General features: G+C 47.9%; 3 protein-coding genes across 3 annotated transcripts; 2 read left to right on the top strand and 1 right to left on the bottom strand.

Annotated features, from left to right (window-relative positions):
* Window positions 1-17,712: 17,712 nt before the first annotated feature.
* On the bottom strand, window positions 17,713-66,078 carry IK (IK cytokine). Its single transcript, XM_077266132.1, has 20 exons — window positions 65,907-66,078; window positions 59,645-59,708; window positions 58,935-59,027; window positions 58,775-58,834; window positions 58,370-58,537; window positions 55,443-55,557; window positions 55,246-55,316; window positions 43,209-43,255; window positions 42,456-42,619; window positions 41,847-41,955; window positions 27,017-27,056; window positions 26,687-26,930; window positions 26,305-26,323; window positions 25,789-25,864; window positions 25,134-25,214; window positions 23,600-23,657; window positions 21,644-21,732; window positions 21,336-21,444; window positions 20,102-20,136; window positions 17,713-18,058 (listed from the first exon to the last, which is right to left on the bottom strand). Exons 1-20 carry the CDS (start codon window positions 65,920-65,922, stop codon window positions 18,031-18,033), a joined length of 1,686 nt encoding a protein of 561 aa, XP_077122247.1. The 5' UTR covers window positions 65,923-66,078; the 3' UTR covers window positions 17,713-18,030.
* Window positions 46,756-48,284, top strand: LOC143773895 (lamina-associated polypeptide 2, isoforms alpha/zeta-like). The gene is made up of 2 exons (XM_077261195.1): window positions 46,756-47,392; window positions 47,468-48,284. Exons 1-2 carry the CDS (start codon window positions 47,034-47,036, stop codon window positions 48,129-48,131), a joined length of 1,023 nt encoding a protein of 340 aa, XP_077117310.1. The 5' UTR covers window positions 46,756-47,033; the 3' UTR covers window positions 48,132-48,284.
* NDUFA2 (NADH:ubiquinone oxidoreductase subunit A2) lies at window positions 66,075-67,814 on the top strand. Its single transcript, XM_077266134.1, has 3 exons — window positions 66,075-66,263; window positions 66,732-66,838; window positions 67,529-67,814. The coding sequence occupies exons 1-3, from the start codon at window positions 66,160-66,162 to the stop codon at window positions 67,618-67,620; spliced, it is 303 nt and encodes a 100-aa protein (XP_077122249.1). The 5' UTR covers window positions 66,075-66,159; the 3' UTR covers window positions 67,621-67,814.
* Window positions 67,815-71,402: the final 3,588 nt, after the last annotated feature.

The raw sequence follows: 71,402 nt of genomic DNA, 5'->3' as shown, positions 1-71,402 counted from the left end.
AGTACAGTTGCGAAAACCATCAAGCGCTACAAAGAAACCGGCTCACATGAGGACCGCCCCAGGAAAGGAAGACCAAGAGTCACCTCTGCTTCTGAGGATAAGTTTATCTGAGTCACCAGCCTCAGAAATCGCAGGTTAACAGCAGCTCAGATTAGAGACCAGGTCAATGCCACACAGAGTTCTAGCAGTAGACTTTGTGCAGCAGGCCTTCATGGTAACATAGCTGCTAGGAAACCACTGCTAAGGACAGGCAACAACCAGAAGAGACTAATTTGGGCTAAAGAACACAAGGAATGGACATTAGACCAGTGGAAATCTGTGCTTTGGTCTGATGAGTCCAAATTTGAGATTATTATTATTATTATTCATTTTTATAGCGCCATTTATTCCATGGCGCTTTACATGTGAAATACGGGGCAAATATAGACAAATACATTAAACATGAGCAAAAACAAGGCACACGGGTACATAAGGAGGGAGGACCCTGCCCGCGAGGGCTCACAGTCTGCAGGGGATGGGTGATGATACACTAGGAGGGGGTAGAGCTGGTTGTGCGGCGGTTCAGTAGGTAATTTGAGATCTTTGGTTCCAACCACCGTGTCTTTGTGCGATGCAGAAAAGGTGAACGGATGGACTCTACGTGCCTGGTTCCCACCGTGAAGCGTGGAGGTGTGATGGTGTGGGGGTGCTTTGCTGGTGACACTGTTGGGGATTTATTCAAAATTGAAGGCATACTGAACCAGCATGGCTACCACAGCATCTTGCAGCGGCATGCTATTCCATCCGGTTTGTGTTTAGTTGGACCATCATTTATTTTTCAACAGGACAATGACCCCAAACACACCTCCAGGCTGTGTAAGGGCTATTTGACCAAGAAGGAGAGTGATGGGGTGCTACGCCAGATGACCTGGCCTCCACAGTCACCAGACCTGAACCCAATCGAGATGGTTTGGGGTGATCTGGACCGCAGAGTGAAGGCAAAAGGGCCAACAAGTGCTAAGCATCTCTGGGAACTTTTTCAAGATTGTTGGAAGACCATTTCCGGTGACTACCTCTTGAAGCTCATCAAGAGAATGCCAAGAGTGTGCAAAGCAGTCATCAAAGCAAAAGGTGGCTACTTTGAAGAACCTAGAATATAAGACATATTTTCATTTATCGCACACTTTTTTGTTAAGTATATACTTCTTATACTTCCACATGTGTTAATTCATAGTTTTGATGCCTTCAGTGTTAATTTACAATTTTCATAGTTGTGAAAATATAGAAAAATCTTTAAATGAGGCGTGTCCAAACTTTTGGTCTGTACTGTATAGATAGATATATACACACACACACACACACTATATATATATATCTAATATATAATTGCCTAGAATACTACTTCCTGCAATTTGTGCCAACTTCCGTGGCTTTGTCCGGAGCTATTGTCCGGAGCTAATGTCCGTAGCTAATGTCCGGAGCTAATGTCCGGAGATAAGTGACGTCACCAGTGTCCTACACCCAGGCAGAGCACAGTGGCCCCAGGCAGAGCACAGGGGCCCCAGGCAGAGCACAGGGGCCCCAGGCAGAACATGGGGCCCCAGGCAGAGCACAGGGGCCCCAGGCAGAGCACAGGGGCCCCAGGCAGCATTTGGGGCCCCAGGCATAGCACAGGGGCCCCAGGCAGCATATGGGGCCCCAGGCAGAGCACAGTGGCCCCAGGCAGAGCACACACCAAATCGGAGGCCGAGGGGCCCCGCCAACCAAATCGGAGGCCGAGGAGCCCCGCCCACCAAATCGAAGGCCGAGCGGCCCCGCCCACCAAAGCGGAGGCCGAGGGGCCCGGCCCCGCCCACCAAAGCGGAGGCCGAGGGGCCCCGACCACCACATCGGAGGCCGAGGGGCCCCGCCCACCAAAGCGGAGGCCGAGGGTCCCCGCCCACCAAATCGGAGGCCGAGGGGCCCCGCCCACCAAATCGGAGGCCGAGGGGCCCCGCCCACCAAATTGGAGGCCGAGGGGCCCCACCAACCAAATCGGAGGCTGAGGAGCCCCGCCCACCAAATCGAAGGTCGAGGGGCCCCGCCCACGAAAGCGGAGGCCGAGGGTCCCCGCACACCAAATCGGAGGCAGAGGGACCCCGCCCACCAAATCGGAGGCCGAGGGGCCCCGCCCACCAAAGCGAAGGCCGAGGGTCCCCGACCACCAAATCGGAGGCCGAGGGTCCCTGCCCACCAAATCGGAGGCCAAGGGTCCCCGCCCGCCAAATCGGAGGCCGAGGGTCCCCGCCCACCAAATCGGAGGCCGAGAGTCCCCGCCCACCAAATCGGAGGCCGAGGGGCCCCGCCAACCAAATCGGAGGCCGAGGGGCTTCGCCAACCAAATCGGAGGCCGAGGAGCCCCGCCCACCAAATTGAAGGCCGAGCGGCCCCACCCACCAAAGCGGAGGCCGAGGGGCCTGGCCCCGCCCACCAAAGCGGAGGCCGAGGGGCCCCGCCCACCACACCGGTAACCGAGGGGCCCCGCCCACCAAATCAGAGGCCGAGGGTCCCCGCCCACCAAATCGGAGGACAAGGGTCCCCGCCCACCAAATCGGAGGCCGAGGGTCCCCGCCCACCAAATCGGAGGCCGAGGGTCCACGCCCACCAAATCGGAGGCCGAGGGTCCCCGCCCACCAAATCGGAGGCCGAGGGGCCCCACCAACCAAATCGGAGGCCGAGGGGCCCCGCCCACCAAATCGGAGGCCGAGGGTCCCCGCCCACCAAATCGGAGGCCGAGGGGCCCCGCCAACCAAATCGGAGGCCGAGGGTCCCCGCCCACCAAATCGGAGGCCGAGAGTCCCCGCCCACCAAATCGGAGGATAAGGGGCCCCGCCCACCAAATCGGAGGCCGAGGGGCCCCGCCAACCAAATCGGAGGCCGAGGAGCCCCGCCCAACAAATCGAAGGCCGAGTGGCCCCGCCCACCAAAGCAGAGGCCGAGGGGCCCGGCCCCGCCCACCACATCGGAGGCCGAGGGTCCCCGCCCACCACATCGGAGGCCGAGGGTCCCCGCCCACCAAATCGGAGGCCGAGGGTCCCCGCCCACCAAATCGGAGGCCGAGGGTCCCCGCCCACCAAATCGGAGGCCGAGGGTCCACACCAAGCAAATCGGAGGCCGAGGGGCCCCGCCCACCAAAGCGGAGGCCGAGGGTCCCCACACACCAAATCGGAGGCAGAGGGACCCCGCCCACCAAAGCGGAGGCCGAGGGGCCCCGCCCACCAAAGCGGAGGCCGAGGGTCCCCGACCACCAAATTGGAGGCCGAGGGTCCCCGCCCACCAAATCGGAGGCCGAGAGTCCCCGCCCACCAAATCGGAGGCCGAGGGTCCCCGCCCACCAAAGCGGAGGCCGAGGGTCCCCGACCACCAAATCGGAGGCCGAGGGTCCCCGCCCACCAAATCGGAGGCCGAGAGTCCCCGCCCACCAAATCGGAGGCCGAGGGGCCCCGCCAACCAAATCGGAGGCCGAGGGGCCCCGCCAACCAAATCGGAGGCCGAGGAGCCCCGCCCACCAAATTGAAGGCCGAGCGGCCCCGCCCACCAAAGCGGAGGCCGAGGGGCCCGACCCCGCCCACCAAAGCGGAGGCAGAGGGGCCCCGCCCACCACATCGGAGGCCGAGGGGCCCCGCCCACCACATCGGAGGCCGAGGGGCCCCGCCCACCAAATCGGAGGCCGAGGGTCCCCACCCACCAAATCGGAGGCCGAGGGGCCCCGCCCACCAAATCGGAGGCCGAGGGGCCCCGCCCACCAAATCGGAGGCCGAGGGGCCCCGCCCACCAAATCGGAGGCCGAGGGTCCCCGCCCACCAAATCGGAGGATAAGGGGCCCCGCCCACCAAATCGGAGGCCGAGGGGCCCCACCAACCAAATCGGAGGCCGAGGAGCCCCGCCCACCAAATCGAAGGCCGAGCAGCCCCGCCCACCAAAGCGGAGGCAGAGGGACCCCGCCCACCAAATCGGAGGCCGTGGGGCCCCGCCAACCAAAGCGGAGGCCGAGGGTCCCCGCCCACCAAATCGGAGGCAGAGGGACCCCGCCCACCAAATCGGAGGCCGAGGGGCCCCGCCCACCAAAGCGGAGGCCGAGGGTCCCCGCCCACCAAATCGGAGGTCGAGGGTCCCCGCCCACCAAATCGGAGGTTGAGGGTCCCCGCCCACCAAATCGGAGGCAGAGGGTCCCCGCCCACCAAATCGGAGGCCGGTCCCCGCCCACCAAATCGGAGGCCGAGGGTCCCCACCCACCAAATCGGAGGCCAAGGAGCCCCGCCCACCAAAAGTAAGTGCGGCCCCAAAAGTAAGTGCGCCCCCGGGTGCAAAAGTAAGTGCGCCCCCGGGTGCAAAAGTAAGTGCGCCCCCGGGTGCAAAAGCAAGTGCGCCCCCGGGTGCAAAAGTAAGTGCACCCCCGGGTGCAAAAATAAGTGCGCCTCCGGGTGCAAAAGTAAGTGCTCCCCCGGGTGCAAAAGTAAGCGCGCCCCCGGCCCCGGGTGCAAAAGTAAGCGCGCCCCCCAGTCCCGTGTGTGAAAAGTGCTGCTGTAAAGCTGGTAGCGCTGTTCAAGCACCATGTATTTCCTTCAGGAAATGCCCATCTAATATATAATTGCCTAGAATACTACTTCCTGCAATTTGTGCCAACTTCCATGGCTTTGTCCGGAGCTAATGTCCGGAGATAATGTCCGGAGCTAATGTCCGGAGATAAGTGACATCACCAGTGTCCTACACCCAGGCAGAGCACAGGGGCCCCAGGCAGCATATGGGGCCCCAGGCAGAGCACAGTGGCCCCAGGCAGAGCACAGGGGCCCCAGGCAGCATATGGGGCCCCAGGCAGAGCACAGTGGTCCCAGGCAGAGCACAGGGGCCCCAGGCAGCCTATGGGGCCCCAGGCAGAGCACAGTGGCCCCAGGCAGAGCACAGGGGCCCCAGGCAGCATATGGGGCCCCAGGCAGAGCACAGTGGCCCCAGGCACCATATGGGGCCCCAGGCAGAGCACAGTGGCCCCAGGCAGAGCACAGGGGCCCCAGGCAGAACATGGGGCCCCAGGCAGAGCACAGGGGCCCCAGGCAGAGCACAGGGGCCCCAGGCAGCATATGGGGCCCCAGGCAGAGCACAGGGGCCCCAGGCAGAGCACAGGGGCCCCAGGCAGCATATGGGGCCCCAGGCAGAGCACAGGGGCCCCAGGCAGCATATGGGGCCCCAGGCAGAGCACAGTGGCCCCAGGCAGAGCACAGGGGCCCCAGGCAGCATATGGGGCCCCAGGCAGAGCACAGTGGTCCCAGGCAGAGCACAGGGGCCCCAGGCAGCTTATGGGGCCCCAGGCAGAGCACAGTGGCCCCAGGCAGAACATGGGGCCCCAGGCAGAGCACAGGGGCCCCAGGCAGAGCACAGGGGCCCCAGGCAGCATATGGGGCCCCAGGCAGAGCACAGTGGTCCCAGGTAGAGCACAGGGGCCCCAGGCAGCCTATGGGGCCCCAGGCAGAGCACAGGGGCCCCAGGCAGCATATGGGGCCCCAGGCAGAGCACAGGGGCCCCAGGCAGCATATGGGGCCCCAGGCAGAGCACAGTGGCCCCAGGCAGCATATGGGGCCCCAGGCAGAGCACAGCGATATTTTGGACCACTGTGCGGTGTTTCAGACCCCCTGTGTGATGTCTGGGGCCCTGTTCTTAAGTATATTAAAGATTAAAGTAACGTATATTAAAGTATATTATAGATCAAATTTGACACGTTTATGAGCACCATTGAGTGATATACTCAAGAATGACATAATTTTTCAACATTTTATGGTTTCAAACTGTAAACACTCAGAGTTTTTTTTACTTCAACCAGAAAACCTTAACGGTTCATAAAAAACTTGACTGTTCAGGATATGATAAAAGTCATAGTATTCTGAATCTTTAACTTATAAAGATACCTTTACATGGGGTGATTATTGGTTCCAGAGAGGCTTTCGGCCGATAATCGTACACATGGCTGGTGACAGGACAATACAATATAAACGTTCAAAGGTAAACACTGATAACATTAAAATCTAATATATAATTGCCTAGAATACTACTTCCGGCAATTTGTGCCAACTTCCGTGGCTTTGTCCGGAGATAATGTCCGGAGATAAGTGACGTCACCAGCGTCCTACACCCGCTCAGGGTGGACAAAGATATATGCCTTCGTGGTGCGCGGCACTTTTCTGATTGGTTGCCGCCTGCCGCGAGCGACCAATCAGAAATGTGCCGTACTGTCAAGAATTGTCAAGAGCTGGTGAGTGCAGCCATTTTTTGTTCTTTCTTACTATTATTTATTAATTGTATTATTCTTACATTTGAATAAATAAAGTATATATGGATTCTAGACTCCCGATTCTTTAGAATCGGGCTGCCATCTAGTATATATATATATATATACATACACTAGCTGAAGAGCCCGGCGTTGCCTGGGCATAGTAAATATCTGTGGTTAGTTATAGCACCTCACTTCTCTTATTTTCCCATCACGCCTCTCATTTTCCCCCTCACATCTCTCATTTTCTCCCTCACACCTCTCATTTTCCCCCTCACTCCTCTCATTCCCCCCTAACACTTGTCCTTTCGACCTCACATCTGTCATTTTCCGATCACTCCACTAGTTTCCCTCACTCCTCATTTTGCACTCACACCTTTTCATTTTCACCTCACACCTCTCATTTTCACCTCAGTATATACGTTTGTCATCTCCCTTATATATAGTATACACCTGTATGTCATCTCCTGTATATAGTATATACCTGTATGTCATCTCCCCTGTATATAGTATATACCTGCTGTGTGTCATTTCCCCTGTATATAGTATATACCTGTATGTCATCTCCTCCTATATATAGTATATACCTTTATGTAATCTCCTCCTGTATATAGTATATACCTGTGTGTCATCTCACCTATATATAGTATATATCTGTGTGTCATCTCCTCCTGTATATAGTATATACCTGTATGTCATCTCCTCCTATACATAGCATATACCTGTATGTCATCTCCTCCTGTATATACTATATACCTGTAGGTAATCTGCTCCTGTATATAGTATATACCTGTGTGTCATCTCCTCCTGTATATAGTATATACCTGTGTCATCTCCTTCCCTTCTGTATGTAGTATGTACCTGTATGTCATCTCCTCCTCTATATAGTATATACCTGTGTGTCATCTCTCCTGTATATAGTATATATCTGTGTGTCATCTCCCCTGTAAATAGTATATACCTGTGTGTCATCTCCTCCTGTATATAGTATATATCTGTATGTCATCTCCTCCTGTATTAGACCTCGTTCACACGTTATTTGGTCAGTATTTTTACCTCAGTATTTGTAAGCTAAATTGGCAGCCTGATAAATCAGCAGTATATATTAGCTCACACATACACATAATAGACTGGTCATGTGACTGAGAGCTGCCGGATTCCTATATGGTACATTTGTTGCTCTTGTAGTTTGTCTGCTTATTAATCAGATTTTTATTTTTGAAGGATAATACCAGACTTGTGTGTGTTTTAGGGCGAGTTTCGTGTGTCAAGTTGTGTATGTTGAGTTGCATGTGGCGACATGCATGTAGCTGCATGTAGCGACTTTTGTGAGATGAGTTTTGTGTGGCGACATGCGTGTAGCAACTTTTTGTGTGTCGAGTTGCATGTGACAGGTTAGTGTAGCAAGTTGTGTGCAGCAAGTTTTGCGCATGGCGAGTTTTGCGCGTGGCGAGTTTTATGTGTGGTGCCTTTTGAGTATGTGCAAGTTTTGTGTGAGGCAACTTTTGCATGTGTTGCAACTTTTGTGCATGTGGCAATTTTTCCACGTGTGCAAGTTTTGCGTGTGGCGAGTTTTCCATGAGGTGAGTTTTGCACGTGTGGTGAGTTTTGCATGTGGAGAGTTTTGCGCGTGGCGAGTTTTGAGCGGCGACTTTTGTGTTTCGACTTTTATGTGGCGAGGTTGGTGTATGTGTGGTGAAATGTGCGCTGAGGGTGGTATATGTGTTCGAGCACGTGGTAGTGTGTGGCGCATTTTGTGTGTGTGTTCATATCCCCGTGGTGGTGTGGTGATTATCCCATGTCGGGGCCCCACCTTAGCAACTGTACAGTATATACTCTTTGGCGCCATCGCTGTCATTCTTTAAGTCCCCCTTGTTCACATCTGGCAGCTGTTAATTTGCCTCCAACACTTTTCCTTTCACTTTTTCCCCATTATGTAGATAGGGGCAAAATTGTTTGGTGAATTGGAAAGCGCGGGGTTAAAATTTCACCTCACAACATAGCCTATGACGCTCTCGGGGTCCAGACGTGTGACTGTGCAAAATTTTGTGGCTGTAGCTGCGACGGTTCAGATGCCAATCCCAAACATACACACATACATACATGTGTTTTTACAGTACCAGCAAAGCCTCTGAGATTTCAGAAATCTCATGCACACACATTGGTTTTTTGTGTGATCAGTATTTTGTGCTTTGCTGTGTTTTTTGGACATAAAGCATGTCACTTCTGTCAGCGTTTTTCACCCATTGACTTGAATGGGTGTTAAAAAAACGCAGGTATCATTACTTGCTGCTGAAAATTCAAGGACCATTAGTATGGACAAAGAAAAAAACGCACCAAATGCGCACCTAAACCTGCATTTTTGACGCTGCTTCTTTCCTGCCAAGATCAGGTTTTGCTGTAGAAAAAAAGACAGCAAAAACGCCCTGTGTGAACTTACCCTATCACTGTTGTGTTTAAGGGGACCCTCCCCTCTTATATTCCTGGGATTTATGGGGAGAGACACCTGTCCTGAAGGCACCGAAATACGTACGCTACTTACCTGGTAGCAGTGTTTTTTCAGGAGCCATGACAGCACAACGAGAGAGGGGATCCGCCCTTCAGGGACAGGAAACCTCAGGCATAAAAAGGGCGGCACCTCACTCCCCCGCCAGTTGGTTTACAGAGTACAAGCGGACCTTTTAGGTTAGTAATACACAACAATATTAAATATGGTACAATTCACCCAGTGAGTAAACTTAGGAATTACTACAGGAAGTGTCGATCCCAATAAAGAAAAGGGTAGGGAATATAAGGGTGCTGTCATGGCTCCTGAAAAAACACTGCTACCAGGTAAGTAGCGTACGTATTTATTCAGTCGCCATGACAGCACAACGAGAGACTTTCAGAGAAGTTAAAAAGTGACTAGGGAGGGACTACTGCCTCCAGCACCCTTCTCCCGAATGTGAGGTCGGAGGAGTCACCTAGATCTAATCTATAGTGCTTAAGAAAGGTGGATGGAGAAGACCATGTGGCCGCCTTACAAATGTCTTCAATCGACACGTCAGCTCTCTCAGCCCAGGATGTGGCTACCGCTCGAGTGGAATGAGCCTTTATACCTTCCGGAATTTCCACGCCACCTGCGGTATAAGCAAGAGATATCGCCTCCCTAATCCATCTGGATAGTGTATTCTTCGATACTCTAAGCCCTTTCCTAACTCCCTGGTAGGATACAAATAAGGAGTGATCTTTTTTCCAGGTGTCTGTTACTGAAATGTATCTGAGAAGACACCTACGTACGTCTAAACAATGAAACCGATGTTCCTTATCATTAGAGGGATTAGAACAGAAAGAAGGTAGGACCACCTCTTGGGATCTATTAAATTTTGAGGCAACCTTTGGAAGATAAAGGGAGTCAGGTCTCATAATCACTCTATCTTCCCTAAACTGCATATATGGAGGCTGTCTCGACAATGCTTGTAGGTCACTAACCCTTCTCGCAGACGTGAGGGCAACTAAGAGGGCTGTTTTGACCGACAGGATTTTGATTGGAACAGTATCAATAGGTTCGAACGGGGCTTGTGTTAGAGCTGAGAGCACGAGATTTAGGTCCCATGGGACTATTCTTTGTTTAATAACTGGTCTGGATCTGGTAACAGCTTTGAAGAATCTAGATATCCAGTGATTATTGGCTAAGTCAGTATTATATAGCGCCCCCAGGGCTGAAACCTGAACTCTGAGGGTACTGGTGGCTAAACCCATCTCTAGGCCCCTTTGTAAAAATTCTAAAATTTGCGTAATATTAGGTTTTTGATCAATTTGTGCCCCCGAACTTGAAAGGAATCTTCTCCAGACCCTGACATAGATGTTAGTCGTGGAGGCTTTCCTACTTTTTAGCAGTGTATTGATAAGATTTTTAGAGAATCCCTTCCCCTTCAGAAGTGACCTCTCAAATTCCACGCTGTTAGGTGTAAGTTGGTTACTCGTGGGTGTAGGACTGGACCCTGGGAGAGGAGGTCTGGTATCTCTGGTAGGATCCATGGCTGGGAAATGGACATGTTTCTCAGCCATGGGAACCACGATCTTCTGGGCCAGAACGGGGCTATCAGAATCACTCGGGCCCTGTCTTCCCGAATTTTCCTCAGAACTAAAGGAATCAGATTTAGAGGGGGAAAAGCATAGGCGAGCCTGAAGTTCCAGGAGATTGAGAGAGCATCGACTGCGTATGGGTTGTCCCCTGGACTTAGGGAACAGAAGTGATGTAGTTTTCTGTTTCCACGATTGGCAAAGAGATCTATTTCCGGACATCCCCATAACTGTACGATCTGATTGAAGACAGCCGGTTTCAGAGACCAGTCCCCTTGTTTGAGCTCGTTGCGGCTTAAATAATCGGCCCTGGTATTTAGTTTTCCCTTTATGTGGAGCGCTGTAAGGGAGAGCAGGTGATTCTCGGCCATCTGAAAAATACGATTTGCAACATCCATTAATGATCTAGACCGCGTACCTCCCTGGTGGTTAATATAGGCAACGGTCACTTGGTTGTCAGAGAGTAGTCTGACATGTCTACCCTGTAGAGGTATAAGAAACTCGTTTAAGGCACGTTCTACCGCCAACAATTCTTTTAGATTGGAGGATGACGCTCGCTCAGGCTGGGACCACAATCCCTGCACGCAATTATCTTCCCAGTGAGCCCCCCAACCCGTGGGGCTAGCATCAGTTGTCACTACTCGCGTGACCCGATTTGACCAGGGTACTCCTCGACGAAGATTTGGAATGTGTGTCCACCAAACTAGTGAATCAGTGGCCTCAACCGATAGAGAAAATTTGTTATCTAGGCTAGCGCCCAGCCGACGAAAATTATGTAGCACATCCCACTGCAGAGTCCTAGTGTGAAATTGTGCCCAGAGTACTGCCGGAAAACACGAAGTAAGAGAACCCAAAAGTGACATCGCCCCCCTTAAGGAGATTACAGGATCATTAATTGCTCTGGTGACCAGTCGGTGAATACTGTGGACTTTCGAGTCCGGCAGGCGACATTCCTGCTGAACCGAGTCTACAATAAGACCCAAAAACTCCTGTGATGTTACGGGCTGAAGACGCGATTTTTTGAGATTAATAACCCATCCTAAGCTATGTAATGCTGTTATCACTTTTCCCAACTGGTCTTTACAGTGTGACTCTGAACGTCCCACAATTAACAAGTCATCTAAGTATGGAATTATTAGTATGTTTTGTTCGTGAAGGTGTGCCATAACCTCTACCATGATCTTAGTGAAAACCCGGGGTGCAACTGCAGCACCAAAAGGGAGTGCTCGATACTGAAAGTGCTGTACCGTGCCGGCAAGAGAAACCGCCACCCTGAGAAAGCGCTGATGATTTACATGTATTGGGACATGGTAATAGGCGTCTTTCAGATCTAAGACGACCATAAAGCAATTGTGAAAAAGTAGCTTTATTGCTGTTTTCACAGATTCCATTTTAAAGGATGGGATCAGCAAGAATTCATTCAGGCCTTTAAGGTTGATGATGGTGCGATACGACCCATCTGGCTTTTTAATCAGGAATAAAGGGGAGTAAAACCCCTTACCTCGTTCCTCTGTGGGTACCTTAATCAGAACCCCCTTTTTTTGGAGATCATGGACTTCTGACTCCAAAGCCAATTGTTCTGCGGAAGAAGAACGGATAGGAGTTAATTTGAATTTGTCCTGAGGCATCTGATGGAACTGCAACTCTAAGCCCTCTTTGATGATACTGAGGATCCATGGACTATTGGTGATCTTCAACCAGGCTGGATAGAAGGCTAGAAGCCTACCACCCACCTGGTCCGCCAGTCATTGAGGTTTTTTGGAGTCTCGAGAGGAGTTAAACATATAACCTCTACCTCTTCGTCTGCTGTTGTAATATCTGGTCGAATCTCTATTCGGCTCCCTCTCGGATCTTCGGCGATAAGACCATCCTCTGGTGTAATCCTTCCTGTAAAAGGGTCTTCCCAAAAAAGGGAATCGTTTTTTACTGTCACCAGCCTTCTCAAGCAGCTCATCTAGCACTGGACCAAACAAATGAACCCCCTCACAGGGGATGCCACATAATTTTGACCTGGCCTGCAAATCTCCTGGCCAACATTTTATCCAGAGTGCTCTGCGGGCTGCATTGGATAAGGCTGAGGATCTTGCGGCCAGCCTGACGGAATCCGCTGATGCATCGGAAAGGAAGGCTGCCGCATCCTGAATTATGGACATAGATGACAGGATCTCACTTCTAGGAGTTTTATCTTTAAGTTGGTCTTCCAGGTGGCCTAGCCACACCATCAACGACCGGGCCGTGCAGGTGGCCGCAATTGCTGGTCTCAGAGATCCCGCAGATGTCTCCCAAGCTCCTTTAAGGAACACATCAGCTTTCCTATCAAGCGGGTCTTTCAAGTTGCCTAAATCCTCAAATGGGAGAGACGATTTTTTGCACGCCTTGGCCACCGCAGCATCTAATTTTGGGACCTTGTCCCAAGAAGACGAAGCCTCTTCCTCAAAAGGATACCTTCTTTTGAAAGCTGGTGGTAGTGACCCCTTCCTTTCGGGCTTTTTCCACTCCTTCGTAATCAGTGACTTGATTTTTTCTACTACCGGAAAAAACCTTTTGGATTTACGGTCTATGCCTTTAAACATGATGTCCTGAATAGAACTTTCAGACTGAGTTTCCTCAATCCCCATGGTGTTGTTAACAGCTTTCACTAGATGATTAACCCTATCTAGCGACAGACAGGCTCGGCTGGACTCTATTCCTTCAGAGGATGATGAAGACGGAAGTGAATCCGAGCTCACACCGCCTGACTCAGAATCCACATCTGACACTGGGGATGAAATTTCTTTCCTTCTTTTGGTGACCTTTTTTTGAGAGCTGGAATTCATGGAATCTCTGACCTCCTGTCTAACCAGGTCCCTAAGAGTAGACGTTCGGTCAGGGGCCTCCTCCTCCAATAGATGCTGTATGCAGGATTTGCACAGCTTTTTATGTCCCTCTGGAAGTGGCTCCGTACATATGGCGCACTCCCTATGCTTGGATTTGGAGGTACATTTTCTCCCCTAATAAGGAGAGAGGGAATACAAGGAGGGACAGCAATCAGAAGGCATACTTTCACGTAGCTCACTTACCCGTCCCTGTAGCGAATGGTACCGTAATTGGGGGGTCCTTATCAGCCGGAAGTTCCTTACGGCCTGAGGACTTTGATGATCTCTGAGCCGATCTAGCTCCACCAGCGCGACTACTGCCACTAGACCGCTGCTGGGAGCTGACCTGAGGCTCTTCCAATTCATGCTGCTGCTGCTGCTGCTGCCGCGATGCTCCGTCCGACGAATCCATTGCAGAAATGAAGAATCAGGAGCAGCTTGCAGCTCACACGAGCTCCTTAATAAACCCCCACGGTACCACCCCCTGATGGGGGACAGCAGGGAATCCAGGTGGTGCGAATTGCACTAAGTGCAAATAGGGCACGCTCCCCAGGGCCCCCCCGCAACGCCCCTGACATCCGGCGCCATCCGGACGACAGGGCGCCGCCATTACTCGGGGACGGCACTACTGCGCATGCCCCGTCGCGTCATCAAGCCGTGCCGCCCGTCGCAACATCCGGAAACGTCACTTCCAGCTGCGACTGCAGCAACGCCGGCCGACACGCGCGAGGAGACGCCAGTACCGCCCGGAGTAGACAGCGCGCCCGTGGAATAGCGCACAGATCCCCTGAGGCACCGGCAGGCACGACCCCAGGAAAGCAGCCCCAATACTCACCAGGTACATGCGGCCCACAATAGAAGTCGGCTACCCCCAGAGGCCGCTTCTCTCTGCTGTCACCGACACAGACAGTGCCCCTGCCGTGTGGTGCTTCCACAACCTGATTAGACCGAGGTAGGGGACCCCCGCTACCTGCATCGGTCTGTCAGACGTGGGATCTCTTCTTTTAATCTTCAACCCTCTTCATAGGGTCTGCCTGAAGAGGTTCCCCGTCAGGGACAGGAAACCAACTGGCGGGGGAGTGAGGTGCCGCCCTTTTTATGCCTGAGGTTTCCTGTCCCTGAAGGGCGGATCCCCTCTCTCGTTGTGCTGTCATGGCGACTGAATAAATCCATCTTCGCAGCACGATAAGGAAGACGGTCATCAGACATCCTGGAACGACAGGCGGCTGGAGGGTACCTGGTCCCGGAGATGTACATCGGGTGGCTATAAGGTACCGACACCATCTTCCCACCCTGCACATCTGGCTCTGTAGCATGCAGGCTAGGGTGTAGCGGCAAGGAACAGTCCGTATCTTCCTCCGTGCGGATGCCCCAAACACTCTTGATGTGCTAGGAGGCATGGGGTCCTGCCTGGTAGACATGAGGGTACAGTGATGACGCAATCCCACACTGTGCTCCCGGTCTTGGGGGGAGAGCGGAGTGACCAAATACAGCTTGTGATTCTGGGCAACTGAGTGTATCTGAGAAAGAGAGATCATTAATATAAAAAAAAAAAAAAAAAAAAAAAACTAAAAAAGGTAGGAACAGGGCTGAGAGCAGCCCTGTGTCCACCTCCTACTGACACTAAGCTAAAACTGGTTAGCTTTCTGCCAGTAGGCGGGTATATACTGCTGGCGAGGAGCTAACTTTTTTTGCATAGTGTCAATCTCTTAATGGCAGCATACACCCATCGATTCCTGTGTCCCCCAATGAAACGAGAGAGAAACACTTAAAGTGACGTTCACGACACTAATGCCCTACCTAAGTTACTTGCCACAATTTTCAGACGTCACTAACCCTGCGACCTACGCTCCCTTAAGGCACTAGCTAAAGCGTTATTCAGCACAAGAAAAAGGCTACCTCTCCATTCATTTTTTTGTAAAGAAAATCGAACGCCACTAACACTGCAACATCTGCTACGCTAACTAGCTAAAAAAAAAAGTCCCTTGGTGCAGACTGATCAGCAGCGATACTGATCAGAGCACGAATGATCAGAACAAGCGGAGGCGCAATCCTCCACCACCCCAAAATACTAATGTGATGGGGGGGTGAGGCCTGAATTAAGGATTGTGGAACTACTGCTCCTGTGATCACAGATCGGTCACCAAGCACGGATCGCAGGATTGCATTGGCCACCAATTAATTTTCTCTCTCTCAGGCATGCCAACTCTTAGGTAAAGTGGACACGATGACTTCCATGGTTTTAATGCAGTGAACTCCAAGAAAATGCAGCCGGAGGCGCAGACTCTGATTTTGGTGTAGAGATTGCAATCTGCACATGCGCCGCCAATGGCGGCCATTTTCCCCGAAGTCCACCGCATTGAAACCATGAAGTGAGGGGGCACTCGCAGCCTTACCCAGCACCAGCAGCGTCGCATCTCCGAACACCCCCTCCTCCCAGCCCAGGGCCCGCGGTATCACCCGACTCCTGCTGCCGCTGCTCCCTCCCCAGTAAGCTACATGCAGTCTATAAGACACCCCCCCCCCTCAAATTTAGGGTCATAGTCTGAAAAACTTTGTTTAGCCCCAGATTTTACATTTTCACACAGGTAAAAATTGCACCAAAATTTGTACCACTATTTCAACTGAACATGGCAAATCCCAATATGTGGCTGCACAGTACTGCTTAGCCACACGGCGAAACTCTGGAGGGGCGGAGCACTATTTGGTTATTGGGGAACAAATTATCGTAGAATAGTTTGCGGACTCCATATACAGAGCCAGTCAGTGCCAGAAGAGCAGAATCCTCCCCCCTCCTCATCCTCAAGTGACCGCATTTTGAAAATTACATCCCCCTGGGAATTTATCTGGAGGTACAGAGACTATTTTGATTATATGGGCGTTTTCCAAAAACGAGCAGCAGTGGATGTTGCCAAGTGAGAATTGCTAATCTTACAGTGTAGTGCCCTTACATTGTACCCAGCTTGCTTCTGGAGACATGAAAACCGTAAAATAAGTTATGGCTCTCAAAATAAAGCTATTTTTCCACTGACTGAGCTGTATTGTTAAGGGACAAAATGATGTTTTCAGCAATACCATTTTTGTTGCGTTTTATTCCACTTACTGTTTGGCAGTATAAAGAAAAAGCATCGTTTTTTGCCACATTTACTTTATTTTTTACAGTGTAACTAGTACCAGTTTTATAGGTCGGGTCGTTTCGAAAGTGGCGATATCAAATGTGTACTTTTTTCTTTTAACATGTATAACTTTCTTTCACAATGTATTTATTGGTATAATGTTTGTCATTTTTGGGGGGGGGTCTCTATTTTGTGATTTAAAAAAAAAAAAAAATTTTTTACTTTCCTAACTTATTTGGTATAATGCAAAGCAATGCTTTGTCAGTGCTGTACTGGCAGAAGCCTTGTAGACCATGCTCAGATTGGTCCAACAGGCTTGCCGTAGCGTGGTGACCCAGATGTAATCATGACGACCTCTGGTTGCCATGGCAAGGATCTGGTCCTTGCAATGATGTTGTGGGGGCGCTAGCCTCCTCCCTGCCTTCTAAATGCTGCCACTGATATTGATTGTGGCATTTAGGGGGCTGAAATGACGAGAGGCGGCACTGACAGCCAGATCTAAGCTTTAACTTAAGATGTTTTGATCGCCTCCTGGAACTCAGCTTGTCTACCCCAAAATGGTATCAGTAAAATTGCAGCTCAGATTGAAAAAAAAAAAAAAAGCTTTCACACACCCCAATATCCCCAAAATTAAAATTTTACATGTCTGGGAAAATGGCATTTTTTTTTATTTTTTTTTTACAAATTTTTTTTCACCACTTAAAAAAAACAAAAAACTATACATGTTAGGTATCTATATATTTACTCATACTGCCCTGGAGAATCATATCGTCTGATCAGGTTTATCATAAAGTGAACATGGTAAATAAAAAACCCCAAAGAAAAATAGTGAGATTGCACTTTTTTTTGCAATTTCAACGCACTTGGAATTTGTTCCCGCTTTCCAGTGCATCACATGATGAATGTCATTCAAAAGTACAACTTGTCCCGCAATAAACAAGCCCTCATATGGCTATATTGACTGAAAAGAAAAAATATATATATATTTTGGCTCTTGAAAGAAGGAGAGGAAAAAAACAAAAAATGGCCATGGGGTGAAGGAGTTAAAGGGACTCTGTCGGCACAGAATGACTGTTGAAGCCAAGTACAGGCACTCTGTGCACCTTTGGTGTGGCCAATCATCCCCCCTTCTTTGATTGACAGTTCTGGCTGTGTAAAGCATGGGACACAAGCAGGTGGGAAGGGGCATTTAAATTATTGGTCCTGGCTATGATACACCAAGTGCCTGCACTGTGCCGGCACAGAATGAATACAAATGTCATCCATTCATAATGCCGCAGCATAAATTATACCCAAGATCCTAGGGATATTAAACAACTGTACTAACCATACAGCTGCCATGTTTTTCCCCATTTCAGTTCTTAACAGAACAAAAAAATGACATGTGCAAATCAGATAAGACATGAAAATATTTAATGGACTTACACAATATTGGGCGCCTATAATTCAAGCCACAAGAAACATACAATGTTACTGGGGAAAAAAAAAATGTAATACCAGTCTACCTAGAACTTGACATATGGTACATTTTCTGTGAAACCCCTCCACATTGGAGGAAGGCATCTTGTGGAACTCACTAATGCAAGTCTGTAGTTAGGAGGTAATCGGCTTCCTCCCAGAAAATGACAGCTTCCACTGTGCACAAGAAATCAACTTTAATATAAGCTAAAAATGACTAAAAATGCCACATTTGATATGTGACACATACTCCAGTTCAGTATTTTGGTCTTTTCACTTCGACCCTGAAAAGAAAGCACAAAGCGTTCACTTAGTTGAAAAAGGTAAAATACTGCAGAACAAACTAAAATAAAATCCTAAGCATGCACGGACATGATCAGGGCAAGTTTGCAGCATTTTAACTAACAGTTCCATTCAATAACTGCAAGCTTATATAATATTCAAGTTTTATTAAGAATAATTCTAAAATATGGGTTTTCCCATGAATAGGTACAGTTATTTCTGGACCCATTTGGTCAGTGACCGAATCTTCGAGATTTGGGCTCTGCATGCCACTATTTTGGATTTAATATGAAACAACTGAGATTGGTCGCAGCCAATTGATACTACTACAGCTGCTATTGATACTGCGTGGGCTGTGTTATATACTACGTGGGCTGTACTATATACTACATACATATTCTAGAATACCCGATGCGTTAGAATCGGGCCACCATCTAGTTAAACAAAAATATCCTGTGAAACGTTTAGGAATTGCAACCATTTTTCTACAAAGCCTCCTAATTTCAGGGGCTCAAAAGTAATTGGACAAATTAGGCAGTCATTGCCTGCAAAGTTAAAGTCTGGAAGCCACGGAGGTCACCAAACGCAGGGTTTACTCCTTTTTGATACTTTGCCAGCCTTTACTGTAGCTGTTTGTGGGTTTTTGCTGCTTTAACTTTTGTCTTAAGCATGTGAAAAGAAGCTTGAAAGGGTTGAGATCTGGTGACCGACTCAGCCATATTAGAATATTCCACTTCTTTGCCTTAAACTCCTGGGTTGCTTTCATAGTCATTTTATGTCATTGTCCATCTGTACAGTGAAGGGCTGTCCAATCAACCTTCCTGCATTTATTTGAATCTTGAGCATGAAGTATAGCCCTGTACGCTTCAGAAATCAACCAGCTGCTTCTGTCTTAGGGCACATCATCAGTAAACACTAGTGACCCAGTGCCATTGGAAGCCATGGATGCCCATGCCATCACATTGTCTCCACCATATTTTACAGAGGGTATGGTGTGCCTTGGATCATGAGCTGTTCCAAGTCTTCTCCATCCTTTCTTCTTCCCATCATTCTGGTACAGGTTCTTTTTTCCATCTATCCAAAGAATGCTTTTCCAGAACTGATCTGGCTTCTTTAGATATTTTTTGGCAAAGTCTAATCTGTCCTACTTTCTAAGGCTGATTAATGGTTTACATCTTGTGGTAATCCCCTGTATTTTCTCGCATGAAGTCTATTTATGGTAGACTTGATACTGTAACACCAGTTTCCTGGAGAGTGTTCTACACTTGGGTGGGTGTTGCGAAGAGGTTACTCTTCACCATGGAAAAGATTCTGCGATCATCCACCACTGTTGTCTTCTGTTGTCAAGGCCTTTTTGAATTTCAAAACTTTCTTGCAGAATGTACCAAACTGTTGACTTGGCCAATCGTAACATGTCTGCTATCTATTTGTTGGATTTATTCTTTTTTTCAGCCTATTGATGATTTTTCTCTTCCATTGAAACCTCTTTTGACCGCATGTTGTGGGTTCACAGCAACAGCTTCCAAATGCAAATGCCACAACTAAAATCAGCAACAGACCTTTTACCTGCTTAATTGATGATGGATTAACAGGGGAATAGTCCATGCAGCCTATTAAAATATTTAATATAGTTGTCCAATTACTTTTGATCCCTTAAAAAAAAAAGAAAGAAGAGGTAGCTACATATTAATAAGCTGTAATTCCTAAAACCTTACTCCAATTAGGATGTGAATACCCTCATGAGGGAGAGACCTGTCAATCATCTGTCAGTATGTGCAATGGTCCTGGGAAAAATAGATCACCTGACATTCTCGATCTCTGAAATGCAGAAGCGTTTCAGAGAAAAATTATACAATCGTGCAGCCAAGCTGACTCATGCTGCCTGTGGTTTAGGTAGCATGAATGAGCTAACCGGTTCCCTTTGAGATTCATATCTCAAGGAGAAAAATTGACACATTTGGCGTAGTTGTTCTAATTATCTATAGTATGTTTTATACAACACTATATAAAAGGTACACCACAATATTTCAGTTGCAAACACTCACCCGTCAGCCTCCAGCTTCTTGCGTTTTTCAATGATCTAGACAAAGTACACAGTCATCAGAATTAAAAGACATAAAATATTGAGGGTAGTGAGCATATTAGGTTGTGTACATAAAGAGACACAACGCATGTAGTTTTATTGTTACCACAATAGTATTCTAGGGAGAAGATGGATAGAAACTTTGGACAGAAGAACAGAGGTAGTAGTTTCCAATAGTAACTTATTATATTTCTACTTTCATTTTCAATTTTGCCCTAGATATGTGAAAGCTGGAACTTCATCTATTGAACCAGTTTTCCTTTGAACAAAGGTTTCACCATCTCCTTCCAGATGTACAGAAAACCATGAACTTTAAAGGGAACCTATCACCCCGTTTTTTAAAGATTAGATACAAATAGTGTGAAATAGGGGCAGAGCTGGGCTTTACATTAGTGCCTCTTTGGTGCCTCTACACCCCCGTTAGGCTGCCGAAATACCTTAGTGAAGTGTCCGTTTTGTCCTGTCACTCAAGCTGGTCAGGTCGGATGGGCGTGGTCACAGCGCTGTTTGTCCCCCAGGATCCTGCTCATCATTACGTTGGTGGCGTAGTGGTGTGCGCATGTCCAGCAGATGAATCCACTGCCCAGGAGATGAATAACGGCGCGGTCTTCGCTATTCAGCCGTTTACCGGTGGGCGCGGCCATCTTTCCTGTGGCCGCACCTGCGCAGATGGAGCGCTCTGCTGCCCGGGGCTTCAGGAAAATGGCCGCGGGATTCCGCGCGTGCGCAGATGGAGATCGCGGCGGCCATTTTCCTGAAGCCCCGGGCAGCAGAGTGCTCCATCTGCGCAGGCGCGGCCACCGGAAAGATGGCCGCGCCCACTGGTAAACGGCTGAATAGCGAAGAACGCGCCGTTATTCATCTCCTGGGCAGTGGATTCGCCTGCTGGACATGCGCACACCACTACGCCACCAACGTAATGATGAGCAGGATCCTGGGGGACAAACAGCGCTGTGACCACGCCCATCCGACCTGACCAGCTTGAGTGACAGGACAAAACGGACACTTCACTAAGGTATTTCGGCAGCCTAACGGGGGTGTAAAGGCACCAAAGAGGCACTAATGTAAAGCCCAGCTCTGCCCCTATTTCACACTATTTTTATCTAATCTTTAAAAAACGGGGTGATAGGTTCCCTTTAATGTTAGTAAACTGCGGTCGAAGTTGATGATGCTACATAAATATAATACATCCTTACCGCACTGATCTTTTTCCACTGTCTGTCCAGTTCTGCTTTTTCATTTGTCTCCTTGAAGCGTCTGGTTTTACGTCCCTCCGACATTTTAATACCATACTGAAATGCAGCTCTAGGGAACAAAAAAAATAAGTATGAAGGATATTGACGCCATAACAGGAGTGACCCAAAATGTGCAACCAAAGAATTTTAGAATTGTGTCCTGGACTATCAGACAATAATACTGTAAAACATTATTTAGGACATCCAGTTTGGACATCCCTTCCTCAGACTGCTGGTGTCTGCCAAGTAACAAGGACACCGCTACTCACTTAGGCAGAGCCTCTTTATTGTTCATATAGTCACTGTATTCTTCTTGTGTATCAAAGTCCCATCGTCCCAGAGGTCCCTTCTTATTTCCCTGAAAAGGAGGAGAAAAGTTACATAACTGCTGATATCACATGTGATAATGTTAAATGCCAAAATGTGATACCATATCTACAATTTTCAGAGAGCCCCTTTAAATCACTACAAAAATAAAAGATAGACAATTTTCTAACATTTTGTTTCCATTTTTAAGAAATGTTTTCACGTCTTTCATACCAGCTCTGAGAAGTGGATGCAGTTATATCCAGTCTAAACAATTACTTGTAAGCTAACAGCCCAGACTCCAAACTGAAATCTACAGAGTTTTGCAGCTAAAGGGAATCTGTCAGCAGGTTTTGCTATGTATTCCGAGGACAGCTTGAGGTAAGAGTTAAAACACAGATTTCAACAATGTGACATGTGTGCTGCTGTTTAATTATACTGGAGGTTTTATCACCTGGTGATTATCATTGCTGTGACTAGCTGGCTCTCATCAGACTCCGCCCCTCCTGTGATAAGCAGTTCAATGTATATAGACATTGTTTATGGAGAGCCCGCTGTGGGTGGGGTTAGCTTTCTCAGCTCTACTGCATTGCTAAATCTAAAAGTGCTGATTTTGTCAGAACTGCTGCACCCAATAAATTAAATGATACATTGTTGGAATCTGGGTCTCTCTTCCTACATTATGCTGCTCTCAGATTAGGTAACAAAAACTTTGACAGATTCCCTTTAATGATTGCATACAATGAATTCACTTTCCCACAGTTGAAAAAAAACACGTGTTTCCCAGTGTTGGTTAAACGACAGATGCAAATACTTTTCTGCCCAATGATGACAAAATTGGGCAGAATTTGCCCAATCATTGGGCAGAAAAGTATTCACATCGATTTTTCTGGCTAACATGGTACCACAATATAATTTGTTATTGTACATAATATTCAATGACAGCAAGTTCTTAAACTGGCGATGAATGGAAACACAAAGATTATCAGAAAGCTGAACAAATTATTGTTTGCGGTTTATATGATTATTATGTATTTTCACATAAAACCAGATTGTAGGCAGACAACTTTTAGGGGGAACTAGTCATGTCCAAAAATGTTATTAACCTGCAGCTATGGGGTTAATCTGAAAGTTAACAGCGTTCTGAAGCAGTGTGGCTTCTGCACTGAAAGCCCCACTGCCGGGAGGAAATTAACTTTATCCCTCCCGGCAGCCTCCGGCTTTTAGTTATAGCTCAGTACATAGTAAGCAGTGGCTTTAGGAGTACGCGCACACATTCAGGATTTCAAGCAGAAAATTCACACATTTTTTTCCCCACTCGCTAGTATGGGTACAATCTGCAGCAAAACGCTGAAAGAATTGACATACTGAAGATTTAAATCTGTGAGGAGACAAATAACATTGGAATGAAACCGCAGGAATCTCATTCAATTTGCTGGTTCTAGGAAATTCTTCAGGTTGTGACAAAACTGCACAGAAAAAAAAAAAATGACTAAGCAAAAACTGGAGAAGGCTGATGCCGTCCAGGGTTGTATACTGCAGAGGAGGAGCCACAGTTAATCTTTTTCAGATTATGGATAGTGTCGCCTCCTAATGGACAGCAGCATATCACCCATGGTCCTGTGTCCCCCAATGAGGCGACAGAGTAAAAAAAAAAATGACAAAGACGCACCACGTGCACAAACCCTATGACTAAAAGCCAGAAGCTGCAGCGAGGAATACATTTTATTTCCTCCAGGCAGCAGGGCTCTCAATGCGGCGGCAGCACTGCTTCAGGACGCCATGAACCCCATTATCTGCAGGTTAATAGCATTTTGTGACATGACAGGTTCCCTTTAAGTCACTAAAAGGATAATCATACATGAATCCAGTAAAGTAATAAGGATCATTCTTGATATCTCAAAAGAAAGGACACTTACCTGGTCCATTTTACTGTAATCCACTTCTTCATCACTGTCAACAGCCATATCATCCATACTGCAGAGCGACAGGAGAACAAATTGTTATTAAATACTATTTATATCTAACCTGAACAGTCTTTTACACTAACATGTTAGAAAGCAGGAAGATAATACATGTTTTAAAGAGGCTGTCCACTATGGACAAACCCTTTATCGTTAAAGGTCCACAGGTTATTTTTTCAAATTAGTCTACAGCACCACCACAGGTGAAATGAATAATTACACTATGCACATTGGTGAATGGTCTTAAATGTATTGTATGGACATGCAAGGTCCGTCTAAGACATTAAGCTATGGATCGCCATCACAGCGGTATCCTAACACCTGGAAAACTGAACAGACAGATCTAGCACTGTAAAATTACAGCACAAAATAAGACACTTTGGGAAAGACCCTTAAATATGTGGTCAATCAGCAAGGATTTATTTACAATTAAAGGGAGGCGGTCAGCACAAAACCACAGTCCAAAACCAAGGTCAGGAACTTGGTGCACCATTTATAAAATAAAAGACCTTGCACTCAACTTAAATGCTCAAGTGAGATATTTAATGTAGTACTCCACAAAACGTTTCGGTCCAACATACAGGACCTTCATCAGTTACGTACTGCTAGAAAAGTTGTGGATAGACACGACTAGCGTGTCTCAAGGCACTTGTGTACACAGCGTCTGTAATAGGATGTAATGAGAAAACCAGACCTTCTGGTGTCCGATGTTACATGGATGTGTGCCCGATTCAGACGCGGTATCCCCCTGTTTTGCACCAATTTCTGCCTCCTTTCTTAGAAGAAGGAGATTGAAGGAAAACAAGTGAGTAGGTGCACTGAACTTGCAGCCTTGGCATGGCCAAATAGGTCATCTAGCGCCTGTGCTTGGAGTGAACATGATTTTGTGTGAATAGAAGGTCTATAAACCAACAATGTAGTTATTATTAGTGGAATGTTCACTCTTGAAGGCCTCTTTGTGGCGTGGAACATGTGGTCTCCAGACAGACACTGGAGTCTGGAATGGAGGTCTACCCTCTTCAGCAATCAGTCGTGCTTTTGTCTTGAATGCAATGATCATAAGAGATTGGTCTGGGGATTACCGTAAGTGGGCAACGCCATGAAGAGGCCTTAATGAGGGAACTTCACACAGGTCGTAATTCCAGAATTACGGTAAGGGGTGACAATGTATGGTAGTGGTGTATGGTCATTCCAGGTACACTGTCCGCTTGGCGTTACACTAATTTGGTCGTGGAACGACTTTTTCTCCAAAGTGACCCAGGAGCCCTTTTCAACAGGACTAAGACAGGCTGCATGTTGCTCACAGTACTTTGCTTTGGACATTGTTTACATTTTTATCACTTGCATATCGTTGACAGGTCTATAAATCCTGCGATTTCTGTAATTTCTCAAATTTCCCTTCTTGGTGTTGCAATTTCAATGTTGGGAAATGTAGAATCCAAAAAGCAAAAGGAGCCCGACCAGCTTTACTGTGCGAGGCAGCACTTACGTTCCAGGGTAACATTCAGCGTAACTGTTCCACATGCCAAAGAAATCTCCCAACTGCTTCTTGTCCTCGTGTTTCTTCATTGTTTGCAGTGGTTAAGAAGCGTAACAAACACATGGGAAACTGCACATTTCAACAAAGTCACTAAAAATGTCACTAAAGTTACTATTTCTACAGTGCAAAGAACAAACGTTAACACCTAACCCACGTATAGTGTACAGGTACTGAGCCCGCGTCTTTCCCAGCAGATGATATCACCAGATCAGGTAGGGTTTACTGGGAATTTGTCAGGTGATTCATGCTGCCAAAAACACTATTGCAGCCAGGTATATTATAGTTTGACGATCCGTCTGGCTTTTTCAGTGCTGCTCCAGGTGATTAGTGGGTCTCTCCCGTGCACATAGGGAATCCATCAATCACCTGCACCAGTGCTGGGAGGCAGTGTTGGACTAGTCTGGTCTCCGGCTATGACCTCAGCCAGATACTTACCGTATATTTTCTCAGATACGCCGCAGTTACTCAGAGGACTATACCTGCTTGCACTCGGACAGTCAGGTTGCGATTCAGGATGCCACATTTTGGGCAGCACGAAAGAACTAGTACAGGTAATAAATTATCACTTGGTGCTTGAACATTTAAAATAAGACAAAAAGGATATTCTATTCCCTCCCAACCAGGAGCTCCAGCAAAGTTATCATTGATGGACTTAAGAAGATCCTTGGTTGATCCTGGTCCTAAAAAAGAAAGATAGAATTTCATTACAATAATGTATCAGCTATGTTCGCCTTACATATCTTCTCACATGTCAATAAACAGTAGGAGCTTAGTACGGGAAGACTTCAGGTGAGGATCGGGTGTACGTCAACCTTAGTACAGACCTGCATTTCTTTTCTTGGGAGAAAAAATTTCTAATTAAGTGCAATACCGACAAATTCCAGCAACAACTAGAACAGCCGTGTGAAGAAATCAGGGTAACAGGTCACAAGAGTGCTTCAGGAATGCATCTACACCACCATAAAATACAGGTATGGTTTGCACAAAGTCATTGCTGTTCCTACAGTTAAAATGTTCTAATTTTTTCACCTATGTCGTAGCTGGAGCGGTCGCTACTGGACAACTTTCTTTATAAGCCTCACCTTACCACTTACTTATATGTAGTGTACACGTAACTCACCCTTGTCAACATCATGAGGCTGAAAGGAAATGGAAAAATAAATGTTTAAAATGCACATCTATGACAGGTTACATATATATTATTACGCAAATGTACAAGAGAACTAAACACAAAACAATGGCTTTTCTGGGACAAATGCTCTTCATTATGCTGATTGGCAGTGCGTCCTAAGGACATGCCAACAACTCCCAGAGGAACCCTTCAAAAGTAATTCTATTACTACCACCTACAGTCATGAGACATAACTCCATCTAACTGGTGATACGATTTAATAACGCACAATTTTTAGTGTATAGGGTGGGGTGTAAACACCTTGATCGCAATATTTCAGTAATCTAATAGGGTGGGGTAGGAATGGATGGATAGAATATATGTTAATTACCTCATCATCAGCCTTTGGCTTCTCAAAGTAGCTGTGTTTCCGCTTTTCTTCTTCCCTGTCCCTTTCTCGTTCCCGTGTCCTTTCTCTCTCCCGCTCTCTGTCACGCTCGTGATCTCGTTCTCGGTCTCTCTCTCTGGGTCGCTCTTTCTCTCTATCCCGCTCCTTTTCTCTGTGCTTTTCTCTCTCCTTCTCACGAGGAGGTTTGGCTGCCGTTGGCACGTAGTCTCCAATATCATCGAAGATACTTAAGTGAAAGGAAAATTATGTTCAACACGGGAATATTAACGTAAAACATAAAGTCAGAATATAAAGTAATATAAAGGGTCTTACTTCATGTCAGCCTCTGGAGGTTTTTTCTCATCCAACTTCCCTATAAACAAGTAACAATGTAAAATTATAAGATCTTCTCTAGTAAGCTCAGCTGCTGCTGCTCTGGACACTTCCTACCTTCATTGGGGTACACCACTACTATGATATTGATAACCCATTCTTAAATTACAAAACCGTACACCATATTAATATTGTGAACAGAACAGGTCGTTAACATCATTTTAATGGGGTCCAATACTTGGCACCAGCTGGAGGTAGACAGTGTAAAGAGCGGAGCATCATCTTTTTAGCGCACTGTGTAGTGACCCTCCGAGGTCCTGCAGATCAACTCCTATGCAAATTAGTGGTGGTGTTCAGTGTCGGACCACCATCACTCAGATATTGAGGCCCTATCCTACCAAGTCATCCATATGAAAAAAAGACAAGTAGGGCCAACCCCTTTAAAATCTTGAAGTCATGGTCTAATACATCGGTCTCTCTTCTGGGCAATCATATAATGACTGGATCTAGTTACGTACAATCATGGCAATCACATCAGAGGTAAGATCTTGCACATTTTCATTTTCCAGTGTTGTGAAAGCACCAGAAAAGGGCTGATGCAAGATGTCATTCATAACCAAGTCGCCGATTATAACAGTATTAACAGTAATTATAATTATCAGGTTCTTACTTGCATTTTCCAGCAAACAAAAATGAAATAGAGGGATTTTTGGTTCTTACCGTAAAATCTCTTTCTTGGAGCCTTCATTGGGGGACACAGGTAACCATGGGGTGTATGCTGCTGTCACTAGGAGGCTGACATTATGCAAATAAAGAAGAAGTAACTCCTCCCCTGCAGTATACACCCTCCGACAGGCACCAGGCAACTCAGTTGGTGCAAAAGCAGTAGTAGGAACAGGTAATATAAGACTCAACCTATGTACCAACCCACAACAACGGCCAATTGGCCAACACGGTACAACTTCAAGGGAGGGTGCTGTGTCCCCCAATGAAGGCTCCAAGAAAGAGATTTTACGGTAAGAACCAAAAATCCCTCTTTCTTTCTCGCTTCATTGGGGGACACAGGTAACCATGGGACATCCAAAAGCAGTCCCTAGGGTGGGATATTCTGCAGAAAAAAAGAGGAGTTAGGTCGGCCGGTCAGAAACCGCCGCCTGCAGTATCCTCCTACCCAGGCTCGCATCCGCAGAAGCCTGAGTATGCACCTTGTAGAATTTGACATAGGTGTGAATGGATGACCACGTTGCGGCCTTGCAAACCTGCGAGGCCGAAGCTTGGTGACGAACTGCCCAGGAAGCTCCCACAGCCCGGGTAGAGTGAGCCCTCACTCCCGACGGAGGCCGTTTGTCTTGAACACGGTATGCCTCCAGAACCGCCGAACGGATCGAACGAGCAATTGTGAACTTGGAAGCGGGGAGCCCCTTACGCCGCCCTTCCGAGACGATGAACAGAGAATCGGCCTGACGAAAAGAGGCAGTTCTGGCAAGATAAATTCGGATAGCCCTGACCACATCCAACTTGTGAAGAGATTTTTCCAAGGGATGAACCGGGGAAGGGCACAAGGAAGGGAGGACAATGTCCTCATTGATGTGAAAAGCCGAAACCACCTTTGGTAGAAAGGAAGGAACCAGACGAAGAACCACTTTGTCCTGATGCAGGACTAGAAAGGGAGAACGACAGGATAAGGCCGCCAGCTCCGACACTCTTCTATTGGAGGTGATGGCGACCAAAAAGGCCACCTTCCAGGATAGAAACGAGAAGGAAATGTCCTGAATCGGTTCAAAGGGCGCACGCTGGAGGGCTTCCAAAACGAGGTTGAGGTCCCAAGGCTCGACAGGAGGACGATAAGGGGGAGCTATATGAGCGACCCCCTGGTTGAAGGTTTGCACCTGAGACAGGGAGGCCAGGTCTCTTTGAAAAAGAATGGACAGAGCGGAAATCTGATCCTTCAAGGTGCTAAGGGAAAGACCCGAATCTAGACCCGCTTGAAGGAAACTGAGAAGAGATGGAAGGGAAAAGGTCATGGATAACAGATTGTTGTCCTGACACCACCGGAAAAAGGCCTTCCAACACCTGTGATAAATACGCGAGGAAGCCGGTTTTCTCACCCTTATCATAGTCTGGATGACGCTATGAGAAAAACCCGCGTCCTTCAGGACCACGGCCTCAACGGCCATACCGTTAAATTCAGAGACCGAGAATTCGGGTGGAAGAGGGGCCCCTGCGAAAGAAGGTCCGGACGAAGCGGAAGCCTCCACGGAACGTCCGATAGCATGTTCACCAGTTCCGCATACCAGGACCTGCGAGGCCAATCTGGAGCTACCAAGAGAACGGGGACCCCTTCTGTCTTGATCTTTTTTACGACCCTTGGGATCAAGGGGAGGGGTGGGAACAGATAGGGCATCTGGAACTGGGTCCACGAGATCACGAGCGTGTCGCATCCGACGGCCATCGGATCCCGAGATCTGGAGACGTACTGGGGAACCTTGTGGTTTGCCCGGGAGGCCATCAAGTCGACGTCTGGGACGCCCCACCGCTGGCAAATCTGGCTGAAGATTGAGGGGAGAAGAGACCACTCGCCCGCCACGATAACCTGGCAACTGAGAAAGTCGGCTTCCCAATTGTCCACCCCTGGGATGTGGACGGCTGACAGAGAGGGAACGTGATCCTCCGCCCAACGCAGAATTTTTGCCACTTCCACCATGACTTGTGTGCTGCGAGTCCCTCCCTGATGGTTTATGTAAGCCACGGCCGTGGCGTTGTCCGACTGAATGCGGACCGGTTGCCCTGAAAGGAGAGACTCCCAGCGGATGAGGGCTAGGAAGATGGCTCTGATTTCCAAGAGGTTGATAGGGAGGCGCACCTCCTGAGCAGTCCAGCGGCCCTGGGCCGTGAGGTGGAGAAAAACTGCCCCCCAACCTTGGAGACTGGCGTTGGTGGTGATCACCTGCCAGCGGGGAGGGAGAAATGACCTCCCGCGCAGAATGGAGGTGGACAGCATCCACCAAGAGAGACACTGTTTCACTCTGGGGGAGAGGCGAAACGGGCGATCCAGGGAAAGTGGATTCCTGTCCCAGGCCGACAGAAGGGCCAGCTGGAGGGGACGAGAGTGGAACTGGGCATAGGGGACCGCTTCCACGGAGGCGACCATTTTTCCCAGAACCCTCATGGCAAGGCGGAGAGACGGAGGATTCGGGCTCTTTAGTGCCCTGACCCCCCGACGAAGAGAAAGGAACTTCTCTTTGGGAAGAAAGACCTGAGCCTGAGGGGTGTCGAATTCCATGCCCAGGAACTCCAGACGCTGAGATGGAATCAGGGAAGACTTCTGGTAATTGATTATCCAGCCGAGGTGAAGAAGCGTGTCCAGAGTAAGCTGGAGGCTCTGGCTGTAATCCCGATGGGACGGACCCTTGATCAAGAGGTGGTCGAGGTATGGGATTACCAGAATCCCCTTTGAACGTAGGATGGCCATGACAGCTGCCATGACCTTCGTAAAGACCCTGGGCGCAGAGGTCAGACCGAAAGGGAGGGCCGTGAACTGATAGTGATGACCCTGGATCGCGAACCGGAGGAATCTCAGATGTCGTATGCAAATAGGGACGTGAAGGTACGCATCTCGGATATCCACGGAACACAGAAATTCTCCCGGTTCCATGGACGCGATCACCGAGCGTAGAGATTCCATCCTGAAACGCCGAATCCAGAGATAGCGGTTCAGCCGCTTGAGATCCAAAATTGGACGGAGAGAACCGTCCTTTTTTGGAACCACGAACAGGTTTGAGTAAAAACCCAAAAACCTCTCGCGATGAGGCACCGGAACTACGACTCCTGAGGCGAGGAGCGACTCGACAGCCTGGAGAAGTCCTGAGAGGTGGGAGGGCTGTTTGGGAGGACGAGAGAGCAGGAAACGTCTTCCTGGGGGCGAAGAAAATTCTATTTTGTAGCCTGACGTGACGATCTCCCTGACCCAGGCGTCGTCGACTACCGATAGCCACACCTCTGAGAACAGGAGAAGTCGGCCTCCCACCCTGGAGGGATTTCCAGGTGGGGGCGACCCGTCATTTATTAAAGGACCTGTGGCCCCGAGATCCAGATGGTCTTGCGGGGTGGCTCTTAGCTCTCCAGCGCGGTGGAGGCCTGAAAGAAGGTTTCCTTCTGTCCCCTTGCGAGGAAGAACGGTCCTGGTTGGGGTTTCCTGAGGAGGCGAAGGACCGAAAGGGACGAAAGGACTGAGGGCCCCTCCTGTTGATGGGACGTTTAGGCTTGGACTGTGGTAAGGAGGTACTCTTACCACCCGTAGCGTCCGAGATCATTTGATCCAGCTGTGTGCCGAAGAGTCTAGAACCCTGGAAGGGCAGATGAGTGAGGGATTTTTTAGAAGCGGGGTCAGCGTTCCACGCTTTTAGCCAGAGAATCCGGAGAATGGCCACAATGTTGCTGTTAGCCCTGGTGGAGCAGGCCGCCGCATCAAGGGAGGCATTCATGAGGTATTTACCCGCAAGAGAAATCTGATCCGCCAAATCAGACAGTTCCTCAGCAGGAGCAGAGGCCAAAATGCCCCTGCGCAGGGTTTTGGCCCAGGCTGACACAGCCTTGGCTACCCATGACGAGGCGAAACTAGGGCAAAGGGAGGCTCCGGAAGCCTCAAATGCAGATTTTGCTAATGCCTCGATTTGCCTGTCCGTGGGGTCCTTAAGGGAAGCCGCGTCCAGGATAGACAGAACCGTCTGCGAGGATAGCCTGGAGACGGGCGGGTCAACCTTAGGAGACTCGGACCATTTGGAGACCAGGTCGGAGTGAAAAGGGTATAACACGTCAAGCCGTTTCCTGCCAGGGTTTTCCCAGTGTGTAGAGGTACTGTTGTCAAACTCCCTGTGATTAGGAAAAAACCTAGAAGGACGTTTAATCCATTTAAACGCAACGGAGACGTCCTGAGAGCTCGCTTCATCCTCCTTAAGATCAAGCGTCTGAATGATAGCTGAAATAAGGCTATCGACCATCTCCTGTGTTTCGGAAGTCTCATCTGCATCAGAGTCAGATTCCGACTGAGAGGATAGATCAGACCCGACGTCCGCCTGCGAGGAGGGGGAACGGGCAGATAGGAAAATCCCGTCCAGGGAACTGGACGAGGATCTAGATAAGGTCCGTTTTCTGTCTCTTTTGTCCGGTCTGCCTCTGTGAGGGTCTAGGACAGGTGCGAGCGAATCGCCGTGTGAGGCGTTCGTGGCACTGGTGGCATTAGAGAGAAGCGGGATACGTTCAAGTGCCTGGACCAGGGACTGAGAAACCTTAGTCAGGTTGGACACTGATTAAGACATTGCAACAGCCCACTCCGGGCTGAAGCGCTTGGGCCTTGGACCGAGGAAGTAAGACCAGCCTCTTGGACGTGTCCAGGATCATGCCTAGGAAAGAGATCCGTCGAGCTGGAACAGGGGAGGACTTGTCCAAGTTGATTAACCAGCCCAGGCGCGAAAGGGAATCCAACGTAATGCGGACTCTTGCTTCACAGGCATGATAAGATGGACCTTTGATCAGAAGGTCGTCTAAGTATGGCAACACGACCACTCCCCGGGAGTGTAGAATGGCCATGACAGCCGCCATGACCTTCGTGAATACCCTGGGCGCCTTGGCAAGACCGAAGGGTAAGGCCGTGAATTGAAAATGGTCCTCTAGGATGGCGAAGCGGAGGAACCTTTGATGTGGCGGAAAGATTGGGATATGAAGATAAGCATCTTTGATGTCTATTGATGCTAGGAACTCGCCTCTCTCCATCGAGGAGATGACCGACCGGAGGGATTCCACCCTGAAGTGCCGTACCTTTACGTACTTGTTTAGGAGCTTCAAGTCCAAAATGGGGCGCACCGTCCCATCCTTTTTTGGCACGACGAAGAGGTTTGAGTAAAAACCTCGGAATCTCTCGCGTTCCGGAACCAGAACGATGACCCCGTTTTGGCGGAGGGATTCGATGGCGCAGTGAAGAGCGCGAGACCGAGCTCCCGAACTTGGGAGACGAGAGGGAAAAAAACAAGCTGGAGGGGAGGCGGAGAATTCTATTTTGTAACCAGAAGACACCAGGTCTCTGACCCATTCGTCTTGGATGACAGAAAGCCAGACGTGTTGAAAAAGAAGCAGGCGTCCGCCTACCTCGGTGGTGTCGACTGGAATTCTCCCAGAGTCATTGTGAAGGAAATCTGGAAGGCCTAGAACCTCTGGTTCTGGGTTGTCTAGGTTTTCCTCGCCAGAACGGATTCGGTCTGTAAGAAGGCCAAGCGTCTCTGTCTGTGTGTGTAGATCGTTCTGATCTGGACGATGATGTGGAGTTGGACCAGAAAGGGCTACTGCGAAAGGGGCGAAAACGAAAATGCTGTTGGCACTGAAAAGCAGCTTTTGGCCTGTGTTGAGGGAGGAACTTTTCCCCCCTGTAGCATCGGAAATAAGTTGGTCCAATTTTTCTCCAAACAGGCGTCCGCTCTGAAAGGGTAGGGAAACCAGAGACTTTTTTGAGGAGGAATCCGCACGCCACTCTCTAAGCCAAATAGCTCTTCTGATGGTGATGGCGTTTGAAGCCGCGGTTGCCACACAGTCTGTTGCGTCTAATGACGCGTACATCACATAATCTGTAGCCATAGCAATTTGTTTGGCGAGGTCCGCCGCCTCAGATGGAAGAGCCTGGTCCTGAATGGATTTCGCAAGAGCATCTGCCCAGAAAACCATTGCTTTGGCGACCCATGCCGCAGCGAAGGAAGGAGATAGGGAGGAACCTGAGGCTTCATACACTGAGCGCGCCAGAGAATCTAACTTGCGTTCTGTGGGATTTTTGATTGAAGCCCCGTCAGGTACTGATAACAGCGTTTTGGTAGCTAAACGTGATACCGGAGGATCTACCAGCGGTGGTTCTGTCCAATCCTTGACCAGATCTGCGGAAAAGGGATACTTTGATTCCAGGGCCTTTTTTCTCGTAAAGCGTTTATCCGGTCGCTCCCTGGGCCGCCGAACTATCTCTAGGAAATCTGGATGGGAGGCGAACACCTTATGGGATCGCTTGGTTCTCGTGAAGGAAACCGCATGATCCGGAGCTGAATTAGTGTCATCAGTAACCTTTAGCGCATGATTGACAGCCTCAATGAGGGAGTCAACAGTTGATTGGAATTCCGGAGAATCCGGGTCCATGGACGCCTCAGACTCATACTCATAGGGTGAGCGAGAAGTGGAGCTACTCGAGACTGAATGGCATGGTGAATGCTCAGGAGAGGTAGTGCGGATCTGTTTTTTGGATGTCCGAACCTCCTTTGGGTGAGAGCGGCCCCTGCTGGCCGATGATTCCCCTGTTATAGAGGGGTCTCTTAACCCAGGGAAACGAACGCCCCGCTCCCCAGAGGGGTCATGAAGGGATTCAATCGCTTTGGCTAGCGAAGCCATGAATTGTGACAGTGATGTTGCCCACTCTCAGGGGGGCTAGGAACACTGGGGTCGGTAGCGGCGAAGGGCTCTTGGGCACATTGGGCATCACAGGCAGGGCAGAGGGGGGAGCTGTGAGGCCGAGGGAGAGGAGCCTGGCAGGTGGTACATGCAGAGAAATAGGTTGTATGTACTTTAGTGGACTTTTTACCCCTTGACTGGGACATGTTGTACCCCAATGTAAAGAAAAGCTGCTAGTGGAAGCTGAGGGGTAACGCTGCAGGGAAGCAGTTAGTGCCGTCTCCTTACCCGGCCCTGTGCCCCGCAATTGGATAGGTGGCGCTGAGTGGGAAAGAACCTCCGTGGAGAAAGGGAAGCCGGCCGGCGCTGCGTGCTGCAGAAGGAAGATGGCTGCCGAGACTCTGTGGGTAGTCTCGCAGGGAGCGAGAAGCGCCAGAAGCGTGGGCGGAGCCGCAGAAATGATGCGTGAGGTGGGCGGAGCCTACCGGAGTGCGGCCTACACAAGGCCGAAGCCGGGGACTACATTTCTGGCCTCGGCCGGAGCGCACCCGTGGACCGCAGGGAAAAGAATCGCGCCACTAAGGGGAGAATCCTGCCGCGATGGAGCCCTCCAAAAACATGTGACCGCCAGAAAAGGAGATTTTTGTTTACTTACCGTAAAATCTTTTTCTCCGAGCCACTCATTGGGGGACACAGGACCATGGGTGTTATGCTGCTGCCACTAGGAGGACACTAAGTAGACAGAAAGATTAACTCCTCCTCTGCAGTATACACCCCTTCACTGGATACAATTTCAACCAGTTCGGTAGTAAAGCAGTAGGAGCATGAACAAAGACAACTATGTCAAAACCAAAGAAGTAACAACAAGCCAAAAACAGGCTAACAGGGTGGGTGCTGTGTCCCCCAATGAGTGGCTCGGAGAAAAAGATTTTACGGTAAGTAAACAAAAATCTCCTTTTCTCCTACGCCTCATTGGGGGACACAGGACCATGGGACGTACAAAAGCAGTCCCTGGGTGGGAAGCAATATGCTAATACCCCATGTACCACTGGCCTACGGCTTAAGGAACTGCCGCTTGCAGAATACGCCTGCCAAGGGCAGCGTCTGCAGAAGAGATAGAATGAATGTGGTAATGCTTGGTTAAAGTGTGCAAACTGGACCACGTCGCAGCCTTGCAGACCTGCTGCGCTGACGCCTGGTGCCGAATGGCCCACGAGGCGCCCACCGACCGAGTAGAATGGGCCTTGATCCCAGCTGGGATAGGAACACCTTTGACACGATAGGATTCTTGAATGGCTGACCGAATCCATTTTGCCAGAGTAGCTTTTGAAGCAGGAGAACCCTTCCTGGGCCCCTCTGGAAGTACGAACAGGACGTCTGACGTGCGGAAGGGAGCCGTCCTTGAGACGTACCGACGAAGAGCCCTCACCACATCAAGAGTGTGTAGAGCCTTTTCGATGCGATGGACAGGTGCCGGACAGAACGAAGGCAGAACAATCTCCTCATTGAGGTGGAAGGAGGAGACGACCTTGGGCAAAAAGGTGGGAGAGGTCCTCAATACCGCCTTGTCCGGATGAAAAATTAGAAAGGGAGGGCGGCAGGAGAGCGCAGCCAACTCCGAGACCCTTCTGATGGACGTGACGGCTACTAGGAAGACTACCTTCCAAGAAAGGAAGGTCAAGGAAACGTCCTGTAGCAGTTCGAAGGGAGGCTCCTGAAGAGCTCCGAGAACTAAGTTGAGATCCCACGGATCCAAGGGTGCCTTGTAGGGAGGCGCCACACGGGAAACTCCCTGGAAGAAGGTCTTCACCGGCAACCTATTGGCAATCTTCCGCTGGAAGAGGACTGACAATGCCGAAACCTGACCCTTTAGGGAGCTAAGGGCAAGTCCCGACTCTAGTCCGGACTGAAGAAACTCCAGTATGGAAGGAATAGAGAATACTAGAGGAGATCGTCCCTGTGTATCGCACCATGAGAAAAAAATTTGCCAGGTACGGTGGTAACTACGCATGGAAACCGGTTTCCTAGCTCTGATCATGGTGGAGGACACCCTGGGAGAGAACCCCGCTTGGCCTAGAATCCAGGACTCAACGGCCAGGCCGTTAAAGACAGGGCCCTTGAGTTCTGATGGTAAATCGGGCCCTGTGAAAGAAGATCCGCGCGATCTGGAAGACGCCAGGGGACGTCGGCCACCAGCTGAACCAGTTCGGCGTACCATGCCCGACGCGGCCAGTCTGGCGCGACGAGAATCACTGGTACCCCCTCTGCCCTGATCTTTTTGATGACCCTCGGTAGCAGGGGAAGAGGAGGAAAAATGTACGGGAGGCGGAATTGGTGCCAAGGCAGGACCAGAGCGTCTACTCCGAGGGCCCGTGGGTCGAGGGACCGAGCAAGGAACTGAGGAACCTTGTTGTTCATCCTGGAAGCCATGAGATCCACATCCGGGGTCCCCCAGCGATGGCAAATCTGCTGGAAGACCTCCGGGTGGAGGGACCACTCTCCGGAGGCGATGCCCTGGCGGCTGAGAAAGTCTGCCGCCCAATTTTCCACACCTGGAATGTGGATCGCCGAGATGGGCGAATGGTTCGACTCCGCCCAATGGAGGATGTGAGACACCTCGAGCATGGCCATCCTGCTGCGAGTTCCGCCCTGACGGTTGATGTATGCCACGGCCGTGGCGTTGTCGGACTGGATTCTGACTGGATGACCTGCCAGAAGTCGGTGAAAGTGGAACAATGCTAGCCTGATAGCTCGAATCTCGAGGATATTGATGGCCAGGCGAGACTCTTGAATGGACCACCGCCCCTGGGCTGTGTGATGGTTGAAGACCGCTCCCCAGCCTATGAGACTGGCATCGGTGGTCACCACCAGCCACCGTACTGGGAGAAAGGACCTTCCCTGGGTTAGGGAGGACTTCAGCGTCCACCACCTGAGGGTCCTCCTGACCCGAGGGGACAGGATGAATCGACGGTCGAGGGAGGACGGGTTGCCGTCCCAAGCCGACAGTAGCGCATGCTGCAGGGGACGGAGGTGAAACTGCGCAAATGGGACCGCTTCTATGGTCGCTACCATCTGCCCGAGAACTCGCATGCTGGCGCGAATGGAGTGGGATACTGGACGAGAAAGACACTGGGCTCCCTGCTGCAAGGCTAAAGCCTTGTCTTGAGGGAGTATGACCAGACCGCGGGAAGTGTCCAGTATCATCCCCAGGAAGGAGATTTTTTGAGCCAGAATTGGAAAAGCTTTTTCGAAGTTTATCTTCCATCCCAAACGAGAAAGAGTATCCACCGTGAGAACGACGGACTCTTCGCACGCTGGGTAGGAAGGACCCTTTATCAGTAGGTCGTCCAAGTACGGAATCACCACCACTCCCCTGGAATGAAGAATGGCCATGGCAGCCGCCATGACCTTCGTGAAAACTCTGGGAGCGGTGGCGAGACCGAAGGGCAAGGCCACAAATTGGAAGTGTTCCCCGCAAAAGGCGAAGCGAAGGAACTGCTGATGCGGAGGGAAGATCGGTATGTGCAGGTAGGCATCCTTGATGTCTATGGATGCCAGGAATTCTCCCTTTTCCATAGACGCGACCACAGAACGGAGGGATTCCATCCTGAAGTGTCGGATTTTTATGAATCTGTTTAGTAGCTTCAGGTCTAGGATCGGACGTAGTGATCCGTCCTTCTTTGGGACCACAAACAGATTCGAATAGAAACCCTTGAATCTTTGTTCTAGGGGGACCGGAATGATGACTCCGTCCCTTTGAAGTGCCCGTATTGCCTGGAGAAACGCTGTGGCCTTTGACCTTTGAGGGCAAGACCGGAAGAAGCGGGTGGGGGGATGAAAATTCTATTTTGTATCCGGTGGACACCAGTTCTCTGACCCACTCGTCGGAAACGACTGAGAGCCAGGCTTGACGGAACAAGAGTAGACGTCCGCCTACTTTGTTGGAGTCCACCGGATGATGCAAGGAGTCATTGGGCGGAGGATCCATGGGATGCGGATCCCTTAGACCCGGGAGGTTTAGGCCTAGGTCTCCAGTTACGATTAGGTCTGTAAGAGACCTGGGTGCCTCGGCCACCGCGCGAACCTCGTCCTGGTGCGGGGGTAGAGGATGTAGAAGACCAGTTGGTATTGGGCCGAAAAGGCGGTTGCTGCTGGTACCGAAAGGACCGGGTAGGCCTTTGCTGGGGGAGAAATTTACTTTTCCCTCCGGTAGCATCCGAGATCATTTGGTCCAATTTTTCCCCAAATAATCGACCAGCCTGGTAAGGCAGGGCTGTTAGAGAACGTTTAGAGGCCGAATCTGCTCGCCAATCCCTGAGCCACAGGGCTCTCCTGATGGAGATTGCATTGGCGGCTGCTTGTGCAGCGCAATTGGCTGCGTCCATAGAGGCGTTGACTATGAAGTCTCCGGCCTGCGCTATCTGGTTAACCAGGATGCTGGCTTCTGGAGGTAAATCACTGGCTTGGATGTTAGAGGAAAGAGTCTCGGTCCAAGAGACCATAGCCTTAGCCACCCAAGAGGCGGCGAAGGACGGGAAGAGAGACGCTCCTGTGGCCTCGAAGGCGGAACGAGCCAGATAATCAATCTGGCGATCGGAGGGATTCTTAACGGAGGAACCATCCGAAAGAGACAGGATGGTCTTGGACGCGAGGTGTGACACAGCAGGGTCCACCGAGGGAGACTGCAGCCAGTCTTTGACTAATTCCCGAGAAAAAGGATATTTAGCCTCGATGGACTTTTGCCCCATGAAACGTTTATCTGGGCGATCCCTATGGTTTTGTACAATCTCCTTAAAGTGAGGGTGAGTGACAAAAACCTTTTTAACACGTTTAGTTCTTTTGAAAGACACCACATGTTCGGGTTCTGATGCGGAGTCCTCAGTCACCTTCAGGGTCTGGTTTACCGCCTCAATGAGAGAGTCGAGAGACTCTTGGGAAGAGGGGGGGTCCTGAACATAGGAAATGTCGGACTCATATTCAGAGTCATTCGAGTTTGGAGAAGGGGACCTGGAAGCAGAGCTTGCAGGTACTGAGGGGCCTGCTAGCTCATGGTCAGGGGATGAAACGTGAATACGTTTTCTGGAGTCCCGGGTAGAAAGTGACCGGGTACGCCCCCTGCTGGTAGAAGAATCCATACCGTCTGAATCCTCCACGGCCCGACCTGGAGGGGGGCCCCGGAGGGAGTCAATTGCCCTGGCCAGGGAAGCCACAGATCGTGACAGAGAGGTTGCCCACTCAGGGGGGCTAGGCTCTACCGGGTCGACGGCTGCGGCATCGGCGACGGTACCGGCGTCGGCAAGGGGCGGCTGCACAGAGGGCGCGACGCAATCTGCACACAAAGGGCTAGTGTGGGCTCGGGGCAGGGCCGTATTGCAAGTGGCACATACAGTGAAAAACACTGTGTGCTTCTTGATACCCTTTTTTGTCTCCTTGGATTGAGACATAGTGCCTTAGGGACAGAGCGGGCAGTATACGCAGGGAAGGGGTTAAGCCTTCTTGAAGCAGCTTACCCACGGTCCTGTGCCTGTGTCCCTGGGGAGGAATGCAGCCGTGGCGGTTTTCTGGAGTCCTGTGGACGCGTGGGCTCCTTGCAGGGAAAGAAAGAATATGGCCCCCGAGATCTGCAGAGCGCTTCTCATTCCAAACGAGAAGCGCCGATCTAGGGGGCGGAGTTACGGCCGTGGGCGGATCTAATCACTGCGGCCTAGTCCGGCTGGAAAGCCGGGGACTAAATTTTATGGGCCTGCCCGGCGATGCGCGGTGTCGGCCGCGATGGAGCGTCGCTAACCGCCGCTGACCCCTGGCTGGCGGCGCCTCTCCCCAGGGACCCGGACCGTACCTCATGCCGCAAGAACATCCTCCTGAAGAACTCCGGAGCGTGGAGGAGAGGGAGGGGGAGGGGGGAGTATGTACTCACAGCCTCCAGATGCGCAGGTCCCCTTGACACAGTGAGTGTACGCGCTCAATCCATGCACCTTGGTGAATGGAGAGGATTCTTCTTCCAGATAGATGGAAGTGTGCAAACGCCATATAATGTGGGCCTTGTCTGTCGGGCCCCGGAGAGGAACATGAGAGCCAGGCTCTATGTGCTCGCCGTTTTGCAGGGGGGGAAGGGAGATCGGAACCGAGTAGGGAACCGTCGCTCCAAAATCGGCGTGCTCCAAACGTCGCAGGAGAGGGACGGGGAGGTATACTCGCCGTGCTCGCCTGTTGCTGGTTCGGGGGAGAGCGGACCCTATAAAAGAGAAGTCCGTCGCCCCCTTCACTCCGTTAGATAAAAAATAAAAATTTACAGAAAATTAAAAATTAAAAATTAAAATAAGAAAATCGGGGTCTGAGGGTCAGACCCAAGTGCCTCCTACAGACACTAAGCAAGAACTGGTTGAAATTGTATCCAGTGAAGGGGTGTATACTGCAGAGGAGGAGTTAATCTTTCTGTCTACTTAGTGTCCTCCTAGTGGCAGCAGCATAACACCCATGGTCCTGTGTCCCCCAATGAGGCGTAGGAGAAAAAACCGACCATTGGTGCACTTACCCCAAAATGAAGGTGCCCGGGGTAAATAGGACGGTGCAGGGTTGGGGGAGCCTCCATCCACCATCCCCAAAAAAGGGGGGTGGAGAGGAACCGTCCACCTCCTTCCATCATCCGCTCTTTTTCAGTGGTGATGCAGTGGGGGCTGCACGGACGCCACAGTGGAAGAGTGCCTCTGAACAGCCGAGGGTGAGACCTGGTGGGCAGGGCAGATGTCCGGCAAAAAAGGCCTGGCTCGTCTGTAAAGTAGGGGGGAGATCGGAGCCCTTGAAGGGGCCCGTCGCCCAAAAGGTCAGCTCAGGCAGTGGCATCCCACGTCGTAGGAGAGGTTACGGAGAGGTAAAACTCCCGTGCTCGCCTGTTGTTGTTTCGGGGAGATCGGAGCCTAGAAAGGTCCCGTCGCCCCTTCGTCCAGAAAAGAAGTTTTAAAAATCCAGTGTGCCTCCTACAGACACTAAGCTTGAACTGGGTCTCTGGAAGCCAGCATGAGGGTATATACTGCAGGGGAGGAGTTAACTCTTTTTGTCTCAACTTAGTGTCAGCCTCCTAGTGACAGCAGCATAACACCCATGGTCCTGTGTCCCCCAATGTGGCAAAGGAGAAATTCAGCACAGCAGATTCACCCATCCGAGATATGTCTGGAATAGCCTAAATCATGATTTACGTTAAGTTCAGTTTTAGCTTGGGAGAAGAGTGGGAATAATCAAAGCTAGTCCAAGAGAGAAGGAATTATATCACAAAGCTAATCTGGTGAGGAAAAAAAAAAAAAAAATCTCCCAGAAGGACCACTTCAAGAAAATGCAATTATTACCAACTAGGTAAAACCCCGATTAGTTTATAAAACATGAGACATGAAGTTATGCGCTGCATAAGAAATACCTTTGTCCTTTTTCTTCAGCTTCTTGTTACGAGTTCCTTGCCTCAGGTAGGACAAGATCTGGGTCAGCTTGCTGATGACTATGTCATTTGTTGTGAGTGTTGTTTGAGCCTGAAAAGCAGAGGTTTGTGTAAAACAGAGGTAGAAAGGAAAACAAGTTTTTATCTATCAACCACTTGATGGAAATATCCAAGGTGAATGGAAGCTTGATAAAAAGTTACATGTAAAATGCAACCCTGATATCAAGGAGAGACCATCGTTTCTATTTTTTTTCTTTTTTTTTTTTTAAACAACAGGTACTACCTACTACGGTCCTGAGACCTCCAACAATCACTTAAATATCAGCTCTGTCGAGTGCAGCACTGATCTCTTGAAAAAGAATAGTGTACGGACTCAAGAGAAAGTGTGGCGTATAGGCTCATAGACTTTCTACTGAGTCTGTACACGTCTCCGTGCATGGGCCCAGGCAGGAGCGCAGTGCTTTTGCCTGCTGATCAGCGAGCTTATTAAACCTTCACTGAACTGCTGCAGATCTTAAGAGTATCTGTTTCTGAAGAAAAGGCTACAGGGGCTTGTGGAATGCATTTAGAAATAAATACTATATCATTTACCTCCATGGTTGGACAGTCGGCTTTGCTTCGGATAAGTGTGGTTGGAATATCAGTGTCTGCATACTCGTCATCCAAATCTACCACATAGGCCATCCGTCCAGGCAAGAAGAGCTCATTGCGTTCATATGCTTTGCCCTTAAAAAGCATACGGTACACATTCCGTCCTAGTGAAAATAATAAACACATTTTGGATTGGAAAATAGAAAATAGTGGCAATCACCAGTTCTGTATAAACGTCCAAATTTAATTCACATCATTAAAATGATTGGCATGGGAGAGAGTGGCACATAGGCGTGAAATTCTCATTGTCCATCCTGTTTGCGCTTCAAAGGGTGCTGCAATGGAACAGCCAAAAAGGCCATCGGCTGTGCTATGTTCCACTTTCTCCCATGCTAATCGTTTTAATGATGTGAATAAACTTTGGACTTTTATACAGAAGCGGTGAATGCCACCATTTTCTCTGGATGAGCACACAGTTACCGTTTGGCGATCAGTTCCATATTTAGCACACAATAGATCAGAGGTGTCAAACTGCATTCCTCGAGGGCCGCCAACAGGTCATGTTTTCAGGATTTCCTTGTATTGCACAGGTGATAATTTAATCACCTGCACAGAATGATTCCAGCACCTTGTGGAATGCTAAGGAAATCCTGAAAACATGACCTGTTGGCGGCCCCCGAGGAATGCAGTTTGACACCTCTGCAATAGATGTTCTCTTAAAGATCAAGTACACCTTGTGAAGTACAGACTTACCAAGTCGAGTCTTAAATTCTATCTTAATTTCTGGATCGTCATCTTTTCTGTGAAAGATTATAAAAAAAAAGGAGATTTTTGTGTACTCACCGTAAAATCTTTTTCTCCGAGCCAATCATTGGGGGACACAGGACCATGGGTGTTATGCTGCTGCCACTAGGAGGACACTAAGTAAACAGAAAGATTAACTCCTCCTCTGCAGTATACACTCCTTCACTGGCTACAATTCAACCAGTTCGGTAGTAAAGCAGTAGGAGCATGAACAAATGACAGACTATGTCAAAACCAAGGAAGTAACAACAAGCCAAACAGGCTAACAGGGTGGGTGCTGTGTCCCCCAATGATTGGCTCGGAGAAAAAGATTTTACGGTGAGTACACAAAAATCTCCTTTTCTCCTACGCATCATTGGGGGACTCAGGACCATGGGACGTCCTAAAGCAGTCCCTGGGTGGGGAGCAACATATGCTAATACCCCATGTACCACTGGCTTACGGCTAAGGTACTGCCGATTGCAGAATGCACCTGCCAAGGGCGGCGTCTGCAGAAGAGAGAGAATGGATGTGGTAATGTTTGGTAAAAGTGTGCAAACTGGACCATGTCGCAGCCTTGCAGACCTGTTGTGCTGACGCCTGGTGCCGAATGGCCCACGAGGCGCCCACCGACCGAGTAGAATGGGCCTTGATCCCTGCTGGGATAGGAACACCTTTGACACGATAGGATTCTTGAATAGCCGACCGAATCCATTTGGCTAGAGTAGCTTTGGAAGCGGGAGAACCCCTCCTTGGTCCCTCTGGAAGTACAAACAGGACATCCGACATGCGGAAGGGAGCCGTCCGCGAGACATGCCGTCGAAGAGCCCTTACCACATCAAGAGTGTGCAGAGCCTTTTCAATGCGATGGACTGGTGCCAGACAGAACGAAGGCAGAACAATCTCCTCATTGATGTGGAAAGAAGAGACGACCTTGGGCAGAAAGTCGGGAGAGGTCCTCAATACTGCCTTGTCCGGATGAAAAATTAGAAACGGAGGTTGACAGGAGAGTGCCGCCAGCTCCGAAACACGCCTGATGGACGTAATAGCCACTAGGAAAACTACCTTCCAGGAGAGGAAGGTTAGGGAAACGTCCTGTAGCGGTTCGAAGGGAGTCTCCTGAAGAGTTCCGAGGACTAAGTTAAGATCCCACGGATCCAAAGGCATTTTGTAGGGAGGCACCACACGGGAAACTCCCTGGAAAAAAGTCTTCACTGGCAATCTATTGGCAATCTTTCGTTGGAAAACGACTGACAATGCCGAAACCTGACCCTTTAGAGAGCTAAGTGCAAGTCCCGACTCTAGTCCAGATTGGAGAAAATCCAATATGGCAGGGATAGAAAATACCAGAGGAGAACGCCCTTGTGCGTTGCACCATGAGAAGAAAATTCGCCAGGTACGGTGGTAACTGCGCATGGATACAGGTTTCCTGGCCCTGATCATGGTGGAAGACACCTTGGGACTGAAACCCGCTTGGCCTAGAATCCAGGATTCAAAGGCCAGGCCGTCAAAGACAGGGCCCCTGAATTCTGGTGGTAAATCGGGCCCTGTGAGAGAAGATCCATGCGATCTGGAAGACGCCGGCGACCAGCTGAACGAGTTCCGCGTACCATGCTCGGCGCGGCCAGTCCGGCGCGACGAGGATCACTGGTACCCCCCTCTGCTCTGATCTTCTTGATGACCCTCGGTAGCAGGGGAAGAGGGGGAAAAATGTACGTGAGGCGGTATTGACGCCACGGCATGACAAGGGCGTCTACTCCGATGGCCCGTGGGTCGAGAGACCGTGCAAAGAACTGTGGAACCTTGTTGTTCAACCTGGATGCCATGAGATCCACATCCGGGGTCCCCCAGCGATGACAAATCTGCTGGAAAACCTCCGGGTGAAGGGACCACTCGCCCGAGGCGAGACCCTGGCGGCTGAGGAAGTCCGCCGCCCTATTTTCCACACCTGGTATGTGGATCGCCGAGATGGGCGAATGGTTGGACTCGGCCCAACGCAGGATGTGGGACACCTCGAGCATAGCCATCTTGCTGCGGGTTCCCCCTTGATGGTTGATGTGCGCCACGGCCGTGGCGTTGTCGGACTGGATTCTGATGGGGTGACCCGCCAGAAGATGGTGAAACTGGAACAACGCTAGCCTGATAGCTCGTATTTCCAGGAGATTGATGGACAGGCAAGACTCTCGAGCGGACCACCGCCCTTGAGCTGTGTGATGGTTGAAAATCGCCCCCCAGCCCATGAGGCTGGCATCGATGGTCACCACCAGCACTGGGAGAAAAGACCTTCCCTGGATTAGGGAGGACTTCAGCGTCCACCACCTGAGGGGCTTCCTGACCCGTGGGGACAGAGTGAAGCGGCGGTCGAGGGAAGACGGATTGCCATCCCACGCCGACAGTAGCGCATGCTGTAGGGGACGGAGGTGAAATTGCGCGAATGTAACAGCTTCCATGGCTGCCACCATCTGCCCGAGAATGCGCATGCTGTAACGGATGGAGTGGGAGACTGGACGGGAAAGACTCTGAGCTCCCTGCTGCAAGGCCAAGGCCTTGTCTTGAGGGAGAATGACCAGACCGCGAGAAGTGTCCAGTGTCATCCTAAGAAAAGAGATCCGTTGGGCCGGAATCGGAGAGGATTTTTCGAAGTTTATCTTCCAACCCAGGCGAGAAAGATTATCCACCGTGAGAACGACGGACTCTTCGCAGGCTGGGTAAGATGGACCTTTTATCAGTAGGTCGTCCAGGTACGGAAGTACCACCGCTCCTCTGGAATGAAGAATGGCCATGGCAGCCGCCATGACCTTCGTGAAGACTCTGGGAGCGGTGGCGAGGCCGAAAGGCAAGGCCACAAACTGGAAGTGTTCTCCGCGAAATGCGAAGCGGAGGAACTGCTGATGTGGAGGGAAGATTGGGATGTGGAGGTAAGCATCTTTCCAGGTCACCACCTGACAGCACCATGGAGGACGTCCTTCTTATCCATAGTGGGACAGGAAACCACAAGAGTTTAAAAGGACCCTCCCCACTCCACCCTTCAGTGTTTTTCCTGTCCCACTGTGGATGGGAACGACGAGAGATTCGCTGTCCCAGACAGAGAGTGTGGATCGGGGGGCTTGGCCTCTCCCTTCCCACTGCGTGTCCTCTGTATTGCTGACACCCAATTAATCGGGTCCCTCAGCAGCACCAGTGCAGCGCTGCTCCTGGTGGATGGGTCGCTTCCCCCTGGGGGGGGCTCTCGACCCGGGATGAAGCCCCCTGATGTACCTGCATATTCGTCCTGCAAGGACGCTCCCTCCGCAGGCGGATCTATCGGTATCAGGCATCTGAGAACGCTGAAGCAGCCGGAGACGCCGGCGGCGACTCACTTCCGGTTCACTGCTGCGGCGCGCGTCACTTCCGGGTCGTGGCCAGCAGCAGGGGCGATCATCCTCTTCACTCCTTGGTGAGGAGTTCCGGGACATGAAAGCATGGATAAGAGAGGTATGTGCACGTGCATTAGGGCAGCAGCAGCAGGAGAAATGGAGGATTCAGTACCCGTAGCTGCAGCCAGCACGGAGGTAATGACTCAGGCACACGTCAGTCTCCTCTGGGAGGTATGCTCCCTACAGCCCCTACTAAAATTACCGTCTGCGGTCTTTTTATCTATTTTAGGGGCGTCCCTCATCCGGTGATAGGAAAGCTGGCAAGTCTAAAAAATGCCCTATATGTGCCACAAAGTTTTCCATCTCATGGCAGAAGCCTCTCTGCGAGTCCTGCACGGCTCGTATTGTAGGAGAGGAGCAGGCCTCCCTACTAACAAGCATGAGAACCATGGTTAGAGAAGAAGTGCAGGCTTCGATCTCTAACTTATCTACTCCCCAATCACTCCAGTCTGATATCCAGGATCCTCCCAGGTCTAAGAAAAGGCAGAGGGAATCGGATCCGTCTTCAGAGGACAGTTCCTTTGAATCTGACATGGAGGAAGAGGAGTTGGACAGAGAAACTCCTCATAAGGGAAAGAAGTACCTATTTTCTTCTACTGATACTGATGAGCTCCTGGGGGCAGTAAGACAGACTATGCAGGTGGAAGAGCCTTCAACCACCCAGTCTATCCAGGACGAGATGTTCGGGGGCCTACGATCTCAGACATCAATGGTCTTCCCGGTTAATGCTCACATTCGGTAAGCCTCAGCCTCCGGTCACTCACGGGGCTCTCAGTTGATAACGGTTAACCTCTCCTTCACCTCTTCCCACAGCTCAATGATATTGGAGGAATGGGAAGAGGCAGAGAGAAGGATTTCTATCCCAAGAGACTTTAGACTTCGCCTCCCTTTTGACCATGAGGAGGTCAAGGACTGGGAGGATATACCGAAGATCGACATCCCCTTAGCAAAGGTGTCCAAAAGAACTGCTATTCCGTTCGAGGACTCCTCAAATTTAAAGGAGCCTATGGACAGGAAAGCCGATGGTCTCCTAAAGAGAGCATGGGAAAGTTCGGCTGCAGTGATCCGCACAAATATAGCAGCAACTTCTGTGGCAAGATCAATGCATCTGTGGCTGGACGATCTAAAAGAACAATTGTTAGCCAAGACTCCTAGGGAATCTCTAGTAAATGCTATCCCTTTATTAAAACTAGCAACGGGGTTTCTGGCAGATGCTACTGCAGAGTCTGTAAGATTCACTGCTAGGGGTCAGTCATTGTCAAATGCAGCTCGAAGGGCCATATGGTTAAAAAGTTGGTCCGGGGATGTCCACTCAAAGAACAAGTTATGTTCCATTCCCTTCTCAGGAGGCAGAGTCTTTGGGCCTATATTAGATGACATTCTGGAAAAGGCTTCTGATGAAAAGAAGGGGTTTCCAGAAGAGAAAAAGAAAAAAATTCCAGCCCTTTCGCAGGCCCTATTACAGTCAGAGATCTGACTATAGGGGCAAAGGTAAACAAGGTAGATGGAGCTACCAGAAAGGGGGTGATAGAAACAAAAGTAGAGATCAGGGTTCCTCAAATCCTAGATCAGAGTACCGTAAAAAATGACGCCACCAGGATAGGGGGGCGGTTACTGAACTACCTGAGGGAGTGGGAAGAGATTACCAGGAGTCCATGGGTCCTGCAGGTTATATCTCAGGGATACAGGATAGAATTCGAATCCATTCCCCCAGAGAGATATTTCGTGTCCAACGTCCATCTCTCTTCAGTCTCCCCAATGTGGCTGGATGTTCAGGATCTCCTCCGGATGGGGGCGATATGTCCTGTTCCTCCTCATCAAATAGGGACGGGTCACTATTCGGGTCTTTTCTCTATAAAAAAACCATCAGGAGAATCCCGAACCATCATAAACCTCAAGCCTCTAAACAGATGGCTACAGTACAAGAGGTTCAAGATGGAATCCATCCGCTCCACAATTCCCCTACTAGGAAAGAACGTGGTAATGTGCACTTTAGACTTAAAAAGTGCATATTACCACGTTCCAATATTTCCACATCATCAAAAATATCTAAGGTTTGCGGTGGAAAAGGATGGGTCAATCTTCCACTTTCAGTTCCGTTGCCTCCCATTTGGTTTAGCGTCGGCTCCAAGAGTTTTTACAAAACTCGTCATAGAAATCGTGGCTTATCTCAGACAACGGAATATCACGATAATCCCATATCTCGACGATTTCCTTTTAGTAGCAGACTCAGTGGCGCAACTCAATGTCGATTCCCAGTTGGTAATCTCCACACTGCAGAAACTAGGTTGGGTGTTGAACTGGGAAAAGTCACATCTAACTCCAAAATCAAGAAGACAGTTTCTGGGTGTAATACTGGATTCAAAGATCAGAAAGTCATTTCTTCCAGAGGGAAAGCAATCCGGCCTAATAGACAAGATTCGACGGTTCACAAGAAGTCGCGTGACAATAAGAGATGCAATGAAGATCCTTGGCATCATGACAGCCTGTATCCCATGTGTCAGCTGGAGTCAGTTCCATTCCCGTCAGTTACAAAAGTCGGTTCTGACATCATGGGACAGAAGACAGTCTTCGTTGGACAAGGAGTTCCTACTATCCCACCAGGTCAGACGGTCCCTACAGTGGTGGATGGTGTCGGAAAACCTCCAGAGGGGTGTCTCTTGGGTCCAGACTCCAGCAGTCACGGTGACAACGGACGCAAGCCAACAAGGTTGGGGTGGCCAGGTACTCGGAAGATACTTCCAGAGACAATGGAGCCTAGAAGACAGCAACAATTCATCAAACCACAGAGAGCTTCATGCGGTTTGGAAGGTCTTACGTTCAGCCCAGACCTTGTTAAAAAACAGACACCTAAAGGTCTTATCGGACAACGTTACAACGGTAGCTTTCCTTCGTCATCAGGGGGGTCCAAGGCATCCGAAACTACAGCTCCTGGCGGATCAGATTTTCGCCTGGGCAGAGAGATCGGTTCTCTCAATTTCAGCGGTCCACTTAGAAGGCTCAAGAAACCAGATCGCGGACTTCCTGAGCAGGAAAAAATTATCACCCACAGAATGGGAATTAAACAGCAGGCTTTTCGATACCCTGTGTCGACGCTGGGGAACGCCGGTTGTCGACCTATTCGCAACCAGAAGAAATGCAAAGGTAACAACATTTTATTCCCTGAACCCCCAGGAGAATCCGGCAGGGATAGATGCCCTCTCTCAGTCATGGAGCAGGGGTCTGTTGTATGCCTTTCCCCCTCTGGCCTTAGTACCAAGGGTCCTCAGGAAGATATGCGAGGACAGAGCTCAGGTGATCTTGGTGGTTCCCTTCTGGCCCGGAAGAAGCTGGTTTCCTCTCCTAAGGAAACTAGCAGTAGACGACCCGTACCATCTTCCAGAGTTAAGGGACCTACTCTCCCAGGGTCCAGTCCTCCATCAGAACCCAGAAAATCTTCAATTAACTGCATGGATCCTGAACGGCAGATCCTAAAGGCAGAGGGCTTATCAGAAGATGTAATTTCTATCCTACTAGCAAGTAGAAAACCAGTCACCTCAAGGATATACCTTAAAATCTGGAGGACATTCTGCAGCTTTTGTGGAGATACAACAATCGACATTGATTGTCCTAACATACCCAAAATCCTTGACTTCCTACAACAGGGATTTAGGAAGGGGCTTAGTCCAAGTACCCTAAGGGTTCAAATTTCAGCCCTTAGCGTATTTTATGATACCTCCCTAGCTGCTCACCCATGGATCGCTCGATTCTCTAAGGCAGTTATGAGGTTAAAACCCGTAATTAGGAAAGTTACCCCTCCCTGGGACCTTAACTTAGTCCTTAATGAATTATCTAAAGAGCACTTCGATATAAAAAAAGATATAAGCATCACCAATCTTACCCTAAAGGCAGTTTTCTTGGTAGCCATCACTTCGGCCAAAAGGTTGGGGGAACTTCAGGCTCTGTCCATTCAGAACCCCTATCTACAGGTATTTGACGATAGGCTGGTATTAAGGCTTGACCCGGGATTCCTTCCCAAGGTAGCTTCAGTCTCTAATATAAACCAGGAAGTCATACATCCATCCTTTTGCCAATTCCCTAGAAATCACAAAGAATCTTTTTTTCATAATTTAGATGTTAGGGAAACGGTACTAAAATATTTGGATATGACTAGCGCTTGGAGGCGAGATAGCAATCTGTTCGTCCTTTACGGGGGTCCTAATAGGGGGAAAAAAGCCTCTAAGTCCACCATTGCTAGATGGATTAGATCCACTATCGGCATAGCTTATCAAGCACAGGGAAAGGATCCTCCAGAAGGCCTTAAAGCTCACTCATGCAGGGCTATGTCCGCATCCTGGGCAGAGAAAGGGGGGGCCTCGGTAGACCAAATTTGCAGGGCAGCATCTTGGTCTAATATTAGCACCTTTTCAAAACATTACAAACTTGACGTAGTCTCTTCCCAAGTGGCTTTCGGCAGAAAGGTGCTTCAGGCAGTAGTCCCACCCTAGAACAGGAAGTTTCCTTTGGTACTTCTCCATGGTGCTGTCAGGTGGTGACCTGGAAAACGGTAATTAGTCTTACCGATAATTGTATTTCCAGGAATCCATCCTGACAGCACAGTTAGTTCCCTCCCTAATGTAAATATGTGATATACTTATGTGGAGTAACATTTGTATTTAACTTGTTATGTTCGGAATAAATTTTCTGTTTGCATCCATCCAGATGTGTTACTTTGGAAGATCACTGAAGGGTGGAGTGGGGAGGGTCCTTTTAAACTCTCGTGGTTTCCTGTCCCACTATGGATAAGAAGGACGTCCTCCATGGTGCTGTCAGGATGGATTCCTGGAAATACAATTATCGGTAAGACTAATTACCGTTTTGATGTCTATGGACGCCAGGAATTCTCCTTTTTCCATGGACGCGACCACAGAACGGAGGGATTCCATTCTGAAATCTCGAATTTTGACAAATTTGTTTAGAAGTTTGAGGTCCAGAATCGGACACAGCGATCCGTCCTTCTTTGGGACCACGAATAGGTTCGAGTAGAACCCTTTGAACCTTTCGTCTAGGGGAACCGGAACGATGACCCTGTCCCTTTGTAGTGCCCGAATGGCCTGGAGAAAAGCTGTTGTCTTTGATTTGGGAGAGGGAGAGGGAGAGGGAGAGGGAGAGGGAGAGGGAGAGGGAGAGGGAGAGGGAGAGGGAGAGGGAGAGGGAGAGGGAGAGGGAGAGGGAGAGGGAGAGAGAGAGAGAGAGAGAGAGAGAGAGACCTGGGGACCTCGGTCACTGCGCGAGCCTCGTCCTGATGCGGAGGCAGAGGATGAAGATGACCAGTTGGTATTGTTACGAAAGGGCCGAAATCGGGATTGTTGTCGATACCGAAACGGCTGGGTAGGCTTTTGTTGGGGGAGAAATTTACTTTTTCTCCCGGTGCCATCCAAGATTTGGTCTAATTTTTCTCCAAATAAACGACCAGCCTGGTAGGGCAGAGATGTCAAAGAGCGCTTGGAAGCCGAATCTGCTCGCCAATCCCTGAGCCACAGCGCTCTTCTAATGGAGATTGCATCCGCGGCTGCCTGTGCAGCGCAATTGGCTGCGTCTATTGAGGCGTTGACTACGAAATCCCCAGCCTGGGCTATCTGGTTAGCCAGGTTGATCGCCTCTGGAGGTAGGTCACTAACTTGGATGGTCGTGGAAAGGGTCTCGGCCCAAGCGACCATGGCCTTAGCCTCCCAAGAGGCAGCGAAAGATGGGAAGAGAGAGGCTCCTGAGGCCTCGAAGACGGAGCGAGCCAGATAATCAATCTGACGGTCAGAGGGGTTCTTAACCGAGGAGCCGTCTGACAAGGACAGGATGGTTTTGGAAGAAAGATGTGACACAGCAGGGTCCACTGAGGGGGATTGCAGCCAGTCCTTGAATAGTTCCTGAGGAAAAGGATATTTGGCCTCGATGGGCTTTTGACCCATGAAGCGTTTATCGGGACGGTCCCTGTGTTTTTGTACAATCTCCTTGAACTCAGGATGAGTGACAAAAACCTTTTGGACACGTGGTGTCGTTCAAAAAGACTAAACGTGTTCGGGCGTAGATATGGATTCCTCGGCCACCTTCAGGGTCTGGTTGACCGCTTCGATGAGAGAATCGAGTCTCGCTTGGGAGGTGGAGGAATCCTGAACGTAGGAATCGTCGGACTCATATTCAGAGTCGTTTGGGTTGTCTGGAGAAGGGGACCGGGAAGCGGAGCTCGCCGACGCTGAAAGACCAACTGGCCCGTGGTCAGGGGATGGAACATGGGTACGTTTTCTGGAACCCCGAGTGGAAAGTGACATAGTACGCCCCCTGCTGGTGGACAGATCCGTACCATCGCCCGAATCCTCCGCGGACTGACTTGGAGGGGGGCCCCGGAGGGAGTCAACTGCCCTGACTAGGGAAGCCATAGATCGTGACAGAGAAGCTGCCCACTCAGGGGGGCCAGGCTCTACAGGGTCGACGGCGGCGGCATTGGCGGCAGCGGGAAGCGGCTGCACAGAGGCTGGGACACAATCCGAACACAAGGGGTTACTGTGAGCTCGGGGCAGGGCCGTATTGCAAGTGGCACATACAGTGAAAAACACTGTGTGCTTCTTGTTACCCTTTTTAGTCTCCTTGGATTGAGACATAGTGTCTTTAGAGACAGAGCGGGGCAGTATACGCAGGGAAAGGGTTAAGCTTTCTTGAAGCAGCTTACCCACGGTCCTGTGCCTGTGTCCCCGGGGAGGAATGTAGCCGTGGCGGTTCCTGGACAGCGTGGGCCACCTTGCAGAGAGATGGCAATATGGCCCCCGAGATCTGCAGGGCGCCTCTCGTCCCAGACGAGAAGCGCCGATATAGGGGGCGGGGTTTCGGCCGTGGGAGGGATCTGCCCACTGCGGCCTACTCCGGCTGAAAAGCCGGGGACTAAATTTCCGGCCTGCCCGGCGATGCGCGGCGGCTGCAACGGAGCGTCGCTAACCACCGCAGACCCCCGACCGCCGGCGCCTCTCCCCAGGGACTCTGCCGCAAGTACGGCCGGCGCCTGTCCCCATAGAGCTTCGGAGCGCAGGGGGGATGTGTACTCACAGTGCCCTCCGGTAATGCAGGTCCCCCTGTCACCTGCGCACTCCATCCATCCTGTGATTCAGCTCCATCCTCTTCTGTGAGTGGAATCTGCAACGCCATACAGTGTGGGCCTTGTCTGTCGGGCCCCCGGAGAGGTACATTAGAGCCAGGCTCTATGTGCTCGCCATCTAGCAGGGGGGAAGGGAGATCGGGACCAAAGATGGAAACCGTCGCCCCATTAGAAATTGGCGTGCTCCAGCGTCGCAGGAGAGGGACGGGGAGGTATACTCGCCGTGCTCGCCTGTTGCTGGTTCAGGGGAGAGCGGACCCTATAAAAGGGATCCGTCGCCCCCTTCACTCCGTTGAATAAAAAATAAACATTTACAAAAAGATAAAAATTAAAATTAAAATAAGAAAGTTGGGGTCTGAAAACAGACCCAAGTGCCTCCTACAGACACTAAGCAAGAACTGGTTGAATTGTAGCCAGTGAAGGGGTGTATACTGCAGAGGAGGAGTTAATCTTTCTGTTTACTTAGTGTCCTCCTAGTGGCAGCAGCATAACACCCATGGTCCTGTGTCCCCCAATGAGGCGTAGGAGAAATAAAGTTTTAATGCCATCACATTGAAGTGAATAAGTTACTTGAATGCAGATGCATTTAAAAGTTAAGTAACCGTACATGTTTTAAAACCCCTCCACTGAGAAATTTGACTAATTTATCCTTCGTTCAGACCCCCACAAGTTATAGCACGTAACACAAATTTATAGCTATCATCCAAGGTTACCCTTATAGCCAAAAGCACATATTAGCATTTCCATCAATTCTGCTACGACTGGCAAAGTGTGTATTGAAACGCAAGAGAAAAGTTACAAAACAACCCAAGAAAGGGGAAAAAAATAAATAAAATCATGTAACCAGGTTTTCTTCCAAACTATGTCCATTCAGTATTCTGTTGCCAACATGCTTAGCCTAGCAAATGGATAATGTATACAAGCACTATGGGGTGGGGGGAATTTGGTGAAATGTGCAGGCTTCTGCAACCTCATCTGTGTATCTCTTAGGGCTCCGGCAGACGACCATATTCTGGTCTGAGTGAAATCCTACAAAACATTGATCACACTCAGACCAATGTTAATCTATGGGACCATGCACATGTCTGTCCAAAAGCAAAAAAAAAAAATTTGCTGCACGCCTAAGTTTGATCCAATAGTCGGATCACACTTGTCCATGCAAGTCAATGAGTGTGTCGAAACAGAATGAAGACATTTTTTTCCTCCATATTCCACTCATCTGAGAGAATTAGATCATGCTCTGATCAGAGTATTATGTGCACAATCGACCCAATTTTCTTGGAGGAGAGTCTACGTTCGTCTGCACCTAAACTTAGATGGACATGTTAGTGTGGCTTCCTTTCGAGAATCTGTGCTCACATGGATTTGCTCGATTTATAAATTAGTTTTTACCCCAGCATACCCAACACCACCACCACGAGGAACATAATTTTCCTTGAGGAAAAAAAAAAAAAAAGACGATACTCACTTTGTTTCTTTCTGGGGCTTTTCAATAAGATCTTCCTCTTCCTTTTCTTTGCTGGCAATTTCAGCTCGGACCTGTCAATATACAAAAGGTCAAGTAAAGGGTCTGTAACTTATACACCAAGAAATATAGAAATTAGCTGCAAAAGATCCATGCAGCATAGGATCTGCATAGAGTTCTCAGGAAAGAAGTTTTCTAACCTTTTGCAACAGAGCAAAATCCAGACCTTTCACCAAGTGAGTGTGCTCCATGTCACCACCCAAGAACTTGGACTCCTGGATCAACTGACGTCTTTTCTCTGCTGCTGACTTGTCACTGCAAAATAAGCAATGCGCTTAATATCATACTGTATTCAAAGACTATGATAAGGGTGGTCCGAATTTACGTGCCCGTCCCTTTCCCTTAGCCCCAACGGTGGCCTCTGGCTGCTGGAATGGGAGAGGGAGAATGGCCTCTTACCAGACAGCATTCTCTTCTTTCGATTAGCTGGTCTGGTACGACGTCATCGCTACGATGTGATGTTGCACCAGGCCATCCAATTAAAAGATGAGAGGCAGACACCAGCAGACAAGGAGCGGTTCTCCCTGTCTTATTCAAGCAGCCACAGACCGCTATTGTGACCGATCGATTTGCACATCCCAATCAATTCCCCCTAACTCAAATTATTACCCTTGCGCCATTTTCAAGGTCACAGTGTGTGGAGGAAAAAAACAAAACAAAAAGAAAACCCCACTTCTTTGGCAACCCAAAAAAATAACACCATCGTTGATCATGTGAAAGCAATATGGTGTAGATTCATCATTTGCTTGTTTGTATTTTCAAGTCACTTTTCTTTTTTGTCTTTCAGAATCATTTTTTTTGGTGCCAAATTCTTCAAAATGGCGCACGTGGTTCATTAACTTTGCACCAAAAATAAATACACATTATTTATATATATATATATATATATATATATATATATATATATATATATATATATATATATATATATATAATTGTCTAAGGGTCACGTCCGTCTGTCCTTCTGTCTGTCTGTCACGGATATTCATTGGTTGTGGCCTCTGTCTCATGGAAATCCAAGTCGCTGATTGGTCGTGGCAAAAAGCCCACGACCATTGCCACGACCAATCAGCGACGGGCACAGTCCGGCAGCAACATGGCCGCTCCTTCCTCCCCGCAGTCAGTACCCGCTCCATACTCCCCTCCAGTCAGCGCTCACACAGGGTTAATGCCAGCGGTAACAGACCGCGTTATGCCGTGGTGTAACGCACTCCGTTACCGCTGCTATTAACCCTGTGTGACCAACTTTTTACTATTGATGCTGCCTATGCAGCATCAATAGTAAAAAGATCTAATGTTAAAAATAATAAAAAAAAAAATAGTTATATACTCACCGTCTGTCGGCCCCTTGGATCAGGAACAGGCCTTTCCCGCTCCTCGCGACTCTCCGGTGACCGCTCCATGCATTGCGATCTGGCGAGATGATGACGTAGCGGTCTCACGAGACCGCATGTCATCATCTCGCGAAACCGCAATGCACTTTTGGGAACGGAGCGCGCAAGGAGCATCGGTAAACGCCTCGCTTGGATCCGGGGGCCAACAGAGGGTGACTATAGAACTATTTTTTATTTTAATTCTTTTTTTTAACAGGTATATGATGCCCACATTGCTATATACTACGTGGGCTGTGCAATATACTACGTGGGCTGGGCAATATACTACGTGGGCTGGGCAATATACTACGTGGCTGTGCTATGTACTACATGGCTGTGCTATGTACTACGTGGGCTGTTATATACTACGTGGCTGTGCTATTTACTACGTGGGCTGTTATATACTACGTGGCTGTGCTATATACGTGGCTGGCCGCGAACAATCAGCGATACGCGCAGTCTGGCCACGAATTGGCGTGGGATTTGAACCACGCTTCGCTAATTGAATATACAGGATTCAGCCGTCCGTGACCAATGTATTATTCTAAAATCTTCATAAATAAACTACATACATATTTCTAAATACAAGAAGAATTCCAATATGCATAATTGGTGGTACAAAAATCAATCATAGATAATGTGTATGAGGGCCCAGTTAGCCACATAGCCATGTACCACCCATGCATGGACACAAGGAAAACTGCAGACAAACGTCAAAAACAGAGAAGCACCACGCAGTCATAGAATCCAAACTAGAAAAACACTTTATTAGATAAAATTATACATGTAACAACCAGAAAACTAGTGTGAAGAAGGGCTAAAAGATAACAAAAATGCCAACAGCAATATGTGAACAATGAACCAGCCCAAGGTCCGGCGATCCCCAGCTGCAGAGAATTGTGATGTACTAGAGAAGGATGGTAAATTGTGCAATTCGTAGAAGCACAACACCACAGGATAGCATAATTTCCATCAAGAGCACATGCAAAAAAAAAATATATATATATATATATATACACACCAGTGACTATACAAGTAAAGGCTCATGTAAGAACTACTACACATCACCTGGTACTAGCGATCCCGTGGTAAACCTCCGCAGTGTGGGGACCCCGATCCCCCGATTCAGTTTTTTGTGCGGTTTTCCTATTTTACTTCTATTTTTAAAGCCATTTGAATATTGGTTGGGGAAACTTTGCACGTCATTAAGGTAGTATTTGATGCTGTTCCTATTTTTTTTCTGATATATATATATATATCTATCATATATCTTTATTTTTAACTTTGACCAACTTTTTTTTTTTTACTTTGTGGAAAAAGGTTCAAATATTGCGCAATAAAATTCTGCACTACATGAACTCACTTGAGGGGAGGACATTTGCGTAAAAATTTTGAGACTTTACTAAAAGGTCACAAATGATGAATCAGTAGAAAATATCTGGAAAGTCTAAACCCCGACCACAACACTGGACAAAGAAATAGAAACCCAGGGGTTTTGCAAGATCTTTATTCAAGCGTCAGGTTCTCGTAGCTAAAAGATCACCCTTTAGAGGGTCACTGATCATACACTGAAAACAATATAAAATCCCTTTAAGGGAAATGGCAACAAAAAAATAATATTAAAGAAATAAAAAGTACAATAAAAATTATAAATACAAAAATCCTGTATTAAATAAAATGTCAGGAAAACTTACGCCTCAGCTGTAGGTCCCACTGCTCTGTAATTTGCAGTTGTGCTAATGAGTTCAGTTTCTTCGTAATCCTTGTTGACCCCGTCTCGTCTCTCCTTGGCTCGGTCTCTATACTTCTCAGCAAGTTCTCGCTCGCGTTCAATTTCTTGTTGCCGTAATTTAGCGTAATAGCTGTATGTGACAAAAAAAAAGTTAAGATCTCAACTAGTAATATAGAATTCAATTTAATAATGGACTAATAAAGGACTACTATGTGACATATTCTTGTCTTCTGAAATAAATAAGATTTTTGTGCCTTCATAACAAAAGTTAAAATAATAATCTGAAGAAAAGTTCTGATTATTTCTCAAAGGTGAAATGTCATCCATTATTTTCAACCTTGGAGAGGCGGTGTGGTTCTCAGGTTACCTTTTTTTCTTCCTTCTTCTAGCAGCTGGATCTTCATCCTCATTATATTCACGTGGCATCCTAGAAGGTAAAAACTGGAATTAGGAGGGAATTTAAAAAAAAAAAAAAAAAAAAACACCCACAGCATTTGTAACAAGTCCTTGTTCCTATGTGTACTTACTCATGGTGACGGGATTTGGTTGGTGGCGCAGAAGAAGGAGTCGAGCGAGGGGTCATAAGAAGTTTACGGAAGTCGTCATTTGTCAGCTTTGACCTACAAAACAAATAGATGTTATGTATCTAAATGCCATAAGGCTGCTCACACACAAAGCCAAGCTAGGATTAAGTGACTGGACGCCATAACGCCCTGATCACGCACATTGACCATAGTTAATTCTGCCCAATGGCCTATATTATAGTATACCAGGTAAGGGATTTGAACATACAGCTTTCCCATATGAGAGCTATTTTGCATACCTTCTGCCGGGAAGCAATGCAAAAATATTCCCTACTAGTTGGATTATTGTAAGCACAAGTGATTTTTTTTTCTTTAAGAGGTATAACTTTAAAAAGAAGGGCCTGCAAACCCAGAGTTGTTTCTTCACTGTTATGTTTGCTTTATTTTAACTGTCCAGAATAAAAAATGTGCATGCACAAAATAATTTGGAGAAAATATTGATCATATGAATCTAAAATAAGAAATGAGGCAACCGTGCAAATACACATGATTAAATAGGTCCTATGTGTACAGCTCATGGGCAGATCTAAGTGTTCATGGTTAGAGCTACCCCACATCTACCAAGAAGAGGAGGCAGCAAATGTGAAGTAACACACTGTCATGCAGGGTTTTTTTTTCCATACAGTAGCAATTAGTAAAAGTATATTACTTACTGATATGAATGCAGATCTTCCACCTCATGGCCATCTGGGGCCAGAGGATTGGAGAACAGCTCACCTAGAATAAAAATAAATAAAAGATTAGCATAAAAAAATGCAGAATTACATATTTTTCAAATTTTTAATAGACAATATTCAGAGTGCATACAACAGAAAAGCCTCCCCTTCCCGTATGCCCAACACACAATGCTGAGGAGTCTAAAGGCCCATCTACACTATAGACTAAAGTTGACAGAATGGGCGGCCATCAGCGGAATTGACCGACAGTCTGTGAATGGGAGCCTCACGGCAATGTTGGGGGAGAGCAGGATCCAGCCCGTTGGATTTCCAAAGGCCGATCCTTCTGTTCCTACTTGATAAAAGCTGCTGCTATATGAATTTTGGTAGCAGCTCTCTCATGGAAAAGATCGGAACGCTTGGCTGAGCCTTTCTTTGGGAGGGGAGTTTTGGGGGCTAGGGTGTAGGGGGGGAATCAATAAAGATAGCTGTCCACTAAATGATTCTCAAACCCACAGCTATCTAATATAAATGCAGACCACAACAGCCTCTTAAGAGGGGTTATCCGCGACTTTGCTTATTTTTTGCATGGGGCTAAGAGTTGCAAAATGTCCGCCACTTCATTCTGGTGACCGCACCTGCTGACGATTCTGCGGATCCTTTTGACATCACGTTGACACAGCAGCTTCTTCACTTCCACTCTGTTCTGTCAACGGGCCATCACAATGTCATGCTGAGACAGCCACCTCCCCTCTGCTTAACTGCGGGGAGCCTGCTGTTACTCAGCATGACGTCAGCAGTGAAGCCCCATGAACAGAGCAGACTGGAAGAGGAAGAGTGACAATGTTGATGTGAGGTCAAATGAAGACAGAAATTCACCACCTGAGCCAGCAGAGACCATCACCGAACAGAACAGGCAGGTAGTTAGGAACTACCAGCTTGTAAGTGCTTTGTCAAGACGAAAATAATAAGCAAAGTTGTGGATAATCCCTTTAAATCTTGCATAGTCCTGCATCTCAACATATTTCCATAGTCAAAATTGACATGTGAACAACAGATATCAGAAATGTATTATCTACAAAGCAAAATGCATACACATTCTAGGGTCCCAAACACACAGATAGCTGTTGGGTGAATGACTCTTCAGCTGACAACTATCTCTCTCGACTACCCCTTACACACAAATGTTCGACTCAGCCGAATACTCCTGTGTTCTCTATGACAAAGCCAACTAAACTCTTGTCAAGAGAACAAATCGGCCTTTGTAAATTCTACATGGCAAAGTATTCTGTCCCAACTTTTGGCCAATTCCACTGGTATCGGGGGATTTGGCCAACTTTAATGTGTATGGGGACCTAAACACAATCTAAAGAAAAAAACAACTATAGTAATATGACATGAATACAAGTACCAGTTAGCAGCCATCTCCCCTATCAGCTATACCAGTAGCCTTCCTTGAAAGAGTGTTGTCGTGACCAGTACAGGGAAATCTAATCAAAGCACCCAAAGCTTTTCAAATCTGTGTGGTGACCATCTCTTTTTGGGTCATTCCATATCAAGTGATCCAAATATGAATATTTTTTTTACCTTACGTCTTTAGATTTTTTTTATTTTTTGTTTTTATGAAGTACAACTTTAGTTAATTACAAATTAAAAGTTTAGAATTTTTTTCTTCATCAGTTAATTTTTTACAGATTTTTAAAGTTTTGAAAAAGCATGGATTTTGGCCTGGTATGGCTTTACATTTTGTATCATATCTCGGGCTAGAATTAAGATATAGAGGTGGGAGAGGCATCATTTTTCTCAGAACGGTACCGGCTTTCATTTGATATGCCACAAGACTATGTTTCTTTATATTTTGTTTTGGAGAAATCAAATTAAAAATTTTGATGCGCAATTCTGAAAAAAACGTATGTTTTAAAATTGTGAAAACATGCATGTGGGTTACTTGTGTCCTTGTTTACATTTGTACAGGGATTCAACTTGGGATCTATCACATTTGTATTTTTTTTTAAGCCTTGAATCATCTGATTTTATGTTTGTGTGAGTTTCTTCCTTTTTTCTTTTCAAATTACAACTTGCTGCATTCAACATTTATATGTAACAATAAAGAAACACAAAAAACAAAGTGCCAGAATAAATGCATCTTAGGCTACTTTAACACTAGCATCGTACTCGGCCCGTCGCAGTGCGTCGAGCCGACGTACCGACGCTAGCGTTGTTTGCGCTGCACAACGGGTGCAGCGGATGCAGATTTTCAGCGCATCCGCTGCCCCATTGTGAGGTGTGGGGAGGAGGGGGCGGAGTTCCGGCTGCGCATGCGCGGTCGGAAAAGACGTTCCCGACGTACCAAAAAACGTTGCAAGCAACGTTTTTTTGCTGCCGACGGTCCGCCACAACACGACGCAACCGTCGCACGACGGTTGCGACGTGTCAATGCGTCGCCAATGTTAGTCTATGGAGAAAAAACGCATCCTGCAAGCACTTTTGCAGGATGCGTTTTTTGACCAAAACGATGCATTGCGACGGAGGACAAAAAACGCCAGTGTGAAAGTACCCTTAATCATCATAACTACTTGCTCAGCATTTTCAACCTGAATTCATTGAACAAGCCAAAAGATAAAAGGTGATCACATCCTCAAGTGTGATTCTCTAAATACAGTCTGATCCTAATTATATGTTAAAAACAAGATTAAAAGAGCCGATATTTCTACCACCTATTTATACATGGAACAATTTTTTTTCTACTATATCACTAAACATCTCATTTCTGAAGTGTTTAAGAAGAATAGTCCAGTAGTTAAATCCTCGTTCTATAAAATATGAACTAATCAAACAATTAATAGTAGGTTTTTACACTGGCCTTCTATCATCAATGTGTCCCTTCTAGTGGATGAAATGTCATCTTGCCCATAAGCGCTAACTAGCAATGGCTGTTTCCTTCTGTCAGAGTATGTGCGGCTGTCATGGTGCTCGGCTCCACCTGAGTCATATCTGTTTTTTGTTCACTTTTACAATGTCTGATTTTCTTGGATACACAAAGGACGGCGCTGGACCAGAAGGTGCAGAAAAGTCACTTCTACGTCTTCATTTTCACAATCTTTGGAGAGTCCAGTAGCCGCCACCAGCGCCGATCATATTCACAGGTCACATAGCCAGTTGTGTCATCCATTGCCGATCTTGTGCCGCCTTCTACCACGTCATGGACGTCACTGTCTTTATTTCCACTACATGGGATGACAGTCCGGTATTGCTGAGTCCCTGTGATGGGTTCTGCTTCCTGTAACCGATATAACAAACTCTCCTCCTGCTCTTTGTAGTCCTGGTTTGTACAACACATGAACTGGATGTTAAGAATATTTTTCTCCCTCCATTTGAGGAGTTGCCTGGGTGATAAGATTTGGTGTGAATACGGCCTCTGGAGTGGAGGCCCGAACTGCCGGCCTGTCATCTGCTCTGCAGTCACCGTCTACCCCTGGTCATTCTCAGCCCTAACAAAGCTTCTCCTCTGTCCTCTCCTGCTTCTAATACTCTGTAACATAATAAATAATACCGTAATATCTAGCAATCATGGATTATTTGGTAAATATAGACCTCACACTGTTAGACCACAAGCTGAGCAGATCTGAAATCAAGATTTTTGAACTGACACTGTAATAGTTTTATTTTTAAAAATATGATCCCATCACGATCCCAGCTTGTATTTTGGTACAGATGTGAATAGGAGCATAGCAGGCACATGTGCAGTTTTTGAAATTTTTAAATTAAACGTTTTTTTCGGAAATGCGTTTTAAAGTTTTGCGCTTGCGTTCGCATAGGTAAAATATTATCAAAGATACTCTTGTGACATATCTGGTGAAAGCCTGTACAATTCTGAGTAGAATGGTGTTTATTTTGTTTCTCTATCTCTTTTCTAGCCTGAGTTATGGGGAGAAATGTAAAGGCAGGCAACACCGAAATTCGCACTTTTTCCGAACTTTGAAAATCAATAAAAAATAAAAAAAAAAATCTAGAATTTTTTTCTTCTTCACATTTTGCATTTTCTGACACACTATTACCAAATAACAAAATCTCAAAAGAATTAAAAATATAGTGGTAAAAATCATTGGTTCACTTGACATGGAATGACCCTTTTGAAAACACATTTCTCTAATCATAAATTTGTATTAACTCTTGTTATTAGCTACAATTACCATGGTGTTCTGGTAGAAAGCTGGCAGACATGTTAATAGTTTGCAAATGCTAAAAAAAAATAAAAATGGAATCCCCCATCTTGATTTCTTGAGCTCCCTTTGCAATTGCCGACCAATGACGTCCTAGATGTTCGGAATGGGAGACAAGTCTGGAGACGCTGCAGGCCATGGTAGCACATTTAGGCCACCATGCAGGCTGCTCACAGTAGGATGAGTAACATGCGGCCTGGCGTTGAGTTGAAAAACGACTACTGTGAAACTTTGAAGAAATTGTGAAATCACTGACCAAATCATTGCAACGGTGAGATATTAGTCTACCTGGAATGAAGACTAGAAGTGTCCGGCCATCGTACATTATGCCATCGCACACCATTATCCTGGAAGTAGGACGGACGTGATGTTCCCTAGTAAAGGCCTCTTCATGATGTCGCCCATGTAGTCTCCAGACCAATCTCTGAAGTGTGACTTATCGCTGCAAACACCACGAGAGACACCCCATGAAATGGCCTTCACAAAGGAACGCCTCACCCATCCAACTCATGGCATTATAGCGTGGGAAGACATAATGTACAGTATGGTCCCAGTTGTACGACAATTTCTTCAAAATGTCCCAGAAGCCGTTTATCAACACCACCCCAGGCTGCGCAGCCAGCAGGACCTACATGTGCTACCACGGTCTGCAGCATCTCCAGACTTGTCTCCCACTGATCACATGTGGGAGGTCATTGGTCTACAATTATAACGGACGGTGCCAGCAGCGGATCTTGATGACTTGCCCAAGTGCATTCAGCCCCGAAGCTGTAAGGGCCGGGATGTCTGTGTGTGGCACTCATACTTGATACTGAATAAGTCAAGATGTTTTTATAGAGATTGTTTCCATTATTCACCACTGGCAGATCAGTAACGTTCCCAGAGTTCCTGCACTGTGAGGCGTGCACACATCTCTGGTCCTGTTAGTTCAGGCCACCGGACACCGCAGCCACAACGTGGACAAGGACATTCCACAGTGTAAACCTTTATTAGGGAAAATACCCCAAGTCACAGAGGAATATTCCACCTGAATATCATAGTAAAGCAAATAAGGCAGCACACTGTAGCGCTGAAACATGCAAACATGAAAATTGAACTGCATTACTGCACTAGAAATATGAAAAATGAGAGCGTTTAGCGCATAAAAAAGGCCAATTTTATGTGTACCTGGTAGCCACTTTACGGCATCTCTCTTATACCAGGTCCTACGATTTCCTTCCTCACTGAGAATAAACGTCTCCATGTGAATGGGTGCCTATGAAAACCTCTTATGAGACTACTATTCTCTCTCTGTGGAGGGGTACTGGACCTGCTGTAATTAAAACACCTGTGACTAGGAGGCGGAGTGCTCGGTCAGAAGGCTAAATAATACATTTGAAAAAACTAGAAATATGAAAATATATTAGCACCTGTTCATACTTAGTCTATGTTTGGATGCGACGGTCAGTTTTTTCAAATGTATTATTTTGCCTTCTGACCGAGCACTCCGCCTCCTAGTCACAGGTGTTTTAATTACAGCAGGTCCATTACCCCTCCTCAGAGAGAGAATGGTAGTCTCATAAGATGTTTTCATAGGCACCCATTCAATGGAGACGTTTATTCTCAGCGAGGTAGGCAAGCGTAGGACCTGGTATAAGAGAGATGCCGTAAAGTGGCTACCAGGTACACATAAAATTGGCCTTTTTTATGCGCTAAACGCTCTCATTTTTCATATTTCTAGTGCAGTATTGCAGTTCAGTTCTCATGTTTCATGTTTGCATGTCTTAGCGCTGCAGTGTGCTGCCTTTTTTTCTTGACTTTATATGAGTTGGTTACTCTAGGTTCAGCACCTGTTCACACTTAGGCTATGTATGGATGTGACGGTCAGTTTTTTCAAATTAATATCATAGTAAATACAGCCTGTAACAGACACTACTGACACCCCGGGCACCAGGGGACTTGTAGTTCCACACTATCAGAGCCCAGTGAGCTGAGCTTCTGAGGCCTCCGCCCCGCACTGGCCACATTACAGCCGTCACACAGACTTTATCACTCACCATCTCTTTCAGGCATCTTGTCTGCGACTCAGCCGCATAAACACCAAACCGGAAACAGGAAGCAGCGCAGATTTACCCACAAGCCCCCTGAACACTAACATTACTCGCACGTGACCGGAAGCGTGCTTGTATTGGCTGAGACGCCGGCAGAGGCAGCCGGAGATTGTTGAGCGCTGATTGGTCAGGACAGCCGTCGATTACTAACTTTCCCTAGCAGCGATTGGCTGCAGATGTGAGCGATAATCTAGGAAAGATGGCGGCCACCATAGTCAGAAACATCGGGTCAAAGCTGAGCAGGAACGTGAAGGAGATCAGGATTCACCTGTGTCAGAAGTCGGCGGGCAGCCAGGGGGTCAGGTGAGGAGGAAGAGTGCGGGTGGGTGTCCTAGCCAGCCAAGGGTCACCTTCCTGACAATGTCACTGGGAGACATGCTGGGACTTGTAGTTTTACACACCTCCGGACCAGGAAGCAAGGCAACAACAAAAGTGTTAGGTGTCCCTAAAATGGCTGCCAATATGACAGATACTTGTATTTACAACCTCCTGACCGTCTAGGACGATAATCCCCAAACATCAGGACCAGACCTGTCCTCAGCCGCCTCCAATAGAAAAGCCGCTCACAATTAGACCGGGCTGAGGGACAGCTCACGGGTTCCAAGAAAAAGGCTCTATGGGGAGCATGGTATTCTGGGAACATGGGTGCTATAGGTGGCAGACAGCCCCTTTAAATGTTTGTCAGCATAACTTTGTGTTATATCGTCACCTGTAAATAATAATAAACCATTTGGTGGGATGAGCTGAATTTTATTTTTATTTTTCCTCCAGAGATTTTGTGGAGCAGAACTATGTGACCCTGAAAAAGGCAAATCCAGAGTTTCCCATACTGATTAGAGAATGCTCTGAAGTGCAACCCAAACTGTGGGCAAGATACGGTGAGTGCTTAAGTAAGAGCCTCCAGTATAGTCTGTGCAGCGTGAAGGCCAGCAGGGATCCCCTGCGGCAAAACACATGAGGTGGTAATGCTGGATGTCCATCGGCAATATGCACCACCAGCACTTATGTAATTAAGTGCACAGCAGAGGGTGGTGTGCTTTTTATGAATGAGAATGTGTAAACCTCTTTTAAGTCTCTTAAAGAGAATCTTTCACCAGGTTTTCGCTACCTCATCTGAGAAGTATCCATATTTATGGGTAGAGACTCTAATTCTAGTGATGCTTCACTTAGTTTACTGAGTGCTACAGTTTTAATAAAATCAGTTTTCTCTGCTGCAGATCTAGCAGTTCTCTGAATGCTGAGCTCTGTATAACCCCACCCACACCACTGATTGGCAGATTTCTGTATGCACAGCGCATAGGCAGAAAGCTATCAATCAATGATGGGGGCGTGGTTGGACTACATGGCAGTAGGTTTACTAGTCCTCATATAGTAATCTTATGCTAGTTTAAAAAAAAAAAAAACGATTTTATCAAAACTACAGCAAGGGATACGATAAGTGATATATCACTGGAATCAGAGTCTCAGCTCCTATAACATGTTGCTCTCAAATTGCATGGCTAAAACTTGGTGACATTAATTTGTGTTACATTTTTAGTTATTCTGCTTCATCTTATGATATTTTTTAGATTTTGGGAAAGAAGTGAGCATTCCCCTTCACAATCAGTCTGCTGACCAAGTAGCCAAAGCCCTGGAGTCAGCTGTAAACAGCAAGCAATGAAGTTCTACTCAACTCATCTACAGGAAATAAAGAAGTGTCCGCCCTGATGAAAAGTGAAGCAGTAGAGTTAATGATCATCTATGGGACTGTGCTTAGCGTGAAAAGAGAAATGCATCCACCATACATTTATTATTACTAAAATATGAACACTTACTATTATTAATGTGGTCTGAATAAAAAGTGTCTGGAAAGTACACAGTGCTGCAACTCTGATTTTCCATCTCATGGATGAAACTCCTTCTCATCCTTCTCTGATTTTCCATCTCATCATCCTTTTATCTACAAGTAGATAAAGCAGAAATTAGTTATACAGGACATAGCAGAAGGATCCTTAACCCCTTCATGACCTTGGACGAATCCATATATCCTGGTTGGGAAGGGGTTCCCGACCTAGGACCTATGATATGTCCTGACGATCGTGTGGGCAAAGAAGCTGCGCCCGCTCGATCACTGCCAGCAGCTCGGCTAACATGACAGCTTTGATCCAGCTCTCCCAGGCAGGAGCGGTGCCCTCACTGCCCCCGGCTGTTTAACCACCTAAATGCCGCAATCGATATCAATCGCAACATTAGGGAGGGGGCTCCCTCTCCTGTCCGATCGTCGCCCCCACAATGTTATCACAAGGGCCCGATCGTTGCAATGGTGACCCGGATCACCAAGCCATTGGAAACCTGATTGACCAGGCTCAGACCAAACTTTTTCTAGTTAGTATAGTAGTTAAATATTTCACATGGAACCCACGGTGTTTAATTTTTATGGATAGTAAAATCCTCCCAGTGGAAGAGATCTGTAGCAACATCCTTGGTGAACTGGTGAAGGTATGCTCCTTGGCGTACGAAAGATGGAGTGCACCAAGAGCCTCCCACCTCTGGACGTGCTTCTCCTTCAAGGTGCCCTAGTCCTGTAGTACTCCAAGTTCTCATGGTGGGCTAATTTTTGTCACGCTGTTTTTGTTTTACATTGAAAGGATCAGCAAGTGCCAAACTTGAGCAAATATTGGGTTTTGGTTACAATATTGTTGTTTTGGTAGTTAAAGGGAACCTGTCACCCCCCAGGGCCTATTAAGGTAAAAGAGCCACCTTCAGCATCACTAAGGCTGCATTCTGTGAAGGTGGCTCTTATGTTTATTATCCCTAGGAACGCTGAAATAATGAGTTTTATAAATTTCCCACCATACCTCTATTGAGTCAGGGAGGTATATTTTCTCCCCTGACTCAACCGGTCAAGAGGTATGGGCCACGAGCAAAAGAAACAATAAGCACCAAAAGACAAACTACCACCCTAAACCAATGATTTGCGGGTTAAGAATAAAGCAGTCAGTCCTAAGAATTAAAAAAACAAGAACAAATTCCTCATTATATAAACCAAATGTGTGTGTCACCCAAAGCTCCATCAGGGGACAAGCAACATTTACAGACTCTTTTTTCACATTAGTTTGAGGGTTGGTTTACTGCACAATAATGTTTGTATTTCTTATCATTATTTTTTCATTACTTTTTATTTTTGTCATTTACTATATTTATCATTTGCTCTCTCCGTTCTCTTCAGCTGCTTCTTTTTCATATCTTCCTTTGCTTTTCACTGATTCCTTCCTTTTATTTTTGATCCTGTTTTCCTCAGTGCAATGGCCACTGTGTCACCTAAGTCGCATCACTGTCATGTGACCCCCATGCATCTACTTAACGTCCATCTTGTTTACCAGTGTGGTCTTGCTAGTGGCCACGTGCTAAGCTCATTCAGTCATGTTTTATTCCTGCACATGCTCTGGCCTCTTTTTTTTTTTTTTTTCAGGCGAGACACGCACTTATCAACAACTCAGACACACATGCTTTGATTTTGTAAGTCCGCCTGTGCAACATAATTATGTGTTTCTCCGATTGGTCTCCCTGTGCGTAAATATTCTGTGACATCAACCACCCCTGATGAAGCCGTGTGTGAAACGCACGTTGGATCCAGATATTGGGACATTTGAGTGATTCAATGTATATTCTTATGACTGGCTGCTGTTGGTTTTCATGGTTCTTGTATATACAGCTGAAACTAGAAGTTTACACGCAATATATATATAAAAAGACACATCTGCATGTTGTTCTCATCATCTGACATGAAATCAGAATAAAACTTTCCCGCTTTAGGTCTATTAGGATTACCATAATTATAAATATTTGCCAAATTCCAGAATGAGAGGGAGAATGTTTTAACACATTTTTATTACTTACTGCACAGTCAAAAGTTCCATACACTGAGATTACTATGCCTTTAAACAATTCTGGACTGCCCATATGATGAGGTCATGTGTTTGGAAGCTTCTGATTTTTGCAGAAGAGTGATTTTTTTTTTTTTTTAACCCAAGCGATTTCCTAACGTTTCCACCCGAGCCCAGGTCTGTCTCAAATTCGCAAATGTAAGTCGCAGCAGAGATAAGCTGGAGATGCGCTGGTACCTCGTATACAGCAGTGCGCTTCTGATGAGAAGGTAAGTGGACGTGGCCATCATACGAATAGCCTGATGACACAGGCCCCATTGATGCTACCAAGCAACCCACTACCACCAATGTATTCACTTACACATTTACCTTCTCATCGGAAGCTCACTGCTATATACGAGGTTTTTTGTCTGTCTTCTGTCATTTATCACTGTAGTGAACTTGTGTAGAGAATAATAAAAAATATATATTTTGAAGGAACCCTCACGAGTGCGGCTGTATATTTTGTGCCTTAGTACTTGGGTCTGATCCCAGTCTAGCCAGCACCCCTACCTATTTTTTGAGTGCACATCTTTAAGACTATCCACTTTTTTCACATATACAGTGCCTGGCGAAAGTATTTGGCTCCCTGAAACTTTTCAAACTTTTCCCACATATCATGCTTCAAACATAAAGATACTAAATGTAAATTTTTGGTGAAGAATCAAGAACAAGTGGAACACAATTGTGAAGTTGAACGAAATTTATTGGTTATTTTAAATTTTTGTGGAAATTCAAAAACTGAAACGTGGGAGGTGTAATATTATTCGGCCCCTTTACTTTCAGTGCAGCAAACTCACTCCAGAAGTTCATTGTGGATCTCTGAATGATCCAATGTTGTTTTAAATGCCTAATGATGATAAATATAATCCACCTGTGTGTAATCAAGTCTCAACGCACCTGCTCTGTGATAGTCTCAGGATTCTGTTTGAAGCACAGAGAGCATCATGAAGACCAAGGAACACAACAGGCAGGTCCATGATACTGTTGTGGAGAAGTTTAAAGCCGGGTTTGGATACAAAATGATTTCCAAAACTTTAAACATCCCAAGGAGCACTGTGCAAGTGATCACATTGAAATGGAAGGAGTATCATACCACTGCAAATCTACCAAGACACGGCCGTCCCTCTAAACTTTCATCTCAAACAAGGAGAAGACTCATCAGAGATGCAGCCAAGAGGCCCATGATCACTCTGGATGAACTGCAGAGATCTACAGCTGAGGTGGGACAGTCTGTGCATAGGACAACAATCAGTCGTACACTGCATAAATCTGGCCTTTATGGAAGAGTGGCAAGAAGAAAGCCATTTCTCAAAGATATCCATAAAAAGTGTTGTTTAAAGTTTGCAACAAGCCACCTGGGAGACACACCAAACATGTGGAAGAAGGTGCTCTGGTCAGATGAAACCAGAATCAAACTTTCTCTAGTCACCTTCCACGACAGTCACCTTGGAGGATGTCTCCCCACCCTAATGGGGGACAGGAACACAAAGAGGTTAAATAACCCTCCCCTTCCTGCTAACTCCAGTGTTTTTCC

The sequence above is a fragment of the Ranitomeya variabilis genome, chromosome 5 (assembly GCF_051348905.1).
Source record: "Ranitomeya variabilis isolate aRanVar5 chromosome 5, aRanVar5.hap1, whole genome shotgun sequence".
Classification (NCBI taxonomy): Eukaryota; Metazoa; Chordata; class Amphibia; order Anura; family Dendrobatidae; genus Ranitomeya; species Ranitomeya variabilis.
This window is presented reverse-complemented; position numbering and strand designations above follow the sequence as displayed.

Coding starts and splice junctions, on each gene's coding strand:
- LOC143773895 (XM_077261195.1), top strand. CDS start 47,034: ATGAGAACCATGGTTAGAGAAGAAGTGCAGGCTTCGATCTCTAACTTA. Junction 47,393..47,467: donor CCGGTTAATGCTCACATTCG/GTAAGCCTCAGC, acceptor CTCTTCCCACAG/CTCAATGATATTGGAGGAAT.
- IK (XM_077266132.1), bottom strand. Junction 58,835..58,934: donor ACCAAATCCCGTCACCATGA/GTAAGTACACAT, acceptor TTTACCTTCTAG/GATGCCACGTGAATATAATG. Junction 26,931..27,016: donor CCTCCAGAGGCTGACATGAA/GTAAGACCCTTT, acceptor CTTTCACTTAAG/TATCTTCGATGATATTGGAG.
- NDUFA2 (XM_077266134.1), top strand. CDS start 66,160: ATGGCGGCCACCATAGTCAGAAACATCGGGTCAAAGCTGAGCAGGAAC. Junction 66,264..66,731: donor GCGGGCAGCCAGGGGGTCAG/GTGAGGAGGAAG, acceptor TTTTTCCTCCAG/AGATTTTGTGGAGCAGAACT. Junction 66,839..67,528: donor CAAACTGTGGGCAAGATACG/GTGAGTGCTTAA, acceptor GATATTTTTTAG/ATTTTGGGAAAGAAGTGAGC.